The 68,010-nt window shown below is 51.6% G+C and overlaps 2 long non-coding RNA genes and 1 pseudogene across 7 annotated transcripts; 1 reads left to right on the plus strand and 2 right to left on the minus strand.

Moving 5' to 3' along the window:
- Window positions 1–21,883: 21,883 nt before the first annotated feature.
- LOC147001409 (uncharacterized) lies at window positions 21,884–33,081 on the minus strand. 6 transcript variants are annotated; one of them, XR_015044975.1, is made up of 4 exons: window positions 26,334–33,081; window positions 22,993–23,208; window positions 22,291–22,394; window positions 21,884–22,158 (listed from the first exon to the last, which is right to left on the minus strand). It is a non-coding gene; the product is annotated as an uncharacterized LOC147001409 (long non-coding RNA). The 6 variants fall into 6 exon arrangements; XR_015044978.1 differs by lacking the exon at window positions 22,993–23,208 and having other exon boundaries at window positions 28,985–33,081; XR_015044976.1 differs by lacking the exon at window positions 22,993–23,208.
- Window positions 33,082–36,119: 3,038 nt separating this feature from the next.
- LOC147001410 (uncharacterized) lies at window positions 36,120–47,937 on the plus strand. The gene is made up of 3 exons (XR_015044850.1): window positions 36,120–36,619; window positions 44,430–44,527; window positions 47,774–47,937. It is a non-coding gene; the product is annotated as an uncharacterized LOC147001410 (long non-coding RNA).
- A 4,194-nt stretch (window positions 47,938–52,131) lies between these two features.
- On the minus strand, window positions 52,132–58,381 carry LOC147001411 (large ribosomal subunit protein eL28-like; annotated as a pseudogene).
- Window positions 58,382–68,010: the final 9,629 nt, after the last annotated feature.

The raw sequence follows: 68,010 nt of genomic DNA on the forward strand, positions 1-68,010 counted from the left end.
CTAGAATCACTGTCCCACACAAAGCATCTGGGCGGGCGGGTGGCATCTTCAGTCTGCCCCAGGAGCCACTGCTCTCGTGACCCTGACACGGTGGCCATTCCCACATAAGCTCTGTGAACCGAACCCAGACAAGAGGAGAGTCTGGAAATGGAGACCAGGATTGGGAGATTCCAGCCTTTGCACCCTGCCTGCCATTCATCCTGCGGTTTGATCGGTTCAGGACCCCCATTTGCAGGAAGCGTAGCCAAGAGAGCTGAGAAACCCCCATAGGAGTGAGGTTTCCCCACAGAGCTCCCAGGAAGGATGCTGTCAGTAAAAGAGAAGTTGCCAGAGAGCCTGTATGATTCTCATTACACAGTACCGAGTGTTCAGCACCCCTAAGCTCTGCACAGAGGCAGGGATTCACAAGGAGGCACAACTGCAGCAGGACAGAGACACCAGAGACTTTCTACCAGACCCACGGCTGAGGGGGACATCCTAGGGGTAGCTAGTGACAGAGTTTTCTGGCATTGTGGGTTTAAGACAGGATGGCAGGGTTGGAAAGGGGACAGCTGGACTGTTGTCCTCTGCTGGAAGCCTGATGTCTACATCCCAAGAGAGTACGTGTGTGTGTGTGTGTGTGTGTGTGTGTGTGTGTGTGTGTGTGTGTGTGTGAAGCCTCCATTGCCATGATCCAGCGTTTATGTGTGTGTGCTGGGAGATAGGCACTGGGAGGAGGGAGAGAAGAAGAGGTCTCCATCCCAGTAGTTCTTCCTGGGACAGAGCTATCTTCCCCCACCCCACTCACCCCCACCTCTTGGGTTCCTGAGGTCTTGGAGCACCTCCCTCCACCCTGTAGAGTCATTGCCTCAAGGCTGAGGTATGGATCCCAAGGCTCAGCCACCATTTCAGCTCAGACTGTCCTTCTCGGCCTTCCTCCTACATGCAACCCAAGGGTCCCTTGGAACACTTGCTGAACAGTACTGTTCTAACCACACCAGCAAGCCAGCAGTGGAGAAGGGCTGGGCGGTGAGGATTTCTTGGGGCCAGGGACCTGAGCAAGCCTGGCTCTCATCAGATAGGCAGCCTGGGCATGTCCCCGTTGACAGCTGTCGTGAGGGACAACCCTGGATGATGACTGAGTTCCAGACCAGGATACACATGGGACATCTGTTTTCCCATCCTGCCTGAGAAGGGCCCTGTGGCACCCAGTGTCCCATCAAGCTATCTGTGAAAGCTCTGGACTGTCCCTCATACCAAAGGCACAGGTTGTGGCAGCCTCTCTCACTCCATGAAGAACTCCAGCTATTCTGTTGGAGAAAGGATTTGGGTCAGACAGCAGGAGGAACTTCCCAGGTCACAGCAGTTCATGACCCCTATTAAATGCTCGGATCCCAGCGTGGAATGCTTTCAGTACCCTCCTTCCTGCAGGCTTTGTAGGGTCAGCCTGCTGGGTGGTGTGTGACAGTGTGTTCAGGGAATGAGACAGGACATCACTCTCAGGTCACAGAAGATTCTGGGAAGAGCCGGGCAGTGATGGCACACACCTTTAATCCCAGCACTTGGGAGGCTGAGACAGGCAGATCTCTTGAGTTCCAGGCCAATCTGGTCTACAGAGTGAGTTCCAGGACAGCCAGGGCTACACAGAGAAACACTGTCTTAAAAAATAAAACAAGGGGCTGGTGAGATGGCTCAGTGGGTAAGAGCACCCGACTGCTCTTCCAAAGGTCCAGAATTCAAATCCCAGCAACCACATGGTGGCTAACAACCATCTGTAACGAGATCTGGCGCCCTCTTCTGGAGTGTCTGAAGACAGCTACAGTGTACTTACATATAATAAATAAATAAATCTTAAAAAAAAAAAAAACAGAGATGCTGGGGTAAGGTATCCATAGTGGTACATTCCCAGCAGTCTTGAGGTAGAGGCAGGAAGATCAAGACTTCCAGGGTATCCTTGGCTACTTAGCAAGGATAAGGCTACCTCGAGCTACATCCGATGCTGTCTCAAACAGGGAAACAGAGGTTGAGCAGGGAAGGGCTTCACAGGGAAGCCTTCCATGGTGATGGGAAAGGGGCTTGGTCAGGCTTGAGTAGACTATATCAGTGGCTTCAACAGACACCTGAAGGTCACCCAGTTAGCCCTTAGGGGTCATATAGGAGGTCAACCCAGGTATGCTCTTGCCTCAGATTCAGTGCTCCACTACTTCACTAGAAGGCATCCCCTGGAGTTAGAACCCCTAGACTTGAATCCCAGCACCTCCCCTCTCTTATCTTGGGCAACTGAGCTTGGTTTCCTCATCTGTAAGACAAGAATGATGTCTTCCTAAGGATGGACCTCCTGTTAGGCCCTCACAGTGCTTGGCTCAGAAATGCTGTTCGGTGGGCACCAGTTGTAGTCGATCACAATCCCCTAAGAAGTTCTTTCAGCTGTCTGCCCTCTACCTCACCTATGATCAAATGTCATCTTTTAGTTTACACTGGGAAGCAGGACGAGTAGATATGTTAGTCCCTTCCAGCTCAAAACTGGCTCTGCATTCCCCCTTGCTCCCTCCCTGACACCCACCCACCCACCAGGCCTGCACGGTGAGATAATGTCTAAGAGATACCCCGAGTGACTTGGAGGAAGAGGCCAGACAGTGAGTGACCAGAGGTGATTATCTGGGGTGACTAAGGCGGGTGGTTTCCCTCCCCGCAGCCTGAGCAGAGGGAGAGACATCTGAGGCAGTCTGCAGTGGGGTTGCTCCTTAGAGAGGGTTCGACCTGGGGAAGTGACCTCGGGGTGGAGGTGAGACTGGACACAATGTTCCAGGTAGATTTTTCACAGAAAGCAAACACACAAGAAAACACAATGCATCCTGTATGAAGGAGATTGGAGGCAGGGGCCTGGGCCAAATAGACTCTCCAGCCTTTGCTTTCTATTTTTTGGATGGCGCTCTGAACTTCATCCCTGTCCTTTATAGCCTTGGATTAGCTCAATCCTGGGATCTCGGGGCAGGCTGCCTTGTCCTAGCTGTCCTCCTTTACCTGGAGATGCGGGTGAGTGCTAGGCCCCGCCCCTCCAGGCCCCGCCCCCAGGCCGCCCCGCCCCCTGGCAGTCTGTATGCAGTTTCCGCTCTGGCCTCTGGGTGCCGCTCGATGGCTGCGGTTGGTCCATCGCCCCCCTCAGCTGATCCTCACCTTCTTTCGACCTTTTTCCAGTCCTCCCGCGCTGCCACCCTGCAGCGGCTGCTTGCATTTAGGGAAAGAGAAACGGCCACCCCTACGAAGTATTTTCACAAACATCTCATTTGATCCTTTTGTTTTTAGTGAGCTGACTCTCCGAGGCATGGAGAGGCCAAGTGGCCTCCCTCAGATCTACAGAAGAGGGAGAGGACCTTCTTAGGAATAGAGAATTGAGTTAGCTGGGGGAGGGTGGCAGGAAGGGGGTCTCGGATGCCTGCTCTGGTTGTATGGGGTCCCAAGGAGAAGGAAAAAGGCTATGCAGCCTTGGGCAAGGCCCTGCTCGCTCTTTCCCAAAAATAGATCTTCCCTCCGAGGGCAGTCTAAGGAAATCTCATTTAGAAAACAAATCCTAAAAAGAAACTGCACATATCCAGGCAGTTAAGAGCAGGTTGGGTGTAGGACCCTGTTTGTTTGTAGCCCATAGTCCCAGATTCAGGGTTCCTGCTCTTCTGTCCCTTGGGGGTCCGGCACAGACCCTTTCCTGAGGCAGTGATGAAAGAAGGGGAGAAGGAGGCTTAAAGCCTGGCAGCCATAGACCGAAGTGGTTGGGGGGCAGCTCTACACACCCGGGCGGGCACGCGCGGGCACACACACACACACACACACACACACACACACACACCTGTCCATGAGGCAAGAAGAATGTCCCAGAAGTCATTGCTTCCTTCCTGTTGCTTTAAGAGTCAGGCAAGGTCTTTCCTGACCTGCCTCAGCTCCTCCCATCTACCCCTAAATTATATACATGTATATTTTAACAAAATGTTTTGGGACATAGGGAGTATCTCCGTGGTAGGCCTTGAGTTCAGCTCCCCAGGGCCTGAGGAGAAGACAGAGATGATTTCATTCAAGAACTTATGGGCTGAGCCTGGTGGCTCAGGCCTGCAATCCCAGTTACTCAGGGGCTGGGGTGGGACACTCATGAATCCAAGACCTGCTTGGGCTTCAGAGTGAGACAGACTCAGCCTCAACAATTTTATTTTATTTTATTTTTGGTTTTTCGAGATAGGGTTTCTCTATACAGCTCTGGCTGTCCTGGAACTCACTGTGTAGACCAGGCTGGCCTCGAACTCAGAAATCTGCCTGGCCTCTGCCTCCCGAGTGCTGGGATTAAAGGCGTGCGCCACCACGCCCAGCTTATTTTATTTTTTTAATGATTTATTTATTTTATGTATGTGAGTACACTGTAGCTGTACGGATGGTCATGAGCCTTCATGTGGTTGCTGGGAATTGAATTTTAGGACCTCTACTCACTCCGGTCAATCCTGCTCGCTCAGTCCCTGTTTGCTCTGACACACCAGAAGAAGGCATCAGATCTCATTATGGGTGACTGTGAGCCACCATGTGGTTGCTGGGATTTGAACTCAGGACTTTCAGAAGAGCAGTCAGTGCTCTTATCCACTGAGCCATCTTGCCAGCCCAGCTTCAACAATTTTAAATGGGGCTGGAGAGATGGCTCAGTGGTTGGAGCACTGGCTGCTTTCCCAGATAATGTCTGCTCAGTTCCAGCAACCACATGGAGGCTCACACCTTCTATAATGCCAGTCTAAGGGAACTCAACACAGCCCCAGAAAAGGGTCTGCGCAGAATCCCCAGGGACAGGAAGAGAGCAGGGACCCTGAATCTGGGACTATGGGCAGCGAACAACAGGGTCTTTTACCCAACCTGCCCTCCATGGACACTGCCCTTACATCCACATGGCGCACAGAGATGCATGTGGACAAAACACCCATACACAGAAAGCTTGGTTTTGTTTGGTTTTGGTTTTTTGAGACAGGGTTTCTCTGTGTTAGCCCTGGCTGTCCTGGAACTCACTCTGTAAACCAGGCTGTCCTGCAACTCACAGAGATCTGCCTGCCTCTGCCTCCCAAGTGCTGGGATTAAAGATTTCAGCCAACACCACCCAGTTTAGATAAAATGTTTTTTTTTTAATATTTATTTCTTTATTTATTACACTGTAGCTGTCTTCAGCCACTCTAGAAGAGGGAGTCAGATCTCATTACAGATGGTTGTGAGCCACCATGTGGTTGCTGGGATTTGAACTCAGGACCTTAGGAAGAGCAGTTGGTGCTCTTAACCGCTGAGCCATCTCACCAGCACCATAAAATGTTTTTTTAGTCAGTATTTATTTAAAGGACTGGAAAGATGGCTCAGTGGTTAAAAGACTTACTGAGGGCTGGAGAGATGGCTTAGCTAAGAACACTGGCTGGCCTTCCAGAGGTTCTGAGTTCAATTCCCAGCAACCATATGGTCATAACCAATCATCTATAATGGGATCTGATGCAGGTGTGCATGCAGAAAGAGCGTGTGTGTGTGTGTGTGCGTGTGTGTGTGTGTGTGTGTGTGTGTGTGTGTGTGACAAACCTATTCATCTTAGCAGATAGCTCCTAAGTCCTGAGCTGGGTCTGTACGCACAAAGCCAGTTCTCACACGGGGCCACTGCGAGCCTGCTGTTGTGTGGCTGTACTCTGTCCCCATTGGCCTCTCTCATCAGCAAGCATCCTGGACACTAATGTTCTACCCTCGTAGGTACCACTGGGACACAGAGTCCCCTGGAGTCTCACACCGCCATGTTGCATGCTCTGCCTAGCTGGCATGGTATAGCCGGGCCAGCAGGGTGTACATCTGATCCCCTGCTTCCTCCCGATGAGGCACTCTGTCTTCTCTCCAACCCTAGGACAGGAAGGTTAGACCCAGACCCCATAAAAGGGATTTTCTTCCCAGATCTGGGTCCCCACCTTTGAATGACAGCTGGCTGTGCTCTGCAGAAGACCTTTTATCGCGACACCTTGGTATTGTATGTGCTTGGATGAAGTGATCTTTCCTCTCCTTGGAGGACAATTCTTGCAGAAAGGGGAGAATGTCCTGGAAAGAACCCAGGAAACTCAGGATAATCAACACGGGCTTCTTTTCTGAAAGCTAGGGGTTGTGGAACCAGGGCCACTTCCTGCCTCCCAGGTCCCAGCGTTTGAGAAAGACAAGGCCTCTGAGCTCGGACCTTTTGAAGCACTTCTCGGAGTCATCCAAAGATTACTCTCAGGTATTAGGGGACAGCGGCTTCTGCAAATGTCTGAGGGAGGGCAGGCAGAACTTGGGGGAAAAAAAACCAGCTGTCCCTTCTTCCTTAGTGGCCTTTGTCACCAGCTGGCTCCACCACCTGCCCAGCATGAGGTTTTAAAACTGTGGCTATCACTTGTATGTGCCTGTCTCTACACTCACCAGGTAGCTCAGAATTAAAGGTCATCGGGGTCAGCATTAACCCTTTGGGGTTTACCCAGCCCAGTAGGACTGTGGCTGCTCAGCTAGTACCCATAACGAGGTACATTCCCATAAATACCCAACTGTTTCCTCCAGGATGCTGCAGTTTTGCTCCTGGTCTTTGCCCTCAGAACACTGTCCCCATCCTGAAGCAAAGCCACACTGGAAGCATGCTGCATTGTGTGGTGTTCCAGGGGCAGTCAGGGGGCCTGTCACACAGGCTATGAGAAGGCATCCTGAGGAAAATCACTATTAGAAACACACTCAAAGCGGCTGGAGATGGCTCAGTGGTTAACAACACCTGCTTTTGCTGAAGACTTGGCTTCAGTTACCAGCACTCACATGGCCTGGTCATATCCATGTCTAACTCCAGTTCGGGGGGGGGGGGGGGTCCGACACTTTCTTCTGGCTTCTGTGGGCACCGTGATACACACATATATGCACACGATACACATATATACATGTAGGCAAAACATTCATACACATAGGATAAATTTGTTTTGTTTTGTTTTGTCTTTTGTTTTTCAAGGCAAAGTTTCTCCGTGGAGTTCTGGCTGTCTTGGAACTTGCTCTGTAGACCAACCAAGCTGGTGAACTCTATTGCTTCTGCCTCCTGAGTGCTGAGATTGAAGGTGTGTGCACGCCACCACTGTCTGATTTTTGTTTTGGGGGAGGAGGGGTGTTATTTTGTTTGTTTGTTTTAAAAGAAATACACATTCAGGCTGAGTATGGCGCACGCGCACGTCTTTAATCTCAGCACTCAGGAGGCAGAGGCAGGTGGAGCTCTGTGAGTTCAAGGCCAGCCTGATCTACAGACGGAGCACCAGGACACAGAAACCCTATCTCGAAAACCCAAAAACCAAAAAAACAAAACAAACAAAAAACCCAAAAGCAAAAAACCCCCAAAGCAAAACCAAACAAACAATACCCACCCACACACACACCAAAGAAAAACCCAGAAAACAAACTATTGAAGGCTGGGGCTGGTGAGCTCAGGGGGTGTTTACCTAGTACTCATGAGGCCTTGAATTCTCTATTAACACTCTGAAGGCTCACGCTTGTCATTTCAGCACTTTCTGGGAGGATAGCCTCTGGCACAGCACAGGATGATCAGTGGACCCACAGGAAGTGTTAGCAAGTGGGTACCTGCGGCAAGCCTGGCTGGGCAAAGCCCTTATCCAGCTCCTGGCGGGAGGACTGGGGGTTCAAGGTCTGTTTGGGCAGCTTAAGACTCTGCTCAGAACAAAAAAGGAAAAGAGGGCTGGAGAAGGAGTTTAGTAGGCCAATATTTGACTAAGGACATGCAGGGCCCTGAATCTCAACTCCAGCCCTTAAAAACACACCAGGGAAGGTGTGTTTGTGCTCAGGCACTTGTTGTGGGGCTCTTCCCTTCTCAAGGCGCAGAGCTGGAGATCAGAGCTTGCAGAAGCTTCTGCATATGGCTGGCCTTGGGAAATAGTGCGCGCGTGCACACACACACACACACACACACACACACACACACATATATTCACACACACACATACACTCACACACTCACACACACACATACATTCACACACACACTCACACACACACACTCACTCACACACACATACATTCACACACACACACACACTCACACACACTCACAAACATACATTCACACACACATACATTCACACACACACACACACACATACAATCGCTCGCACTCACTGACAAGCTTCCCACATCGTTTAGAAGCAGCAGTGAGTGGGCTGGGCAGTGATAACGCACACCTTTAATCCAAGCACTCAGGAGGCAGAGACAGGCAGATCTTGCGAGTTCTAGACCAGCCTGGTCTATAAAGTGAGTTCCAGGACAACCAGGCCTACACCAAGAAACCCTGTCTCAAACAAACAAACAAACAAACACCAAACCAAAAACCCCAAAACCAAACCAAACCAAACCAAACCAGAAAGCAAGCAAGGCAGGGCTTGGCAGTTAAGTATCCAATGGGGAGAGTTGACAGTGTGCAGGTCTCTGGAGAACTAAGGGGTTCACACTTTGATTGGCTGCTCCTTGTCTTAGGTAGTAGGGTCTCATGCCTATGTTTAGAAAATGCTAACTCTGTCCATTTGGTGGGAACCTGCTTGGCCTTTTACATCTGGTTGGTCCCCAGAGCAGGGCATGGGTGGAGCTGTAGTGGCCTGAGGGAAGTGGCTGGTCCATGGCCAGGCATCTGCTGTGATCTGGGGAGGAAATAGGGGGCTGGGAAACACTCACTGGGGAGTCCGGGGAGGGACCAGGAGTTCTAGAAATTCTGAGATGACAGCCAGGCCAGTTTGGGGATTGAATGGTCTTGCTTGAACCCGCAGGGCCCCTCCTTTTCTCACCATCTCTTCCTATACAAGTAGTGCTAGACTAAGCTGAAAAGAAGAAGAAATGACCTTGAGGGAGGTAGCATGGTGTCCCACCATAGCTAGCCCCATGCCCAGCCCTGGAAAAAGACAAGGACTGGACCAAGGGCCCAAGTCACAACTTAAGGTTGTATCTCCCAGGCTCATGGATGTGGACAGTCACCCTCTTCTTACTCTTTACTCTTCCCACACAGCTGTGTGGGAATGATGAATTTGTCCATCAGGGAAGTCCTTCTTGATGTCTAACTTCAAGCCTGCCTGCTGACAAGAAAAAACATCTTCTCCCTTCGGCTGGAGGAAGGAGAGGGACCGGATTCACTCTTGTCCTGTTTTTGAAGCTGATTAAAAATGTACACACACACACACACACACACACACACTGTCCAGCCATATTCTTTACTGGCTAGAGAAGTTGCCGCTGGCTTACTTGCTCTTGTCTCTTTCTATCCAGGGCTTCTCTGGGCTTCCTCTTGCCCCCACCCTTCTCCTATTTCCAACCCAGTGGAATGCCAGTAACCTCCTATTCCTGCCGACACCCTCTCCTCAACTCCAGGCTGCTGGGGGTGGGGTTGGGGGGAGGCAGGGGCCAGGAAGACCAGTTTTTCCAGCCAGCTCTCAGACAGTGGAGAGACCTGCCCGCCCCCAGGGGCTCTTCAGAGCCTCATCGAAAGGCAACCCAGGCCTCCTTGGAATGTGGCTGATCAGGCTCCTACAGACACCAACTGACTTGAGGGAGGTTGCAGGTAGCCGAAGAGCAGAGTTTCAGCTTGAGTCTTCACACCAGGTTCGGTTCATACTTTTCAAACCTGGTCCTCTTTCTTTGGAGGTGCGCATGGGGGTGGTGTGTGTGTGTGTGTGCGTGTGTGTGTGTGTGTGTGTGTGTGTGTGTGGTCTGCCTCCCAACCATATTTGCTTCCCCAACCAGTACTGGGTCATCCTTCCTGTTCAGTTGACACCCATCTGCCTCTAGGAGGCTCCCTCCAGATGCAGGTACCCCAAGCTGACACCCTGCCTGGCTCCATCTCTGACATGTACCAGCCTAGTGTTCAAGGCACCAGGCACATTTCGTTGGTAGAGTGTACCCACTAGCCTGACATGGCTCACCTGGACCCAGCCCGTCTCTGCCAGCCTCCCCTGGAAGACCACCATTGAGGATTCTCTCTGGACTTTTTCTTTCCTGGGGGAGACTTGACCCTGGAGTCCATGACTCAAGTGTTCACTAGCATCCCATTCCCGACTTTCCCTGAGGGGGTTGGAGTCCTTGCTGGTCTGGGATGGCTCAGTATGCCGCTTATGGCCACTTTGGAGTCTCCTGGAGGCCAAGCAGGTGGTGTCATTTAAACCTCATGACAGTCCTACACAGTAGGTATATTACTGTCCTTTCACAGGTGAGCAAGCCCAGCTTTTAGCTCCCAGTGTGCAGGGACACATCTCAGTCTTTAAGCTCCAGTCCTGAATACCAAGGACGCAGTGGAACCTCTAGTGCTCTCTTAACACAGCATGTGCTCTGGGCTCCCCCCTCTCAGCACCAGGCTGAGGCTACCTGTCTCAGTGCCAGGGATTCCATAATCCAGGGGTGGAGCCAGGCTAGAGACTTGCTTCCCCTTTTTGTCTGTTTCCTAAGGATCCAGAGGGGTGGAGACTGTGACGGGAGGAAGTTTGGGCAGATCAAGCAGCCCTGGGGCCCTGGAGCCCAGATGTTTCACTCTAGCTAGGGGGTTCCACGGGCACATGTAGGGGCAGCCATGTTGCAGGTTGGGTAGTGGGAGGCTGCAAAAGAAGACCTGACCCTCGGTGCCTGGGATCTGGGATTGTTAGTCTTCTGCCGGTGCCCTGGGGGCATCTCTGGCGGGTGGGGCTGCTGTCAGGCTTCTGTTGTGATGTTCCGGGCGGGAGGGCGGGTGCAGCGCAGGCCCTGACCTGGTTGGGCAGGTTGACCCACCCTGAGTGGCACCTGTGACCAGGCGCCAACCCCACCCACCGCCCTTTGAAGTCATCCTGCTGCACTCAAAGCCCAGCCCCAGTTCTAGGTCGCCTCCCCCATAAGGCTTGGGGGTCCTTTCGGGATAAAGCTGCTTTTGCCTAAGGGCAGTTGGGGGTGGTAAGGCAGGCCTGGGCCTGGCTGGAGCAGGGACATCCTTCCCCATGCCACAGTCCCTTTGGAGCTTTTGGCTGGGGTCTGCCGGGATTGACAGGAGCCTAAGGGGAAAGAGATGAGCAAGGGGGAGGGGCTAAGAAATAGAGGGTTTAAAGTCGGGAGCCTAGCGAGATGGGGAGGGGGTGGGCTGGCCAGAGAGATGAACCTTTATGGAGGTAGATTCTCCTGAATCGCCCCCCCCCCCCGCGCCGCCGCCCTCCAGCTTGCCGTCTGCACACGCAGGTTGCGATGTTTCAACCCCAGTCTTCTCCAGCGTGCTCTTCACACTGTCTCTCTTCGTGGCTCCGCAGATGGATTTGAATCTTAAGCGACACCAAAGGACCTTCGCAGCTTTAGGAGGAGTCCCAGCACCGCCCCTGGAATTCTCGCCCTGCTGTCTCTGTGCACAGCGGGTTGGCTTAGCACAAAAGCCACCTGACTCCACCCACCGCTCTTGGCACGTGCGGGAGTCCCAGTCCCAAACCTAGTCCTGGCCCGCCGCCACATCCCGAGGGGAGCGACCTCTAATCCCCGGGGCTCCTCCGAAAACCATTAGGCAGCGGGACCGCGCCCCGCGGGTCCCACCCGGCCATTTGTGAGCCCGCTCCCGCCGCCCCCACTTCTGTCGCTCTCCATCGTCGCCGGATATCTACCGCAGCGACTGTCTGCTCGAACCCAGGACCGCAAGGCTGGCCTCTTGCCTGCCGTGCCTGTCCGGCGAGGCCAGAAGCGTTGGGTCCACGCCTTGGCTCTCTGTCACTGGCTGCCCTTGCCCTGTCAGTTTTGTGCTAGACTCTTTATTCGCCCCCAACCCCAACCCGCGTGGCCCGCCTGGAGGAAGTGTCCAGAAGCCCAGTCTTTGATCACTTTGGCATGACCCAACTCCCAGAGGTTGGTAGATAACCCTTGACCTTGACTCTCTGAGGATGTTTACCCAGCCGTAAATTGGTGAATTAGGGTGTTGACTGAAGTTGGCTTAGGAAGTGTGGGGATCGTACTGTGTAGTCAAATTCAGGGACCCAAGATCTCCACATCAGGTCCTCCAGAATACTTAGGACCATCTGTAGCCTTTGTCCACATAATCCCTGGGAGGGAGAGACAGCCACCAGTGACTTCCCTGCTTCGAAGGTTCCAGAGGACAGGCACAAGGGTGTCTGCCTCTGCTGGGGGGCGGGGAGGAAAGCCCCCAGAGTGGGCATTAGACTTGTGGAGTGAGTGGGGAGATCCCCCCCCAGAACTCTCCATTGAGAGGACTCAAGGCTTGAGGATCTGAGAGGAGGATTCCCCAGGAGAGGGTCTGCCTCTTCTTCCTTTAATCAGCAGCTTGGGTGGGGGCTCCCCCACCCCCAAGCCCATGTGAAGAGAGAAAGGGATAGCACCTCCTTCATGGTGCCAATGGTCTCACTCTAGGGGCGGATGTGAACTGCCTGGAGCAGATTAAGTCTTGACAGTTGCTGAGCAGGCTGAATTTTTGGAGCAAACACGGTGAAGTAGATCATCTTCTAATCAAGATGGATGACAGATGCAACAGAAATATCTATCGCATGAAGCAATATTTGAAAGTTTTGCTGAATCTTGCTTTTTCTCCTGGTGAAATTCCAGTCTTTATCAGTCAAGCCCGTTGGTGTGTGTTTAATAATAACAGTTCTCACTTATTGTCACTTATCCGTTGCCCGTGACTGTGCAAAAGCTCTGTGCAGGCATCAGCTGGCTTCCTTTCCATACCTCACCTATACGTTTCTTCAGGATCAGTTTGGGGTCATGGTGCTTGGGAGATACACAGGGAAGGAGGGAGGATCTTGAGGCCCTGGGCAAAAGAGCAAGACCCTCATCTCAAAAAGCCGGGGCTAGAGAGGTAGCCCACTGATGAAACACCTGTGTAGCAGGCAAAATGTCCTGGGAAAAAGAAAAGAGGTTAATTTAGGGAATATTTATCAAATATCTACTGTGTGCCAGGCTTTATTCTAGACACAGGGGCTGTGGATCCAGTAAGAACAACAACAGCGACTTCAAATAGGGTTGCTGTTCTCATGAGCAGATATTCTAGTGAGAAAAAGAAGAAAACAACCAAGAAAATATAGCCAAGAATATTACACATACATACACACACACTTTTTTTTTTTTTTTTTTTTTTTTTTTTTTTTTTTTTTTTTTTTTTTTTGAGACAGGGTTTTTCTGTGCGGCCCTGGAGGGCCTGGAACTCACTCTGTTAAACCAGCCTGGCCTCGAACTCACGGAGGTCCACCTGACTTTACCTTCCTAGTGTTGGGACTAAGCCAGGTATACATTTATGACCTCAGCATTTGGATAGCTGAAGCAGAGGAATTCAAAGTTTAAGGCCAGTTTAGACTACACAGGGAAACCCTATGTCAAGAATGATTAAACTATTAAATGTCGTTGTGGTTATTTTTATTGTCGTTGTTTTAATTATTATTATTATTATTATTATTATTATTATTGACAAGGTCTCACATATTCCAGGCTGGCCACAAATGCACTATGTAGTCAAAGATGACCTTGAACTTCTGATGCTCCTGCCCCTGTCTTAGGAGCTCAGGGTTACAGATGTATACTACCACCACACTCAGCTCATACAGTGCTGGAGAGCAAACCCATGGCCTTATGCATGCCAGGCTAACACTGTAAGAATGGAATCACATCCCCAGCCTCAACAAACAATCCCTAGTCTTGTCCGGCTGCCCGTCAAATAGAGACGTAAGCTCCAAAACAAGGTCTTACATTAGGTGCTGTCTTACGCGTAGCCCTGACCCCTGGCACCGGGCAGAGCATGTAATAATTTTACAGTAAATGTCTATAGAAAAAACTGGCAAGAATATTAGGTGTGTGGAGAGTCTGATTTTTTATGGAAGCCCACAGTCTCCAGGAGATTGAGTTGCTTGCTGTGGGAGGGATCTTTCTAGACCTGAGTTGAACCCTGTAAGTTTACAGAGGAGGACACCGAGGTGCGGAGTGATGGCAGATGAGGAAAGATGCAGTGTGGGCGGGCAGAAGGTGTGCCACCCTCTTTCTCGGTCCTCCCCAGGATTGGAAATGCCACGGGCTCATCTCCGCGCAGGAACAAAGGTTTGGATCAGCTGGAAATGGGAACACAGAGGTGTGTTTGAAGCTGTGGTCATCCACACGGTGGAGAAACCTGAGAATCATGGGGCCTGTTGGGAGTCGAGAATGGGAGTGTTGATCTTAGAGAGAGGTCCAGTTACTGATGGAAGAAATGATGGTCAGGTCTGTCCCAAGGAAAGTTACTACAACTTCCCTCAGTATCTCTCACCCATCTGTCCACTCTGTCTACCCAGCTCTTCTCTCTGTTCGAGTCTCAGTTATAAACTGGTGGTATAGACCAGGAGACTTCCAAACAACGTGATGTACCTAAGGGGTTTACAAGAAAAAAAATCAGCATAGAAATTGTTTTAGAAGACTCTCTTTTTATTAAAGCCCATTTGGAAACAACATAAAAGTAAAAGGTATGCATAACATACTTAGATATATATAAAATATTTATATATAAAGTATGCATAAATATACTTTCATAGTAAAGATAAGATAGAAGGGCTGGGGATGTACCTTACTTGGTAGAGTGCTTGCCTTTTAGGCATGAAGCACTGGGTTCAAGTTCTGGTAATGAATAGACTGGGCACAGTTTAGTGTATGCCCATAGGAGATAGATAGAGGCAGGAAGATCAGGTGTTTAAGGCCACTGGGTGTAGTGGTACATGCCTTTGATCCCAGCACTCAGGAGGCAGGATATTTGTGAATTTGAAGCTAGCCTGGTCTACATAGAGAGTTCCAGGACAGCTAGGGCTATGTAGAGAGAACCTGTCTGAAAAAAGCATGTTCATTTAATCCCAGCACTTGCAGGGCAGAGGCAGGCAGATCTTTGTGAGTTTGAGGCCAGCCTGGTCTACAGAGTGAGTTCCAGGATAACCAGGGCTACACAGAGAAACCCTGTCTTGCAAAACCAAAATAAACATATAGATAGATAGATAGACAGACAGACAGACAGATAGATAAAGATGGCACAGTGGGTAACAGTGTCTGCTGCCAAATCTGATGATCCTCCAACCCACATGGTAGAAGAAGAGAATCAACTCCTGCAAACTGGCCTTTTAAAATTCTTTTTAAAGATTTATTTATTTATTTATTTATTTATTTATTTATTTATTTATTGCATATGAGTACACTGTAGCTGTCTTCAGACACACCAGAAAAGGGCATCTTATTCCATTACAGATGGTTGTGAGCTACCATGTGGTTGCTGGGAATTGAACTCAGGACCTCTGGAAGAGCAGTCAGTGCTCTTAACCACTAAACCACCTCTCCAGCCCCTGCAAACTGCCCTTTGACCTCCACATTTGTACTGTCCCACATGTATGACACCCCCATTCAAATAAATGCATGAATAAGTGTAAACAGACAGATAGCAGGTAAAACACATACCTGTAATAAAAGCTGGGCAATCATGGGCCCAGGTATACCTTCCTTCACCCTCTCCTCAATGCCTGCTCCTAGAGGTGCCCCAGGCTGAACTCTGAGAACAACTGTTTGCCAGTAGCCCACTGTATTCCATTTTCTTGGGACAGGGGTCACTCCAGAATGAGGATGTTAAGCTCAGAGCCAGAGCCCTGGCAAAGATTCTGGGCAGTGCCCCTGGCATCAAGCTGGCAGCGCCTGCCTTGGGTCGGAGCAGCAGGAGGGCGTGCTGGTTTCTAGGGAAAGCTCTTTGGAGCTTAGCACTTCCCCAGTGGCTGCGGAAGGGGATGACTGTGTGACCACAGGCTTGGGAGGTGGCAGGTTTCGGCAAGAAGAGGCCTGAGCTGCTGGCACCAGCCGGCCCTGGCACCCGATGCTCTGCCCAAGGCCTGGTGCAGAGTACCAGCCTAGAGAGATGTGGCAGGGTGCCATAGGGGTGGCTCAAAGAAGCAGAGACAAGGAGGAGGAGGTCACAGGTTGCCAGCAGGGCAGGGACAATAAGAGGGTCAGTCCTGGAGACAGTCAGTCACCATCACCAGCCTTTCTGGGCGGAACCAGACTGTCTGCCATCCCTGGGTCTTGGTGAGAATGGCTATGGGAGACTTACTGATGGCTCCTGGGAAAGGCCAGGGGTGGGGGGCAATCAGAATGAAAAGAGAGGAGGGACCCCGGGGGCAGTGGAGCAGTGTTCAAGCCTTATATGGAACATCTAAAGGAGGGTCCTGCCTTGCGTGTTGGGCAAAACCGCTCTGGTCTGATGATAGACATGCTCATTGAAGTCTCAGGAAGCACAAGCCCCACTCTGTGATCTTCACTCAAGACTAGCTCACTTCGTCCTCACAATAAACACAGCAGGTTGGAATTTTGGCTGTTGCCCACCTTGTGGGAAGGCACTCAGACATGGAAAGGTGAAGTGGTTCCCCTTGTGCTAGGAAGATGCCTCAGTGATAAAGTGCTTGCTGCCCAAGCGTAAGGACCCGAGTCTGGTCTCCAGCACCTGCTTAAAAGCTAGGTGTGCCTGTCTGTAATCCCAGCTCTGGGAGGTAACAGTAAGTGGATACTTACTGGCCAGCCAGCCTCGCCTAAGTGGCCAGCTAAAGGTTCAGTGGGGGACCCTGTCTCAGACAAGATAGCTCAGGGAGTAAAAGGCACGTGCCACCAGGTCTGACAACCTGAGTTCCATTCCCGGAGCTTGCGCAGTGTAAGAAGGAAACCAAGTCTCATAACTTATAGAGCCATGGGATGCTCTATCTGTGCACACCGGTGTGTGCACATATCCCACATACCCCAAAGTAGTAAATAATTAAGCACGATGAACAAAAGAGCCGTCCCAGACCTTTAATCTCAGGACTCAGGAAACAGGTGGAGGGTAGGTGGACCCTGTCTCAGAAAAAATGAGGTGGTAGATAGGGATGGCAAGATGACGAAGCAGGTAAAGACTCTTGTCACATAATGCCAGGAACCCCAGGTCAGTCCCTGGAACACACATAAAGGTGGAAAGAAACAGCTGACTCCACAAAGTTGTCCCCTAGCCTCTGCTAACACAGTGTGGCTCACAGGCCTCTCTCCAGACCCCATAAAACATACACACAATAATGATTAAATAATGAATGAATAAATAGGTGGGTTGGTAGAAACTGACAGGGAAAGAAACAGACCTCTCCCAGTCCTCATAAAAACATTCACAATAAGAAAGAAAGAGAGAGAGAGAGAGAGAGAGAGAGAGAAGGGAGGGAGGGAGGGAGGGAAGGAGGAAGGGAGGGAGGGAGGAGGGAGAGAGGGAGGGAGGGAAACTGACAGGGAAAGACACCCAAGATTAGCTTCTGGCCTCCACATTTGTACAAACATCCACACACAACTTAAAAGAGTCCCTGCACTGTTGGAGGACGCCTATTCCTGGTCTGAGGATCTGCAATGAAAGCAGACAAACATAAACAGAAGTTCCTTTAAGGCCAGGCGGTGGTGGCGCATGCCTTTTATCCCAGCACTTGGGAGGCAGAGGCAGGTGGATTTCTGAGTTCAAGGCCAGCCTGGTTTACAGAGTGAGTTCCAGAACTGCCAGGGCTACACAGTAATGGCTTGTTTTTGTTTGTTTGTTTGTTTGTTTCTCAAAAACAAAAACAAAAACCCAAACAAACAAAAAAGGAGTTCCTTTAAAGTCTTTCTGTGTGCATGCATGCACGCATTTGAAACAGAGTCCCATACCGGCCTTGAACTTGTTAGGTAGCCAAGATTCAAGGCTGATCTCAAACTCATGAACCTCCTGCCTCCACCTCCCAAGTACAGGGATAGGCTTTTGCTGCCATACCAGATTCTTCACCCCCCTCTTTCCCACCTCCTTCCTCCTTCTCCCTTTCCTCCTTCCTCCTCCTCCCTCCTCATACTCCACTTCTTTTGACAGTGGTCAGGCTGGTCTTGAACTTCAACCCTTTTGCTTTAAGCCTTCTGAGTGCTGGGTCAGATATATCCAGTGTGCTCACTACTTACTGAACTAGTTGGTCCCTCTGTGCTTGGCCTGTATGAGTTTCTGTCACTCTCATAGTCATCTCAAGCACATTTCCTACTTCACAAATGAGGAAATGGGTGTCCAGAGAGATTACACACCCCACGGGGCCATAAAACTAGGTGGCAGTCACAGAGCAAGTCAGTGGCAGAACTAGAATCCAGACCCAGGTCACGGTGACTTTTGGGCCTGAGAAAGAAGCCTATTAGTGAAGGTGGGTCCACACATCAGCTAGAAACTGGCGTGCAATTCATAGGTAAAGGTGTTTCTAATAGAAATGCAGAGGAGATGGCATGGCGGTGAAAATCTAATCCCATGCGCTCTGGCAGGGTGGATCCCTGTGAGTTCAAGGCACTCTGGTCTACAGAGTAAGTTCCAGGACAGCCAGGGTTACACAGTAACGCCTTGTTTTTGTTTGTTTGTTTTCAGAAAGAAAAAAAAAAATCAGTAAAAGAAACCCAGGTGGGGCTGAGGCAGGAGGATTGCCATGAGGTCAGCCTGGGCTACAGAGTGAGATCCTGTCTCCCCAAACTGAAAACATATAGATAAATAAAAATAGGGAGGACAGAGATGGGGGAGGGGAAGACAGAGAAAATAAGGGGAAAGCTTAGCCTTTCATGAAGTTCCTCTTGTCTGTGCTTGACTCTCTGGATCCAGTTTATGGCCCTGCCAAGAGGGGGCGCTCTGTTACCCAGGGAGAACTAGATAGGAGCACAGGAAAGTGCCTGGATTTAGGGTAGCAGCAACATGTCACTGGGGGTAGGGTGGGTTTATCCTAGGAGCCGAGGATAGCCTTGAACCCTTGATACTGTTGCCCAACTCTCCCAAATGTGCCACATCTGCCTGGGAAGTTTCTCTTCTAGAGAACACAAGTCAGTGTTGGGCGACAGAGTATGTCAGCCATGCTGTCTCTGTCCCCAGCCTTTTCTCCCATAGCCCTGGCTTCTTCCCCTTGGGCTGGTTTCTTCCCTCGGGAGCAGTGAGTCCTACCTGGCCTGGTCAGAGGGTCTCGCACACCAGGTGCCTTCCCACTCTCCCAGAAGTCGACGATGCTTCACTCCCAGCAGCCCACAGGGATGGAATGCTCTAAAGGAAGGGCAGAGGGTAACAGGACCAGCCTGCCAGAGCTTTGGGCTGGGGTAAAAGATGAACTGGGAAAGTCCTGAATGGCTTCACCCTGAGGTAGGGGACAGCAGGAATGCAGGACGGGACCAGAAAAATGAAAGGTGTTTTCTTCTCCAGCGTTAGCTTGCCTGGAGCCCTGATGCCTCTACCTTAGTCCTAGTCTGTGCCTTTCCCCCAGGTACAGGGTGGAGGGTAGGGTGGGAGCAGGATTCGGCCTTACTCTCCTTAGCCTGGGCCTTAAGACTTCTGAGTCTCTGACTCTATCCTCAAGGGTCAATAGCCCCAGTCTGGCCACTTCCCAGCAGTCTCCTCCCCGAGAGTAGACTCATCGTGCCCCTTTCTTAGACCCTGGATCCCAGAATTCATGCTTAAATTCTTGTGACACTGGCTGGATCTGCTGGCTTTCTCTGCATCCCAGCTCTCCACGCATATCTGCGGGCTTCAGGTTGTTTAGGTTAGGAGGGAGGTCAGGGAACCAGAGGGTGACAGAGGGTGACAGAGGGTGGGCCACAGCACCTAGGCCCTCGACCTGCTGAGCACTTCTTCCTGGTATAAAACAGGAAGATGCTATAAGGGGCAAGGCCATTCACACCCCGCCTGTCTGACCCTGATCTCTGTGTTTCTTGTCTGCTCCATGAGAGTGGGGGTGGGGGTGTTCTGTGCCATAGCAGCCTTCCTGTCATGGTCTGAGCTATCAGCATGAATTTTTTCATTTTTATCGTTTTAGCTTTTTTTTTTTTTTTTCCCAGCCATCAAGTCCAAGGATTCACACATACTGGACAAGAGCTGCGGCAGGCAGGGAGCTACACTGTCTGCCACAGCATGGGTTTCTGGTGCAAGGATTCAATGGGTAAGCTAGGCATGGTGGCACTCTCTTAGAATCCCAGTTCTTTATGAGGCTGAGGTGCAAAAGGCTATGAGTTCAAGGCAAACCTGGGCTGAACCCTTAGTGTAGGGTTGGCTAATGAGCTCTTTTGCCCCTTCACCAGTCTGTAAGCTTGTGTCTTGAAGGGCCCTGAAAAAACCTGCTGCCCCAAAGACATGACATGGCCTTGCCCAAAAGCACCCCTGTGTCTCTCCCAGAAAGCATCTCTGCTCCTCCCAAGGTCATTCTAATTCTCTAGTTCCCACCTCTGCTGCCTGGCTGCAGAGAGCAGATGCCCCGGCTCTCTTCTCCTCAGGATCCTTAAACAGTGTGACATCAGCACCCAGAGCTGGGGGCGGGGTAGGGTGGGGGGCTGACAGTGACAGAGGAGAGGCAAGCCCGAGCCAGTTCCTGTGTCTCCAGAGGGGAAGGGCTTAGCACCTTTCCCCACAGCTTGCCTGTCAGCTGGCCAGCCCCAGCTCCAGAGCAAAAGTGTTTCCATGCAGGAGGGAGGGAACCCCACTCAGTGAGAGAAAGATGAAGCTGGTCCCCCCACGTGTCAGTGAACAAATTGGGCCAATTTGGTGTGATTAGTGAAGAATTCACATCTGGCCAGCAGAGGCCTCCCCCAGCCCGGCCCAGCCTGGCTCCTGCTCCCCATTACAAGCCATTTTCTCTGACGGCTCCATTTGTCTCTGGAGTGGGGGATTTGACAGCTCCCTGGCCAGCCTGGGGGGCCTGGCTGTGAGGGAGAGGCCCAAGGCCAGGCTGCTTGCCCACCGTGAGACCTGAAGCAGAGCAATGCCACATTCCCCACGAGTCCAGACACCTGTCTGTCTCATCTCTGTGTTGCGCGCAAAGCCAAACCTAGGGTGTACTCTCCCTAAGCTCTGCTGCCCAGGTCTCCCTTGGGTCACAGTTGTTTTCTCTCTTTGCACTGCAAATAGTTACGTCTTAAGATGGACAGACAGAACCTAGTGTGTGGAAGAGGCAAGGGTCTGGTGTTTTCTGAAAGAAAGCAGCTGGGTATGCAGAGGGAGGGCTTGCTCCCACATCCTCACCCCTCCTGCACCCCCACCCCTCCCATAATGCCTCTGATGCGGCCACTCCTCGGGAATGCCTGCGGAAGGCTGCTGCACAGCTGGAAGGCTCACCCCAGAAATGGCTTCAAGGTAGTACAGGGGTGTGGTCTTCAAAGTCTTGGGTCTTCCTCCCCCAGCAGTGACCCCAGGTTGCCTGTGTCAAAGCCAATTTGGTGCTGTTTAAAGGAGTCCGACCTAGGGGTCACCTGAGCAAATCTCCTCCTTGAGGAATTACCACCAGATGGCAACCTGGGGCTTGCCTCCTCTAAGGTGCTGCCTGGTTGGCCAGGAGTCTCCAGGCTCTGCTCTGTGTTTGTGCACAGATGTGTGGGCCTGTACGGTCTACATGTATATATGTGTAGTGTGTCTGTGGTAAGGTATGTGTGCATTCATGTATGTATGTACATTCGTGTGTGTGTGTGTGTGTGTGCGCTTACACACATACAGATTGACCCAGGACAACAGTTCCTGGATGAGAAGCCTCACTGGATAATGGAGGAAAGAGGCCCTAGGCCTCTATACATCGGAGGGTGAGCAGCTTCGTTGGGATGGGAGCAGTGTGAGCATTTGGGGTCTCCAGTGTTTTCCACTGTCCTGTGGATGTTACAGACGACCGAGCAGAGTGGACCGACATCTACACCCTGAACCTTCTCCAGGCTTCAGACTGCCTGGAGAAGTCAGCCGCTACCCCAGCTCACTTCAGAATGAACAGCTGCCTAGGATGTGGCTGTGAGACTTTATGTATGAAATCTAGGTCAGTCTTAAGCAATCTGGGATAGCTGGTCATTGTCCCCTAAACCCAAGCCTCAGAAGCTAGGCAGAGGGATGAAGGGAAAACCTGGTTTTTGCCTTGCTGCCTGTTTAAGATTTTTTTTAAAATTACATTTATTTATTATGAGTGTATGCACACACATGTTGAGGTTAGAGGACAGCTTGTGGGACTTGGTTCTCTCCTTGTGCTGTGTGGTCCGGGGATCAGACTCAGGCTGTCAGGTTTCGGTGGCAGGCATTTCTACCTGCTGGTGTCCGCCTGGATCTCACTCAGTCCTTTCGTGGATGTAGCCTGGTGCTTTGTTGTTCTTCCTAGGTCCGCAGCTGTCTTTGTTTTTTCAGGGTAATGCCTGGGATGATGGAAGGATGTTCTTACTTGGGCCTGGGTGGTTTATCTCATTCAAACAGAGAACAGCTTGGGGTGGACCCTAGTGGCCAGATTGCCCTGCCCCCTCCCCAGGGCACCGACCACGACCACCCACCTCTAATTAGCAGATGCACTTGCAGAACACCCACTGTTAGGCTGCTGGAGCTATTATCCCATTTTAGAGATGGGATAACGGAGGTGGAGTCAGAGGTCGCAGGGCTGAGGCAGGGGAGAGGGAAGAAGAAGGGTCTTCTGGCTGTCGACCCCTGCTTGAGAGTTCTCTGCTCTGAAAAAGCAGTCTGCTTTCTTTTCTTTCTTTCTATTTATGTATTTATTGAGACGGGGTCTCTCATATAACCCAAGTCAGGCTCAAACTCACTCTTGTAGCCAAGGCTGACCTTGAATACCTGATCCTTCTGCCTCCATCCCAAATGCTGGGATTACAAGCATATACCACACAGGCCTGGGTGGACAGCTCTTTTCTTGAGACTAGGAGTAAGTTCTGTCCACAGTATCTGGCTATCTGCTGGTCCTTCTGGGAAGCCTATTCTGAACTCCACTCCCCAGACAGTAAGATGAGGAGGAAGAGGAGGAGGAGGAAGAGGAGAAAGAAGAAGAAGAGGAAGAAGAGGAGGAGGAAGAAAAGGAGGAGGAAGAAGACGAGGAGGAGGAGGTCACCTTGAAGAGAGGTCTTCAGAAAAACGTAGACATTAAACCCAACTTCAGCCTTTGTTTATATCGGCCTCCAGGAAAGAAAAATGGAGGAGAGGCGACTTAAACACGGTTTGAAAAGAGAACCTTGATCCTGCAGCCTCACCTGCCTCTCTCCACAGCTTCTCTGAAGTTTGTCTCTGCATGGACACAGGATCCTTAGACACTACCTGGAGAGATGGCGAGCTGGGCCTAGCTGGGCCTATCAGTGGAGCCAGACAAGAAGCAGGGTTTCAAAGAATCCATTTCTTCCAGTTTACTGTGGGTCTGAGGACACTCAGGTGTGAATCCAGAGCCTCAAGCAGGCCAGGCGGGTGCTCTACTGCTGAGACCAGAAGTTATAAATCACAGATCTGGGTCACTTGGCCCCCTTTTCTAGAGCTCTTACATGGACGAGATGACCTCAAGGGATTTGGGGCTCCCAGGAGAAGGCCTGAAAATCTGCAGGACCTGGTGCTGAGCCTGGAGCTGGGCTTCCTAGAGTGCTCCATTGTAGGAGCTGTACTGCTCTACCCCTCTGCATTCCTGATGTTCCTGGGGAGGCCCCTAGCCCCAGTGGTAAACTAAGGTATAGCCTCTCAGGACACCTTGGCTTCCAATTTGGAACCCAGTCTCACCCAGTTTCTCCTGGAGGAGAAGCCTTGGGAGGGGTACCCCCCGCCTGTTTATACCCTGTTGAAGTTTGCTTCAAGCCTAAGGCAACTTCCTGTTTGCACCAACAGGTCCAGAAGAGATCAAAGGCCAGGGCTGGTGAGTTCAGGGGCCAGGAATTGAGGATGGCCATCCAGCCACCGTGTCATGGGAGGGTGGAAGCTTAGGAAGGACACTGGGAACAGCGCCCATCCCAGGGCCCTGGGCCTAGGCCTGGCTGGATTGATCTTGTGGCGACATCTCATTAGGAAGCCCTGAACTTCCGGCCATGCCTTGTCTCTCCTGAATCTGGGAGAGAGCACTGCCACCTTTTGAGCTCTGGCAGTGTCCTGGCTCTTCCAGACGTCCTGATCTCCTTTCACAGATCCCCTTCAGGCCCAGGGTTTCAGCAACAAGGGCACCCCCCCTCCCCCCAGTCCCCAACACACACACACACACACAAACACACACACTCCACCGTAGACCAGCCCCCTGCCCCTCCTCCGCGGCGGGCGTGGCCGCGGGGCTGTCACTCACTGGGAGGAATGCAGACGGCAGGGCTGCCCTGTGGTCACGTCTCCGCCCCACAGGCGAGGTAGGCGCCCAGGTACCCAGCCTGTGGGCCTTGGGAGCCCGCCAAGCTGCTGATGAAAGGCGCTGCCAGATTAACCCTTTCTTGCCCGCACCCCCTCACTGCCGCCGGCTGCTGGGTGGTCGCTGACCTGGAGGTGCACCAGGCATGGAGCCTGAATGGGCAGGCTAGGAGAGGCTTCAGCGTGCTGGAGTTGGGGAATCCCAGTGGCCGCAGATCCCCTTCCCACCCCCACCTCCTCTATACCCCCCACCCCGGTACACACTTCTGCTCTGGGAACAGGCCTCCCAGTAACAGAAGGACTCTCCGTTAAGCACAGCTGAAGAGAACACAGGCAGAGTCCAGAAAGCTTTACAGCCCGTTTCATTTTAAGAGCAGAGTCAGGTCAGCTGTTAGAGTATAGTAAACGCCAATGGGCTTTCAGTCCTGTGTCCCCCACCCCTATCCCTAGGGTAGGGAATGACAGCCTGGATTGGAGGCTGGGGCTGCCAGCTCTAGCAATCTCTATTCTGCCCCCAAGTGGAATCTCAGGCAGATACCTAGGCTGTGCACTAAAAGGGAGAGATTCTAGTGTGGGGTGTGGGGTGGGAGTGTTGCGTTCCTGCTATCCTGGCTCTGCCATTTTCCTGAGAAACAACCCCCTGGCCCCAGACCCCAGGCCAGTTTGGGGAACTCTGAGAGCTAAGTTTAGGCGCTGCTGTCTTTCTGTGTCCTGTCTTTGTCAGCATCTGCCATCTGAACTTTGGCAACTTGAGCATTTACTGAGTTGTGAACTCTCTGTGTGTGCTGTGTGTGTGTGTGTGTGTGTGTGTGTGCGCGCGCGCGCGTGCGCGCGCGCGTGCTCAGTGTGTGTGTTGGAGTGAGAGTATTCTGGGGCCCTGGGGCATTCTCCTGATTTCTGGGTCTGGGCGATGTGTCCCTCCTCGATGAGGAGGGCTAGACCTTTGATTTTGAGGTTCTCACCCCTAGCCTATGTCCTGAAGCCTGGTCTTATTGGACAAGTTGCTAGTCCCAGCACACTGCCAGATGGAGCCATGCTCACGGTCCACACCCCATCCAAAGCCTCCTCTCTTATTGTTCTGTTTAGAGTTCTAAGCATCCAGGGGCCAAGGGAAGAAGCATTTTGTTCTAACTTGTGCAGTGGAGTATGTGGTGGGCAGGTGAAGAGAGCAAAGCTCTTGGGGCTAAACCTGCTGAACCTCAAGTTCAGTTTCCCCCCAACCTCTGCTCCACCCTCTACCTGCCAGAGAATCTTCCACAGATCAGACCTCATTGCTAACCCTCACTGAGGTGGGCTACGGCTTGAGCGTTCCATCTCTTCTAAGCCTCTCTGTCGACAAGGGGCAGGGATGAGGTGGTTAGAGGGCAAAGCTAACAGTCCCCAGCCCTCCTGACTCTGCTCCTTCCCTAGGGCCTCTGGGAGCCTCACACTTTGGCGCGGGGGTCAGGGGGGCATTATGGCACCCGGAGAGGGGTTTCCATAAGGCCTGGTGACATGGGTTTGGGTTTCGAGAGAGCTGGAGTATAGACACCAGAGAGAACTTTCTGATCTCCGTGTGGTTCACGTATAACACCCACCTCCAACACCCGTGCCTTAGGTAGACCAAGTCAGCCTGAAGGTGTCACCACCTCCAATACAGAGGGCCTGGAAAATTGCAAGTTATTCATTTATCACATAGGTTAAGCTTAGGCTGGCCTCGGACTCAGTATATAGCCTGGGCTGGCTCCAAATTCACAGTCCCCCTGCCTGTAGAGTGCTGGAATTATGGGCATGAGTTACCCAGCCTGGCTAGCAAGTAATCCTCAGTGTGCCACTCCTGTCTCCATCTACAGATGTCACTGTCACCATGTCTGTAGCTCCTGCATTAGTCCTTGGTGAGAAGGTTTCCTGTTTCCCCCCTCTCTCCTGACCCACTCCGGCCTGTTCTCACCAGTTCCTGAGACGATTGCAACAGTGGCTATTTCCCCCTAGCTCCAGGGAGCACCCCCCCATCCTCCCTTCCCTCCTCCGCACAGCACTAAGAGACATCCTAGAACACAGGTTGGAGCATGTACTCTTACACTCAAAAACCTTTGATGGCTCCCATTGCCGGCAGGATAAAGTCCCAGCATTGCCTGGCATTTACAGTCTGCCGTGATCTGATGCCAGTTTACCTTGCCAGCCTGGGTCTCCATCTTGCATCTCACTCCCTTCAACCCTAGCCACATCCTATAGCTCCTCTTACCTCAGAGCTGCTGCGTGTCTTCATGGCCGACCACCTTGGCACACTACACAGATGAGCTTGTTCCTGGCTCCTTGGGTGTTGTGGGGGAGGAGGATTAATCCCATAATCCCATAAATAAATATATCTTTACATACTCTCATAAGACCAGCCTGTTGTTAGGAACTCCAGGAGAAGCTAGAACAGGGACAGGGCACATTCAGGTGGGGTCTCAGAGAAGGCTTTGAAGCCAGAGAGGCACCTTGTGGTAGAGGATTCAAGTTACCCCTTGGATGCTGGGTGTGTGGGTTTATGTGGCCATCCGTGTGAGTTTATGTCTTCCTGTCAGATGGAAGTCTCCGTTTGTACATTGTTTTCTTGACATGTCCGACCTAGCCTGGATCTCATCTTTTGAGACTTTTTGGAGCACGACTACAAGACGGAGCAGCTGAGGGCAGAGATGGCTGCTTATTTATTCACCCCTAGAATGCCACCTGTGCACACAGTAGGCCTTTTACAGCCTTTTGCACCTCGTACTTCTGAAGTGCAATTGTGCCGACTCCATTAAGCACAGTGGTGACCTTTAGGCAGGAAGTAGCCTTCCAGAAGGGTTCCACAAGGTTCGGCACAGAAGCACGGGGAGTACAAGGAGTTATGTCTCTTGGATATTCCTTGAGTGAAATGAAATTCTGTTCTTTCTCCATCCAAATGTCTCCTCTGCCAAACCCGTCCCTTCCCAGGGACCTTGGAAGAGTTTCTGAACACTGACCTAAATGGCTCTCCTCTCAGATAGGTCATCCTTACCGGAATAAAGCCGGTCCGGTCTGTGGGAATTCTCAGAGTCCTCAGGCTGGCAAGTGGATGCCCCAGCCACTCAGGGTAACCCCAACAGGCTGCTCTGCCTGCTGACTAGAGATGGGGAGAAGGAACTGCTCCTTTGCCCTTGACTGTTTCTTACTGTAAACACACACACACACACACTCATATATTCTCACACACACACACTCATACACTCTCACACTCAGATCCACACACACACACACACTCATATATTCTCACACACGCACACTCATACACTCTCACACTCACACCCACACCCACCCACACACACACACTCTGCACCAGCTAGCACAGAGGAATGGAGGGGCTGGAAGAGAGCGAGGAGGAGAAGCTTATCTGGGAATGACCCTGAACTAGAGGCCGCTCTTGCCCCATGCTTCCCCCGCACCACCAGACAATTTCCCAGGTTCTCCAGTTCTCAGTAACGGATCCTTCCCTCCCTGGGACTTTCCCATCAGAGGGAAACTTGAATCAAGCAAAATGGAGACACTGTTGAAGCCATGGAGGCGAGAGGCTGACCCTCTGATGCCAGCCTAGCCCCTTTGGACCAGGTTCTTAGTGTAAGCTTCCCCTCCAGGGATTCTTTGGTCTGACAATGGTCTGACAACCTTCTGCCTCCAGGAGTCATGGCTCAGCGAGTTTCCTGGTCTGAGACCCTCCCAGGCGACTGAGAGACACAGGACAAACGGGACATAGCCCCTGCAGCGAGGTGCCCAGCAGTGTCCCCAGCCTCCAGATTCTTCCCTCAGGGTGTCCTCACACTCTTTTTCTGTGGAGTTCAGGCCAGTGGTGGGACTGGAGGTACAGGTGGCCAGCAGGTGGTGAGATCCAGGGAGCAGGAATGTGCCCGGGGCCTGGGCAGAATGCCACCGGACCTTCCCAGCCATTCCACCTCCTCCCCATGACCTGCTCACCCTATCTCCTGCCAGCCACTATCATAGTCCCTATGTGAAGGGTCATAACCAGGTCCCGGCTTCCGGGTAGCCATTCCCAGGAGGAGAGCTGGCCTCTAGACACAAGGGGCATCTTGTGGGGTGTTAGTCACTGCTGTAACTGCCACTTCATTAACCCTGACCTTGTGCCGCCTTACTTAATCCTGGCAGTTAAATACTGGCTGACCCTCATCTTACAGGTGGAGACACTGAGGACACTTGGGGAGATAGAGTAAGGATACAAATGTCCCTTTGCAGCCTGTCCTGTGGAAGCTGTGGATGGGGCTCCCGGGGGCTGGGGGAGGAGCCAACAGCAGACCTGCAGCTCTAAGGGGGCCTTGCTTTCAGCCTAAGAAGGAGTTTGTCCCTGGAGTGAGAGGATTGGCTGAGTGTGAGCTCAGCAGCTGGGGAGGGGAGCAGAGTCAGCACCTCCTTCCAGCTAGAGGACCCCTCTTTTCTCCCTTCCCAAGCTGAGGAAGCAGGTGGGAGATGGAGGCTCCCTGGAATCCCTGATCAACCTAGGAAGAGAGCCTGCGCCCTGCTGTGGCAGCCCAGATGCCCCCACTGTCTTGAGGCCATCCTGTGGCCCAGGCTTCTCCTTGGAGTTGGATGCCTCTAAAGTACTGGCAGGGGCTCTGCTTAAAAATCCAGAGAGATTCAGCTTTGCTGTACAAGGCTTCTGTTCCCTGCTTGCCCCACCTCTGGCTTCCACCGGCTTCCCTTGCAAATACTCATTCAACCCCCCAGACCACCTACAAACCACCCATTTGCCCAGACCACACAGCTTCTCTGCCCAGCTCAGCTCCCAGGGTAAGAACCTCCCCACCCCCACCTACACAGCCTGTACCCCCAAGCCTAATTACCACCTTGGCACCTCCAGGGCAAGGGCAGGGGGGCACTGACCTCTGTTTATGCTTGACATTCTCTATAGCAAAGGAGGTTTGTTTTCCTCTGGACATCAAGGGACAGAAGCAAATTAGAGAGAGAGAGAGAGAGAGAGAGAGACCCTCAATCGGACCTCCTCTGGTTGGTCCCTCCCACTCTACCGCAGGCCACCACCTGGTTCCTGGTTCCTGGTTCCTGGTTGTTGAGGCAGGGCTGGGAAGGCAGGCAGGATGGCGGAGGCCTGATACTAGCTGGTCTATCCTTCTGGGCATGGTGAGGAGACAGAGGAAAGACCAGATTCTGGTACTGCCCTGTAGGTATGACATCAGGGAGAAAAACACACTCGAAAGCGTGCGTGTGCATGCACCAGAAAATACCACACTGATAGTCAAGGACAGAGTTTGATGTTCTTTCAGGGCCTGGCTTCCCAGATGGGAAGGATGAAGCCACTCACTGTGTATGGTCTCTAAGCACTCTTCCAGCTGAGAGCCCTAAATCCCGAAGGGGCACCTGAGGGAGGCCAACTGATAATAAGAGGCCTCCTTGCGAAGAATAGGGTGTACCAGGTAGAGGCTGTGGAGGGCAGGTGGTCTGAGACAATAGGGCGGTGCAGGGCAGGCCTGACATTGTCTCTACAGGTGGGGAGGCTAGATAGAATGTCAAAGCTGGGCTTAGGGTGGTAGAAGCCGACCGTGGATCGGAAGCTCAGGGGCTGGTGTGCTCTGCTTCCCTGGGATTCGGGATAGAGCAAGGGAAGACTACCTTTCCAAAGGTGGCTAAGACAGTGCCCTCTGTAGCATCTACCCTGACCCAGGTCCTGCTCACGGAGGGAGGGAACAGGCACCATGCCTGGCCAACACATGACTGGCTCACAGAGGCTGCCTGGGAAGCTTTAAATGAATCTAGAAAGACTGGGAAGACTGAGGCAAGCACAGAGAGGAGAGCAGTCTGTAGCTCAGGCTGAGCTGGGAGGGAGGGAGGATGGTGGGGTAAGTAGGTGCCCGTGGGTTCACCCCCCTCCCTCGACACCCGCACCCAGGCAGGGCTAAGCCAGGCTGAGGCCTTGGGGCTAGGGCCACCAGGGCTGGTCCAGGGCGGATGAGGTGGTCTCTGTGGGGTCCCTCTCAGGATCCCTTCTTCCCCCATAATTACTTCTGATTAGCTTCACCGCAACAGCCAGACTGGAAAGAGAGGGGTGTTTGGGACATGGGGGAGGGGAAGGGAGAGGGGGCAAGGTAGAACAGAACACTCAGGACAAGCCACGGCCCCCAGCTGAGTTCCCTCCCAGGAGCAGCTGAGTACACACACACACACACACACACACACACACACACACAGAGAGAGAGAGAGAGAGAGAGAGAGAGAGAGAGAGAGAGAGAGAGGAGCCCCCCTTGGAAGATTCTGACGGAGCTCCCATCTACACTACACAGGCTTAGGAGCTACAGTAAGCCAAGAGATCAGGTCTGTGGGACGACTCAACCATGGCATTAAGCCAAAATGCCCCTCCACGGCACCATGGTGGCAGAGTAGGGGACAGACAGAGAGAAAGGGGATATGATGACTATTTCAGGCCGGAGAGGATCTGGGGCCTGCACATACTCCCCTGGCCAGCAACTTAGGAAGTTCTTCCTGGTATCTAGCTGCCATTTCTGTGTGCTCCACTCTGAGCGGAAGAACCTTCAGACAGAAGTCCCTGTCCTCTACCTGCTTTGCTGGAGACACGCCATGCTAGAGCCATCTCCGCAAGGCTGGGGTCTCTCGGCCTCTAGATTAGGATGGTTGGTCGGATCTCCCTTCCCATTCCTCAGCAGGCCTAGCAGGAGCTAGCCCAAGCTATCCCAGTCTCCCCAAACCATATTCTGGTCACTGCTGGGAGAAAGAGCTGCACACTCGTTCTAGAAGTGGGCTGGAAGACAGACTAATTTAAAATTAATTCAATAAAATAATAATATAGCCAGTTTATTGTTTTTATTAAAAAATCTTGCTGGGCAGTGGTGGTGCACACCTTTAATCCAAGCATTTAGGAGAGAGAGGCAGGTGGACCTCTGAGTTCAAGGCTAGCCTGGTCTATGTTGTGATTCCAGGACAGCCAGGGCTACATAGAGAAACTCTGTCTTGAAACAAATGTTTTGGGTGTACATGGTGCTAGGGATAGACTCCAGGGCCTTGTGCATGTTCTCCTAGTGAGCCCTGCCCCTTTTTTTTTAAAAGACAAGAGTCTCCCTATATACTTCAAGGTGGCCTCAGATTGGTAATTTTCCTGCCTCAGCCCCCTGACATTGTACTCTCAGTGAGATTACAAATGTGTACCACCATGCCCCGTTTAGTTAGCCATTAAAAAACTAAATGTTGCTGGGTGTGTGGTACATGTCTTTAATCCCAGCACTTGGGAAGCAGAGGCAGGAGGAGCGTCAGTTCAAGGCCAGCCTGGTCTACATGGTAGGTTCCAAGACAGTCAAGGGTACACAAACAGACCTGTCTTTTAAAAAAAAACAAATAAACAAACAAACAAACTTGGGCTGAGGATGGAGCTATGGGTCAACTATATATTTACCCAGCATGCACAAGGCCCTGATCCCCCAAGGCACAGCATTAACCAAGTGTGGCAGTGCATGCCTGTAAGCTCTGTGCTCTGAGGTGAAGGGGAGATCAAGGCCGTCCCCACTACAAAGCATTTAATCTTACTGTGAAATACAGAAGACCCTATCTCAAACAAAACAATTTTATGTACCGGGGTGCAATGTGCAATGGCTACAACACACACACACACACACACACACACACACACACACACACACAAATTCAGGAGGCCAAGGAAGAGGGCTGCAAAGTCAAAGCTAGCCTGAGCTACATAGGGAGCCTCTAGCTCTGGACACAGAATTACACGTTTAATAAACACTGTGTCTTCAGCTCTCCTCCTTTGAGTCCCCAGCTCCTGTGGCCATCTAATGGGATCCCTTTTTGTTGAGCCTCTACTCCAAAGAGAACCAACCCTGACCTCATATTTGCTTGGGAACTGACCTCTTCCTTACGACTTTCTCCCGCAGAAGGAGCAGCTAGCTGGCTTTCACAGGTGGCCTACATAGGTGGTGAGCTAGGGTGGACTGCCTGGAGGCGGCGCACTGAGGCTGGGCCCCCTGACGATGCCGCCCCGGTGGCGCTCCCACGACCCGGGCAAGGCTGTCTAGGCGCCGTCTCCGGTCTCGGGGCCTGCGGTCGGGGCACAGCGGGGCCGCGTTTGAGCCGGTCAGCTCCCTGCGGAAATTACAGGGGCGCTCGGCACTGCGGTCGCGCCCCCCGGGGCAGCACCCGCTGGTTGGAGGCGTTTAAATTGAAAGCAGCTTTGGGGAGAGAGGGCGGGCGGGGGCTGGCGAGCCAGGGGAGGGGGCGCCGGGCACAGCGACCCCATTGTCTGCGCCCTCGGAGGGGCGGAATCCTGCGGTAAGCACGGCGGCGCCCCATCCCCGTGCGGGGTCCAGAACCACTGCCAGCCGGTTCCCACGGTGCCCAGCTCCTGGCAGGCTGTGACTTTGCCTCAGTCTCCACCTGGTCCCCACCTGGCACCAGCCCTGCACTCCCCTTCACCTTCTACACTCGTGCTTCCTCTGGTTCGGTTCCTCTCCAAGGATGATGAAGCACCTTCGCTCTGATCAGGTGTTCTTGGATCATGGAAGGTCAGGAGGCCTAGGACGAGCCCATTGCCAGGTTCAGTCACCTTGGAATTTGTCTCTGCTTTTTGGGTCACAGGGTCTTTCATAAAAGGGAGGCTACTTAGTTTGACCCCACGAATGGAATGGGATTCCAACGGGAGGTCACTGTCAGCATTTGAGGGACAGTGCCCAGCTGCCACACCCTCCTGTGTCCATGTTTGTAATCACGTTACTAGGGAGCAGAGATAAGAAGATCAAGAGGTCAAGGTCAGCCTTGGCTACAAGTTGGAGGCCAACCTGGGCTACAAGAAACTTATCTTAAAAAAAAAAAAAGGAAGAGGTGGAGGAGAAAAAGAAAGAAAAAAGGGTCTTTATACTCATCAGTAGGTGTGTAGGAGGTAGTGTGAGCCAACAGTGCAGAGGCTGGACAATCTTGGTAAAGTTCCTGGAAGAGGGAAATGTGGAGGGAAGGCTGAAGGTTGAAGAATGTTCAAAGGAGAGAGAGGGTCTGGAGGTGAGGTGAAGCCAAAGAAGAGAGGCCATTGTAAAATGAACAGGTCCTGCTGAAGTAACATGATTTGGAAAAAAAAAAAAAAAGAAGAAGAAGAAGGTAGGTGGTGTCAGGCCCCGGAAAAAAAAAAAAAGAAGAAGAAGGTAGGTGGTGCCAGGCCCTGGTAGTCTCCTGAGCCCGGCCGCCTCCCCTGTGTGGCTTCCTAGTTCTTTTTCATAGGGCACTGGACAGCTAGAGGCTGTCCCTGGGCCCCTGGCACCAGGTGTGGGGAGCCCGGGTTGTTGTTTCCTGGGCTTGCAGCCACAGCAGTTGTTTGCCAGGCTTGGTGCCCAGGGACATACCCACTTGCTTCACATCTGGCAGAGCCACACGTTTGAGCTCTGCCTTCTGGAGGTACCCAGTGGGTAGCAGGTATGGGAACAAAGACAGTGGGACCCGTTCCTTGTTACAAGGAACCTGAGACCCACATATGGTTACAAGGAGAGGGGCACCGACTAATTGGATGAGGGGGCTGTAAGGGGGATGAAGACACAGTCTGGGAGGATGGAGACATGGGAGGGGAAGCAGAGAGGCTAGGCCAGGTGTCCCCTCAGAGGTGTGGGGATTCAGAGCTCTTTCTTTATCACTCCCCACCTCTAAACAACCCTCCCTCCCTGAGTCCCTATCCTATCTTCATGAGGGCTTGGATCTGGGAGATGAGGCAAGATCTCCAATCCTGCTTTAGTGACCAGACTGGAAACTGAGCTCTGGGCTTGGCCTGACCCTCCTTCTTCTCTCTTCCCCAGGTCCTGAGTTCAGGGAAAAGGCTCTCAGCTTGGGCAGCTGATGGGCATCCCTGTTGGGCTAGGGAAAGTGATACCATAGAAAAGGGAGGAGGGGTCTAGGCTAGTGATGGCGACCACAGGGGTACCCTCATTCAGATCACTGGCCAGGCCATTTTTCTCAGGGGGCTAGGGCTCAGGTTCCTGTTAGACAGGGATGTCAGGAGGGATAGGAAAGCCCTCATCCCCACAGTCCCAGGATACTGCTCTGGTATTGCTTGACAACCCTATCCTTCCTATCCTTCACCTTGGGTTTTGGAGGAGCTCAGGGAATCTGCCCCTCACCTCGCCTAGCCCTTCTCCTTAGAAGCCTGGATAATTCCTTTGCTGTGGGGGCAAGGGAGAGGTGGGATGGTACACTGAGACTCTGAGGGCCTGAACATGTCCTAGATACCACATTCAGAGCTAGTAGCTCTCAGGGCACTACCATACCAAATATTTCTTTCCCGTATCCTCTTCCACCCATCTGATACCTTGTTTCATCAGAGACCATGTAGGCTGCTTTCTTAAAATATTCATTCATTCATTCATTCATTCATTCATTTGTTCATTTTTTCTCTGTGTGTGCAGAAGCACTTAAAGAGGTGCCAAAGAATATGTTTATGGAGTTGCTTCTTCCCGCTTACCTTTCTGTGGGCCCAGCTCAAGTCAACAGGCTAGTACCACAAGCACCTTTGCCTGCTGAGCGGGCCATCCCTGAGCCCTTCACAGGCTTCTTCCATAGATTTTTTTTTTCCCTCTGCCTCTCCCTCTGTACCAGGTTGAGCAGGGGAGGGAGTGTGTAGGCCACACAGTTTGAGTTCAGTGGCCTGTCCTGCCATGGCCTACCCTACCAGCTTCCCTCCTGGAGGAAGGTACATCGCTGAAGTTGGGTCCTTTGCAGGCTCTGGACCCTGCCTGATGCTTTGGCTTCGGCACCTGAGTGGATCCCATTGAATTCTGGGAAGGGATACAGCTGCACTGGACCTGAGTGAGGCTCGTTCACCCTTTGGGTCCATCCTCATTATCAAAATGCCCCAGAGCAGGTGCCAGGAGCAGAACAGCATGTCACAGAGAGTCCTTGTTGTCAGGAACTCAAGCCTCACTTGTCTAGAAAGGCCAGGCTGGCGGAGGAGGGCCCCGGCAGAGGAGAAAGCCAGGTGCTCTGGGTGGCCCGCTCAGGGCTGCTGTGGGTTGCAAGAATGCAATGTTCCAATTCAGCCTCTGCACAAAAGCTGGTGTTGGTGATAGCCGGTACAGTGGCGTTATTGAGGCCCCCTGTGTCTTGTTCCACAACTTCCCCTGATATCTGTCAGGAGTTCATTGTGCTTGGCTATGGGGCTCCTGCTATGAAATCTTCCCCTTCCTTAAAAGGTTTAAGAGCTCCCTTCCCTCCCCCATTGCTTCTCTCCTCCCTAGGTCCGAACTCACAGAGATCCATTTGCCTCTGCCTGGGCTGGAATTAAAGATGTGTGAAGCCTCTTTTCAGAGACTCCTGCCGTGGGGCCTCAACTCTCCTTGGAGCCTCTTCATGATGTTGCCTCTCTGCCTGATCATGGCTTTATAATCCTTCTAATAACCTCTTGAATCCCCGGTAATTTGTCTCAATGTAGTCCCAGAATCTAAGATCCTAAATAGGATGTGGTCCCCAAGTGCTGGAATGGCCATGACTGTCATGGTAACAGCTTCAGCCGCTGGGCTGCCCACCCAGCTCACTGCCTGCCTACTCAGCCTTGAAGATAGTATGGGAATTCAAATCCAACGCTGGACCCAAGTGCAGGCTGGCTGAATCCTCACAGGGGAGCAATGGAGACCATAGCCCCCCCCCCGCCCCCCTCAAAGTCTCCAGGAAAGAGGAAGCTGAGGGAGAAAGGGTTGGCCAAGATGGCTAGTGGGAGGTTGGCCGTTCTAGGATATTAGGGTGCCCTGGGAAGAACATGGCATTGTTAGTGGTGGTTGGAGGGACTCAGGAGACAAAGAATGAGGAAGAAGTCAGGTTTGGCTGCCTTCCCCTCCTCCACCAGCCTGGCTCAGACCCCAGGGCGCTTGCGTAGCTTTAGGAGAGAAGATGCCTCTTGGGCCTCCTGGGCCGCACCTCTCCAGGCTTTAGCCCTCTGCCTCAGGCTGGAAGCCACTTTCAGCCACTGTCAGGCGGAACCCTGGGGAGGCCTTAGCAGCCCTCTCCCGGGGACTGATTAACAGCAAACAGCTGGAGGCAAACATCTGCTCTTACCCTAGGGAAGGCCAGGCCTTGTTCCACAAGTTAGCAGCTATCTGTCCCCGCTGAGGAGCCAGCCTGCCTTAGTAGGCCTCCTCAGAGCCTGCACGGGAGAGGAGACAAACACTCGTGAGGTAAATCTTCAGTCAAGCGGCTATAGCCACGTGTTGCCGAGGGCAAAGACGGTGTGACACACACAGGTGCAGGCTCCCAAAGCCCCACAGAAGTCACAGTGAGCAATGGCTGTTGTTCAGCTCTTTTCTGGCTTTAAGATGCTACTGGGAGTCTGGGCATGTTCTGTTTGATGCTTACAAAGGGGCTTGGGAGTCTGGGTGGGAGCAGGAGGGATCCAGGAGGCAGGGTAGAAAGCGTGACTCCCAGCATCTGTCAGTCACCCCAGGGCAGGCCCTGCCATGACTTCTGATGGCCAGCCAGGTCACTGTGGGCATCAAGAAGCACAGAACAGCCTACGAGGTAGGTCCTAGAGCCTTCTATTTTACAAGGAGAAAACCGGGGGCTCAGGAAGATATCATGGCTTAGTCATTGCCCAGCCATTGATACCCAGAACTTTTCTCTCCAGCTCTCCACCAATCCCTTTGGTGGATGCAATTGCTGTCAGGTGATCCTCCATCCTCCCGCTCAGGGTCCAGCTGTGCTGGAAGAGCAGACCCTCAGCTGCCTGCCCTCTGACCTCCTCTTGTCTCATCCCAGAAGGCTTAACTCAGGGCACTGCCCCTCCAGGTTAACTTGCCCAGCCCAGGTGCAGAAGGCTTCCCAAGAAAGGTCAGAAGTCAAGTGGTGAGCCCAAGGTCCTCTGGACTCCACCCTGTCACGTCATGGGGTTCCACTGCCTGCCTCCACTGTCAGAAGGAAATGTCTTATGTGCTATCTGGGGATTGGAAAGTGAATCAAGTATCCGCTTCTATAGTGTGCTGTTTGCTTGCTGTAGGGCCTGGGGCAAACGAGCTACCTTCTCTAGGCCTCCTTGTTTGTATCTGTAAAGTGAAACAAATCAGGATTCTGGCTCATAACAGGATCAAGTTGGAAAGGATTGTCTGGACACTGGAGCAGTGCCTTGTCTCGTTGTTCACAGAGACTCCAGAGGGGTTGTTTAATAGAGAGAGAGGCCCGGCAGTGTCTATTAAAAGGACAGGCTTGATAGGGGAAGTGTCTAGATTTCGAAGGAAGGGTGGATGGCTGGATGGACACCCCTCCCAGGTCTCCTCGAACCTCCAGGCGCCTGGGATCCTGGCTTGCAACACCAGCCCAGCCCACCTGAGAGCCCATAGGCCTCTCTACCTTCCTTATGAGTCAGGACTGCTGGATGGGCCAAGGGCTCCTGTGTATCCTTGTGAAGTGTGAAGCCTCTCGTTTTCTGAGGTCCTACTGGGACCTGTGAGAAACACATGGCTCAGTGGGGTGGCTTTGAAGCTGAGGGGCAGAAGCCTGTGTGCGGGGTGGCTTTGTGGATTCTCAGCCACCAACCATCCTGCTTACCACTATATCACGAGCTGGTAGTCCTACAGTTCCAGCCCTCCCCTCCCCCATGGAGCCACATGCCTGTGTTGGGGGTGCAGATGAGGCACCTGGCAGAGAGTCACATCATTTCCCCCACCCATATCTCCACCTCTACCCTGAGGCTCCAGAGGTGGGTTTCCTGTCCCTTGCCTCTGTCTGTAGTCATGGTCTGCATGCACAGAGAGGCAAGCCTTAGTGAGACACTGGTCCTCTGGTGTGATGGAGAGAAGCTGGAAGTGAGTGGGGGGCACATCTCCCCTCTGACTTCTGACTTCTCTGACTGACAAGCTTCTTAGGGGAGGAAAAACGGACGGCCTGGAGGGGAGGACCAGGGTTGAGATCCTGCCTTAGTGTGTGTATCTCTGCATCTGCCCCTAGCCACTTGTCCTCTGGAATCCTTCCCTAGCTGGCTGGAGCTATTCTGTCACAAAATGGGCCCAAGGGACAAGCAGGCACCGTCTCCTAGTGCCACCACCCAGCTACCTTGTTGTAAATGTAGACTTCTTCCCTTGCTCAAAAGCCTCCCATGCCTCCCCATGGCCCACAGGAAAACACCCCTGTTCTTCAGCTGTCTTTCAGTGACCTCCGCTTGTGGGCCCTGAGCCACCATGTTAATACCCGATAATCTCAGTTCCTCTATCCATCCTTGTCAACCATCTGGCTTAAGCCCAACTGTGACATCCTTTTTCACACAAACTGTCTCATTATTGATGGAGACTGTGGCTGCTCCTGCTGCTGCTGGCAGAGTGAACAGTGGCTGCCTTGATGACTGGGGCATGACTTATTTGCGTCTACAGCACCCAATAGCTGGAACATAGTAGTTGTTCAATAAACGGAAGCCAGCAGTTGATTGAGTCAATGGTGAGCGGACCCCACCCTTCAGCTTGGAGGACGTCCATCTTGTCAATGTTGGCTAAAGTCTCACCAATCCTCCGAAGTCATCTCAGTGCCTCGCGACCCCGACCCCTTCCCTGAGGTCTCCATCTGTGAGCTCAAGCCACTGTGACAACATGTTCCTGTCACCCTTGAGCCCAGTGACCCTTCCCATTGCCCCACCAGCCTTTTGAGGCTGAAGTTGAGTGAGTTTTCCTTCACATCACTAGACTATTTTCAGTGTTGGTATGACCTCAAGGTTTCAAAATTGGCAGGAGTGGTGGTAAATTCCTGTAATTCCAGCACCCAGGAGGCTGAGGCAGGAGGATTGTGACTATAGGAAAGTCTGCATTATATATCAAGCTGAGTCCAGTCCAGGATCATCCAATTAAATGGGTGTCCAGCCCAGTTCAGGGATAGATCCACAGTATCAGCTTCTCAAGTGCCTGTAATCCCAGCACTTGGGAGGCAAAGGCTGGCCCATGAGTTTGAGGCCAGCCAGAACCACACAGACACTGTCTCAAATGGAACAGCCAACAGGCACGTAAAATAATATCTAGTGAAGCTTCCCACTGTGTTGGAGTCTTTGGATGGGTCTCAAAGAGGCCCTGAACTCTTGTTGTTCCAGACATAAACAGTATTTTATTTTATCTACTTTGAGATGGCTTCTAGGCCAGGCCAGTCTTGAACTCCCTATATAGCCAAGGTTGACCTTCAACTTCTGTCCCCTCTGTCTCCACTTTCTGAGTACTTGTGTTATAGGTATTTATAGCCATATCCACTTTATGTGGTGCTGGAAACCCAACTCCCGGCTTCTTGTATGCTGGGTGAGCATCCTACCAACTGAGTTATATCCCCAGACCCTTGGACAACTTGAACAAAAGCCAGCCACAGTTGTCTTCCTTCTGAATGTCTGTCATATAGGGAGAGGACGGGCCCACCTCCTGACATTGGTAGGTCAGCAGCTGGGGCTCTGACATGCTTGTATTCCTTCTCAGAACAGAGAAGGGCTCCATCAGGACCTGATGGCAGTCCCCACTGTACCGAAGAGTGTGACACCCCTTCCCCCACACCACAGCTCTCTTTCTCCATGCCCCCTGCTCTGACCTCAAAACAAGGAGTTTGGCTCTCTTCCTCCAGTCTCCCTCCTGGGGACCCCTAGCCTCCTCTCTGAGGTCTTGCCCCCGCTGCTTGGAGAGCAGGCTTTCAGCCCCCCACCAGGCTCACCTGCTTGGCTTCTGTCCCAGCGGACACAGAGATGTTATCCCCAGGGAAATGGGCCTCAATGGTGTTATTGTTCCCTCCCCTTTCACAGAAGGATCAGGGAGGGGACAAGGCAGAGACTGGGAATGTCCCAGGTACCACACAGGCCTGCTTTGTCCTCCTCCTCCTCTCCCTCTTTCCCTGCCCTCCACTCCTACCTGGCCAGCCCCCTCCCTTTCACCTATGTCTCCAGGCTTCCTCCAGTGGTTCCTCTACACCTTGGGGCAAAGCAGCTGCAGCAAGGGTGGGGCTCAGGGTGGCCCTGGGCAGTTGTGTGGGAGCAAGGTGTCCCCTCCACATGCCAGCACTCCTAGGAGCTTGGCCTCCCCTTGGGTAGGCTCAGCCTTGCCTGTCCCTTTTGCCTGTATGACACCCCTGACCCAGGAGTACTCTGTCCTGGGAGACCCGACCCTGCTAGTGATCACCTTACTCTGGGAGCACTCTGTCTTAGGAGGAGCACCTTGCCTGGAAAGCATAATGTATGGGGAGATCCTGGCTGGGTAGTGTCCTGCCTGGGGAGCACCCTGTCTAGGGGACCCTGTCTAAGGGGAGTATTCTGCCCTGGGACAACCATGAGCAATTCTCTTTATTTACTGTCCAGACTCAGTTCCGCCCTAGCTTTCTTGGTCACCATCTCATGGATAGCCTGCTAGGAGATAGGACAGATTAAAGAGAAAGATCAGTTTCCACTATGCATGGTGCCTGCACCTGTAACCCCCTCCCTCCCCAGTACTGGGGAGACCGAAGCAGGAGGAGGCATTGAGCTTATGAGTTCAAGGCCTGTCTGGGTAAATTTATCCAGACCCGGGACTCAAACAAAGTAACGAAAAGATCACTTCCTACCAGCTGAGGCCAGAGCCAAAACTCCTGGAGCCAGGTGTGGGCTCAGCCAGCGGTTAATCAGGTGACTCAGTAAGCCACTGTACCCTGGAGGTCTCACGAGCCTCCTGTGTAAAAGTGCAACGTCAGGCCATCTTTTCCACGTTCTTCCCAGGCTCTGACCTTGATGAGAACCCGGCTGTGTGGTTGCTTCTTGGAAGGGGAAACTGGGATGCAGATAGAAATAGAAAAGATTCCCCGACCCTGCTCCCACCTCCTGCCTGAGCTTTGTCCCCAGAGCGAGTGACAACCAAAGAAGGCTAATGGAAGCTAGCCCTGCTGCAGGTGACACTGATCTCCTGATTCAGATCCAGTTTCTGCCCTCGTGGCCCCCAGGCCCCTCACACCTGCTGGGTCCCTTTGTTCGTTAGGCTGGGAGCACTGGCTGCCTTTCATCCTCCTCCTGCCCCATTCATGCCATAAGCCAGGGCACCGCCTCCTGCCTCCTGGCTGGGTACCACCTTGATGAGGCGGCTGCAGGCTGGCCAGGGCAGCACCCAGTGGGCTCCGCTGCTCCCTCCTCTCCTCTGGGAAGATGGTCGTGAAGGGAGATGGAGTGTTCAGGAGGAAGGCACAGCTGTCCCTACTCCTTAAGGCAATCGGTCAGTTGGAAGGACCTGGGTTTTTGCTGACGAAGGCGTCTTGAAGAAGGGACATTTTGTCTTGTGGATTTGATTCTCAGTTGAGCCCAGCTGGGGAGGGGCATGCATAACTACTGGCCCAGTAGTTAAAAAGCACTTTCTGATTGCTGCTTCAGAAGACCAGAGTTTGATTCCCAGGAGCCATGTTGGACAGCCCACAGCTGTCTGGTGCTCCACCTCTGTGGACACCTACACGCATGTGCAAATAACCACTCTCTCTGCCTCCCCCAGAGTTAAAAATAGGATAAATAGTCTTTAAAATATAAACTCAATGGAGGGTGTCTAAGCAGACCCTGCCCTTTTCAGGACCAGGCAGAGCCACCATCCATCCATCCATCCATCCATCCATCCATCCAGGAAGTACATACTGATAAGGGACTCGTAGAGGATCTGCTGTAAGTATGGAAGACATAGTGCTAGGTCATCAAAATCAAGCTCTCCTTGCCTTTGCCGAGTCTGTGCTCTTGAGTAGAGGAGGCAAATCAAAACCAATAGATATGAGCCAGACATGATGGGACACGCCTTTAGTCCCAGCACTCAGGAGGGAGAGGCAGGCGGGTCTCTGCCAATTCAAGGCCAGCCTGGTCTACAAATCAAATTCCAGGCCAGCTAGGGCTACACAGAGAAACCCTATCTTGAAGGGGAAAAAAAAAAAAAAAGCAAAAATAACCACACCAAACTACCACCAATAAAACCAACAGACAGGGTACAAGTTGGTTATGACAACTGAGGCACAAAATTAAGGTGGGTAAAGGGGCAGGAAGTGACTGAGAGATGTATTTGATAAGGAGCTCAGTCCACCTTCCTGGAAGGTCACAGAAGCAGAGAGCCAGGTGGAGAGCTGGGGGGAGGTCACTCAGGCAGTGGAAAGTGCAAAGACCCCGGGGTGGCGGAGGTGGGGAGGGTTTGCTGGGCTAAGGGATGTCAAGGAGTCCACAGGGACGTGAGTGGAATGAGAGACGAGTGGGCGTGGAGGAGTCTGAACTCAGTGTTACAGGGCCTTGTAGACTATGGTTATGACTTTCAGTTTTATTAGAAGTAAAGTGGATAAGGAAGATAGGCAGGTGCCCTTCCTTTGGGAACCTGAAAGGCCTAACTCTCTGCTCTTGCTTCCCAGACCTAGGAATATGGCAAGAGTTATGTTTGGGGATCCAACAAACCTAGGTCCATCCATCCATCAGTCATCATCTGAAAATATCCTACCCTGCTCTGCTCAGAGCAGTGGACACTCACTAGCCGGGTGGTCTTGGGCAGGCCACTTAACCCCCTTATCTGTGAAGTGGGGCCAGTTATCATAGATTCTTTGTTTGGACTCCTGTTAAGGTTAAACAAGGTCTTTCGTCCCTTCTTGGTGCTGGGCACATGGTACAGAGAACTACTCTGTGGATGCTGGCTGAACTCATGCTTATGTGAGTCCCACCTAAGCCCTCTACCCGGGCAGAAAGTCTCATCAGCACCCCACTTCTCTGGGGATCCCTCCCAGAAGGGCACCCCTGCATGGTGATCTCTGAGCTTCCCTGTGCTCTCTCAACTTTTTGCCCAACTGCTCTATGCCAGCTCTCAGGTCAAAGTATGGCGTCAGAGCCTTTAGAGCTTTCTCTCTGGGCTTCTGTGTGCCCGTCATTTGGCTTCTACATCACCTGGGGCCTCTCGCTCAGTGCCCTCTGCAGAATGGCGGGCATCCACTCAGAGCCATGAGAACTGAGGCCACAAAGGCCCTGAGACAGTCAAAACTTCTAGGGAGTGAAACCTGGAGAAGTCCCAGGCTTTGAAGCCCTGAGGACTTGGAGAGTCAGGTATATTGAGCAAGCCCTATTGGCCTCAATGTAGATTGTTAAGTTACTTCCTGTGCCTCAGTTTCTGGATCTGGGAAAAGGGGCAGTAACACATGGAAGGTTAGGCATTTACGTGAGGCTCCTGACTCCATGAGGAATGTGCTCCTTAGGCTGTGGCAGCCAGTGAGGAGAAGGGATGGGCTACATGCTGCCTCTCTGAGGTGTGTGCTCTGCTCCAGACCCAGGGATGGAGATGGGCAGAGCCCCAGCAACAGTATCCAGTATAGGCATACTTTTGTATGGAGTGAGATACATGAAAACAGAGACGACTAAGAGGTCCAGTCTACTTCATTGCTTGGTTCCCATTTCAAGAGTGGTTCTTAGTGTTTACTCTGTGCCAGGCCCTGTGAGGAGATCAAAGACACATGGGGGACGCCCACAAGATGTCAAGTCAAGGGACACATCTTCACTAGAAGAGTCTTTGCCAAGCCTGTGTGAGGCCCTGGCTTCTACATCGAGAATCGCCCATACCAAAAGTTGTCCCCTGTTCCTCGGGGAGGGCGAGCTTGTGGGAACACAGCCCCTCCCAGGCCTCCAAAGGGCATCTCTTCTCTATTCCTTTCTACTCCCCTCAGAAAGGCAAATCGAAAGAGGCACTTCAGTGAGTTTAAGGACCAGAGATCCTAGTGATTGCCCCAAAGTCACACAGCAGATAAGCTGGAACTTGAAATGAAAGCCACTTCCCTGGGGCTCTTGCTCTTCGTGAGATTAGCTTCTCTCCCTCCTCCTCCTCCTCCTCCTCCTCCTCCTCCCCCCCCCTTCCTTTCCCTCTTCTTTTGCTCCTTCCTCTTCACACTCCTCCCCCTCCTCTCTCTCCTTCCTCTCCCCCTCCTCTCTCTCTTCACTTACTGCCATCCTTTAAGAGAATCATCTGGGATCCTCCTGGAATCCCCATCCCCCGTCCACCATCTTCCCCAACGTGGGGCCCTTCAATATGCCACTGCTGAAGCAGGTGGGCTGACTTTGGACTGGTAGGTACAGAACAAGGGGTAACCTAGCCTGCGAGATGAGGTGTCTGATGAAGGACACCCCCCCATACACACGCCCAGGGCTCCTCTACGCACCCCCATCACAGGGTTTTTGATGCTGCCTAGGATAAGCCAGACCTCAGCCCACGCGAAACTCTTCACACACACCTCCAGCTCCAGGCGGTCCCCTCGACCTTGTCAGGAGCTGGCCCTGTGCCTAGGTCCCAGCCCAGGGTGCTGGGTGGCAGCAAGGGGCGGGAGGCAGGCTCCGCGTGCTTTCAGTATTTATTTATTTATTTATTTGTAGGTCCAGTGTACACATTCCAGGCTCTGATTTCCCCTGGGGCCCGGGAGGAGGGACACACTGTGGGCCGCCCGGGCCTTTGATGTTGGAGAGGAGAGATGGTGAGATGCAGAGAAGTCCCTGCTTCTCTGGGGTGTGTGTGCTTGTTGGGGAGTCCTGGTGATGTCACCTCTACAAGACAAGGATGATAGGCCCATGGCCAGGCCCGGGGGAAACAGAAGGGGTCAGAAAGTGAGGAAAGAGGAGACGGCCCTTTCTCGGGAGAGCTTCTTGACTCACAGCCCAGCTGCCCCTGCTAGGGTTGTAGCCATGGCTGGGGTTTCAGAAACACACGAACATGCTCCAAGAGTAAAGGGAGAAGTCGTCCAAGTCCCATGACAAGGGCCCACGTCCACCCCACCAAGAGCCCCAGAGACCCGAAGAGGGAAATGCAACCTCACCACTGAGGTCAGGGACACTGGGGGAGAGCCACTCATACTCACCAAGGCTGTCAGTGAACCTTTGTGTCTCTCTAGGGGGATGCCCTGAGTCATGAGGAGAGCTTGCTCATATGTGTGTGTGTGTGTGTGTGTGTGTGATGAATGAATGAATGAATGAGTGAATGAATGAACAAGTAAGTGAATGAATGAGTGAATGGAAATGTTGACACAGATGGAGTGAATGGAAATGTTGATACAGATGAGAGTCAGGTAGGTGGTGTGAAAATAAACCACACCACAGGGGTCGATGAATTAAAAAAAAAAAAGACACAGAAAATGACAACCAGGTATGTACTGGGATGTGATGTATGAGGAAGGAGGAAGAGGAGGAGGAAAAAGAGGAGGGAGCCAGCTGTGGCCACCAGGAGCTAACCAACCATTCTTCTTTTTATTTCTAGCTGGGTACAATTTCAAAAGCGGCCCATGTGAAGTAGTACGGACCGGCCTCATTTCTCTACCCAGACAGTCCGTGATTTGATAGCTATACCTCTCTAGTTTTGTTGCTTACTTTTCATTATTGTTGTTTGGGCACAGATGAACTCCTGATTCTCCTGCCTCCACCTCCCAAGTGCTGGGATTACAGAGGTGCACCACTATGCCTCTCTCATGCTCTTTCTCTCACTCTCATTTTACTATCAGTGTGTGTGTGTGCATGTGTGTGTGTGTGCGCGTGTGCATATGCGTGTGTGCATGTGTTACTAGGGATACAGCAGCCACCCTCTCCTGAACAATTCAAGGGTCAGCCCTCAACGTTTCCAGGTGTATGTCCCAGGAACAGGGGTGTCCTCTTCCCTATCAGTTTCACCTTTTCACTTTGATCACAGAATTTCATTTAAAGAATCTATTCTTCACGACCATGTTCTAATTTTTATACTTAGCCTAATATGGTCTTTTGGTTGGTTGGTTGGTTGTTCAAGATGAGATTTTACTATGTCGGGTGTGTGTTCTGCATGTAGTTATGTGCACATGAGTGCAGGTGCCCTTGGAGGTCAGAGGCAATAGTTCCCCTGGAGCTGGAGTTAAGGCAGTTGCGAGTCACTTGACTTAGGTGCTGGGAACTGAACTTTGGTCCCCTGCCAGAGCGGCTCTTAACCTCTGAGCCATCTCTCCAGCCTCAGGTTGGTTTCTTTTTTAGATAGTCTCACTTGGATAGTGCTGGCTGACCTGGAACTCTCTATGAAGATGAAAGGTTTGCCTCCAGCCCCCTGTGACCCTCCTGCTTCTGCTTGTGAGGGGGACATCACACATGTGCTACTGTGTCTGGCCTATGGGCTTTAACGTGTGTGTGTGTGTATGTGTGTGTGATGTGTGGATGCTTGCATGTCACATGTTGTAGAAGCTCCAGATCAACTTTGTGGAGTTGATTTCCAGGACTGAACTGAGGTTGTCCAGTTTGCACTGGAGGACGGCAAGCATCTCAGAGCCCCTAATAGAGTTTTGGCTTTCTACAAGATTTACCTGTGAGATTCACAAGGATTCTTATGGAATGACTGAGACAACTATCCAGGGGCACAGGGACATGAGGAGTGGACACTGAATGGGATAGAGGATGGTACGCATAGAAAGAAAGTCCTAAGTCCCCAGCAGGCTGGAGTATTTCAAATTTGACAGGGTGAGGGCTCAGCCGAGCCTTGGATCCCTTAACTCATCAATGTAAGGGCTCTCCCCTCTCTCCCTCCTCCTGGCCCATTATGAAAGTGCTTTACTGTCTGCATGCCTAGCTCTCCTGACAGCAGTCTACGGAAGCAGACAGAAGTCCATGTGTCAAGTTGCCTAGACCAGGACCTGCTGTGTCCCCAGTACTTGTATACTGGGGTGGGGGGTGGGGGGTGGGGGAAAGGTGGAGGCAGGGAAGGCAGGAAGAATCCATGTCACTTGTTCCAGATGCTGCAGCTGCTGAGCCCTAGGCTTAATGGGGCCAGTGGGAAAGTGGTCTCTGCAACTCATGACAGGCAGAGGTTCTACCCACAGTTCCCCGCTCCACTGAAACCCCCTCTGCCCTCTGAGGTTGCTTCTGAAGCGTCCCCTTTCACCCTTCTGAGGAGCTCTAGTCCCTTCTCTACACTCACATTCTGGCTAGAGAGGGGGCCCCGTAGGACTCTGCTCATGTTTCATGCATCAAATAGTGCCTGGAACCCAGTAGATACCAAAAATCCTTCCCTTAATTTCATCTAATGGCCAAATCCAGTCACCTCCAAGCATCTCCCTGGGACATGCAGAAGGATCTGGACAGCAGAAGGCACACAATGGGAGTGAGAGGGCACGGTCTCGGTTCCTGCTCAAGGCCCGGTGGGTAGAGACAAGTGGCTGAGAAGGTCCTCTCCATATGTCTGGGGTATCAGGGATGGTTCCTTGGTCCACCTGTGCAGGGGCAGTAAGTGGGATGTCAGAGAGACAACTTGCTGACCCTCACAGGCCCTGTTGGGCCTTCCTGGCCCATTCAAGCCTCTACCCCCTCAGGCGTGGGTGGTTGGCTCAAGTCTACACCACTGTCTTCGCCAACCCGGCCAAAGGTGCCCCATACAGATGCTTGGTCTGGGAGAGTGTCCAGCCCTTGGTCCCCAAGGTCCTCCCACCCCTGCTGGACAGTGGCCTCTCCCAGTGACTCAGTCCTGACGTAGTGGGGCAAGCGGAAAGGCCATGGGCGGAGGAGGTGGCGGCTCCCCTCCCTCCTGTCCTCACTTCCCTGGTCTCAGTCCCCATAAACTCCTCTCTTGACATGCTTGTCCTCTCCCATGAGCCTCTGGGCTGGCAGTCATTGCCTTTGTCTGTGGCAATGAGCCTTGTGTGTGCCTCGCTGTGGGTCAGTGGACACAGGAAGCGAAGCTTCTGGCGTAAGAACCTAGGCTCTGTGTCTTGTCTCCACAGGAACGCATGCTGATGAAGAACTGGGGTCTAGCTCCTTCCTCACGCCTCTCGTAGGCTCCTCAGTTCGACTCCACAGCTGTCTATGCCCTGGATGCTGCCTCTGGCCTCTGCCTCTGGCCTCTGCCTCTGGCCTCTGGCCTGCCCCCTGCTCTCCAGAGCCCCCCCCGTAAGTGTGTGACCCCAGCTCTTGATCTCCAAGTTGGAAAGAATCCCCGGTTCTCCCACCTTCTCCCTGTAGGCCAAGCACCCTGAGCCTCCAGCTCTGTCCTGCCCACACCCTGCCCAATGGCCCCCTCCTCCACCCACTTCAAAGCCCAGAACTGGCAGCTGCTAATTACATGCCCCCCCACCCCCCTCGCTTGTTAAGTGTCATTAACCCCAGTTTACAAATGAGGAAACTGAGCTGGGGAGGTAAAGGACGGACGTCACCCCCTTCATCCCCACCCTGGCTCCTAAGCCGGGGCTGGCACAAGGTTAGGGGGACCCTGCCAAGACTCCCCTTCCTAGGAGGATTTGGGGGGCTCAGTGTTCTTTCTCAGCTTCTACCTCCTCCCTCTTCCAACTCTCCCCCTTCCCTTGTCTCTCCTGGTAGAGTGTGAAGCTCCTGGCTTTGTAGGGTAGCATGGAACATCTCAGAAATCACACACAGCAAAATGCAAATCGGGCCCCCAATTACTTTATAGAGTCAGGGCGGTGGCACGGGAGTAATAAGATGGAGGGAGTGTAAGGACCCCCGCCCTCCTGTGCATATGCTCGCCAGAGGCCCTCGATGGGATGGGAAGGTGTTGGTGATGCGTGTCCTGAGCGGGGCTGGGGGAAGGTGGGGTGGGAGCAGTGCTGACTCTGATGAGACTCTGGAGGGCTCCGAGCTGATGCTGTCAGCTGGCCGGCCCTGCCCTGGGGACTAGAGAAGCCCTGAGTGTCAGCCCTCCGTGGGAAGGCGTCCCTCTGTGGCTGGGAGTAGAGCCAGCTGCTTGACCCTGCTTGACTCAGCTGACTGGGACTTGGAGGTCCGTGAGAGCCCTAGAATGTCCCCCAAACAAAGAGGAACAATGGTCTTTTGCAGACAGAGAAACTGAGGGAGGGGTGGGATTTGTTCAGCAGGGATCACACCGTGCAGAGGGAAAGGCTGACCCTTGGAGCACGCTGTTGATGCAACTAGGGGGCCTGGGGGGGGGGTGGAATACAAAACAAAACAAAGCAGAAAAACCAAAAACGGAAGGCTGGAGAGGAGGGAGGGAGGGCAGATGCTGAGTGTGCAGCTCTGTGGAGAAAATGCATTGGCATGCAGCTGTCGCTGGCCTCTCACATAAATCCCTACCCTCCCTCCCCCCCTTTTTCCTACCCCCTCCTCCTCTTTTGACTGCTTGTTTCAGGTAGCCCAGGCTTCCAAACTCACCAAGTACCTGAAGGTGACCTTGAATTCCTGATTTTCTTGCCACTACCTTCAATTATAGACATGTGTGACCGTGTCTAGTTTGTGTGATATTGGGATTCAAACCCAGGGCTTTGTACCTGCTGAGCAAACACTCTGCTAACAGAGCTACATCCCCAGCCCTTCTCATAGTAAATGTCTTTTGTAGGACTGGTCGTATGGACAGATCCGTGACAGGGGGCACATACTAACCTGACCACTGTTTTTTTGTTTTGTTTTGCTCTCCCAAGTCCATGAATGCATAGAGACTGCTGCTGTAGCCTGAGGGATAGAAGGCAGGCAGACTTGAAGAACTCTGGACCTCCATGAGGGATGGCTGTGATCTCAGTAGCTAGTTGGTATACCTAAAGGCATTCTGCCCTGTCCAATCTCCACTCCAGGATGGAGGAATGTCTCTGGCAAGCACCCCTGAGCCCCCCCCCCCCACACACACACTGTTCTCAGCATGGAATGAAAGGCCTGTGGACTTCGTCTGTCATCATAGAAAGATCCCACATCCGGGAAGGCTGGCAGTGACATCACTTGCAGCTTTGGACCAGGTGTGCAGCCTGCGATTGCTGTGCCCTGCTCCCTGCAGCTGTAAAGGTCTCACTGAGATTTGGGGAAGGGGAGGGCTTTGGGAGGGTACAGAGAGGTAGGGAGCCAGAAACTAGAGTCTTCCTCCCACCTACCGATCCCTCGGTCCCATGCTGGCTTCTTAGCATGCTTTTTCAGGACAAGACCAGTCTCTTTGAAGTCCAAGGGGTCTGGTGACTCCTTACAAGGGGCTCGAGGAGGCTGAAGTGTCATGGGAAGGACCGTGCAGAAGGTCAGGTGTACGATGCCAGCCGACAGCAGGAAGATGTTTAGTAGGTGTTTCAACCCTTTTTTCCACGGTGTGAGGATGCTCTGTTACCAGAGTCTGGAGTAAGCAGACCTCCTGTGGGTCTATGCAGAGTAGATTACTGTGAAGGCTCCTCACTGCTGATAGGCCTGGCTTCAAGGTCTGTGTCCCCTCCCATAGAGGAAAACCTCACAGAGCCCCTGCTGCTGACAGGAATCTCTCCTTCCTCCACACCTTCAGGAGTGAACTTGTATGTTCCCTGGGAACTGGCTGCTGTGCCTTGTTTTACTGTGTCTGAGCTCCTAGCCACCTCTCCATGGAGCTTTAGACAGAGACCTGTCTCCTTGGAAACAAGAGGATAGAGGTGGAGGCCTGAGCTTTGTATAGTTCCAGCTTTCTTAGCTACCCCTACTCCCGGGAACTGTAGAATGTTCCTGGCCGCCAAGCAGGTGCCGTTTGGGCAGGGCTCACAAGGCAGCCATTGTTCCCATCAAAACGTCTGTGCTACTGGTTCGAGGTGAGGTGCTTCCCCTTCCTGAGTCTCAGTGACCAAGAGACTCCTGGACTGAACAGTACAAGAAATGCTTAGAAGTGAGTTTAGTCCCCAGGAGAGCCCTGCACCTCTGCCGTGCATTGATGACCACCAGTGCCAATCTGTACAAACCACTTCTTAGCCTCTGCCGCTTTAACCTCTGGGCTCATCTCTTTGCCAGTGCGATGACCAGAGACCCTGGTTTGTCTTTGTGGTCCTCTCACCTGGCACAGGGCTGGGCCCATCACATGCCTTGTGAGAGCTCACGGAGATGAAATGACCAAGAAGAGTTGGGAGGGACACGGGCACAAAGGAGTGTGCACGGGGACAGGCTCACAGGGAAGTGGAAGGGACAAAGGTGGAAGGAACTGAGTCCAATGGAAAGGTAAAAGGGCATTCCAGAGAGGGTGACTGTGGCCAAGGTCATGTGAAGGTTAGTGGCAGAGCTCTGTCTTGAACCTCTGACTCATCTGCATTTGAGATGGCAGGCTAGCAGGAAAGGTTTAAAAGCAAAGAGGAATAAGGGATGAAGCCTGGTCCTGGGAAGTTTGGGTTGATGGAGAAAGCCTCCAGGTCCATTCTGGACTGGGTGAGAGTAACCTGGGACAGGGGCAAGAGATGCAACCCAAAAGCCCCTGAGTGGCTCCAACCGAGTGACTCAGGAAGAAAACCAAAATCACAGAGGGTCTTTCAGAGCCAGGCTTCCTCATGAGGGATCTGAGGCTCCAGGTCACTATTCCTGATGATCTCTCTGTTTTCCTCTCTGAAGCCGTGGGTCTGGAATCAGCAGACCCCTATTGCCCCATAGGGGATTAAAGAATTACCCATAGCATGCCCAAGGGGCAGAGCCGAGCACAGGAGCTGAGGCTGAGGTAGGGGCTAACCTGAGAAGTTTCTGGTTTTCCAGTACACAGTCCTCCCTCATTGTAATGGTTTCTGGGCGTTTTCTCCAGACCACTGGAGGGGATGGCTGGGGAGCTGCTGTGTCTGGGAATCCCTTCTTTTCCACAAGTCAGCCATTTTGGCAGCATGACTTTGGACAGAGCCCCTGCTAAGAGGAGACCAATCAACGGAGCTGTGTAACTCTCACGCACATTTGCTTTCTGATACAGGAACAGAGGACAACAACATGCAACCTAAGTGGATGTAGGGACACTGAGGCACAGAAAGTAGATGCGTGAGGGAAGGGAGGTCTTGGAAGCTCTCTTGGCAAAGAGGAAACTGGGGCATGACAAGAGAAGGCAGTCTGGTACCTACTTGAGCCAGATCTCACTTCGCAAACTCTGCCCACCCAACTCTGCCCAATGCCAGTTTGCACCCTGTACTGGAGAACAGTGGGCTTTGGGTGTTGCTTGAGGCTAAGAAGCTAGCTGGCAGCCTGGGAGAGACATGGAGGAGAAACAAGGAGAAGCCAGGAAACTTTAGTCCCGAGGCCAGAGGGTCTGAGGGAGGTCATGGAGGACGGTCATTCCTCACCAAGCAAAAGGAAGGGCGGCAGGGTACAGAGTCCAGATTCAGACCTGGGGCCGGATCTGGAGCTGGATACATCCAGCCCCCTGACTCCCCTCTCAATCCTGGCTCTCCCTCTTGGCTAGCCTGGCTCCCAGCTCTTCCCAAGCCGGCAGCCTCAGCAGGAGCCTGGAGAGCAGGGTGCTACGCTGCTGTGTTGTTCGCAGGAGCCTTGGAGGGGGTTGGTGGGAGACTGCCAGGCGCCGCTTAATAGGATTTTAATTATACAGCTCCAGTAAGAATTTTTTCCCCCCTGGGCTTGGGCCCTCACAGGCACCTCCATTTCTACCTCAGCATCTTCCCAGCCCAGGCGGCCCACTCTCCCAGGCCCCCCGCTGGCAGCCCTCACCCACGGAGGAGGGACTCTGGCTATCTCCTAGAGGCTCAGGGAGGGCCTGGCATCTGCCCCCCAGCAATCTTGGGTTCCTAGGGAGGGCCTTGCTCAGGGAACTTCTCCTGGGAGATCTACATCCAGGACTCCTCGTGGCCAGAACAGGGTGTGACAGCCACTCAGCAACTGATGGCCTTGGTGCTCATTTTTTCAGGGTGATTCTGCCCCACGCCAGGCCCTCTTGCGATGATTGTCTCATGTGACGCTTGCAACTCTGGGAGGCAAGCTGGGCAGATGGGAGCGATAGGCTCCATTTTACGGATGAGGAAACCGAGGCCACAAGAGTGAGTGGCTTGCTCAAGGACACAATGAGTAAGGAGTCGGGACTGCCGACCCGACTCCTCCAAGCTCCGTGTCCTGCCCTTAGCCTGCACTGCCACTGTGCTCCACGTCCCCAGTCAGAAAGAACTGGGTCCATGTGCAGACCATAGTGTCCCGAACCTTTAATCCTAGCACTTGGGAGGCAAAGGCAGGAGAATCAGGAGTTGATGGAGATCATTTTAAGCTACTTAGTGAACCCGGTTTGGTCTGTATAAGACCTTGTCTCAAGCCGGGAAGGGAGAAGGCAGAGAAGAGGGGAGGGGAGGAGAGAAGAGAGAAGGAAAAGAGAAAACAATTCCCTCGTTGCTGTCCTGTTTGGAACACAAAATGTCTTCTCCCTTTAGTCTGAGTCAGGTTCCTTTATTTATGCCGTCACAGCACCTGAGCGTGACTGCCATCACTCAGTCACACCGTGTTGCATAGGCTGGTGATCCGAAAAGCCTATCATTAGCCTAGCATGTCCTTGACCCACCAGGACAGACCTCCTGGTGCCCAGTGGCCAGGCTGTACCTGTCCAGTGACCTGCTTGAATGCCGTTGGTCTCTTGGCGTCCTCGCCAGGCAATGTCAACAGTCTCTGGCACTATTATTTTGTTTTACATAAAAGTTTCAGAGAATTTTCATATGCTCACCACCGTCCCTCCTGTTTTTGCATACTGTATTGGCCTATATCATTTGTCTCAGCTAAGAAACTTTGACACACTATAAACTAGCTTTAATATTTCATTTGAATTGTACCATTATTAAACTTTTAAATGTCATAAGAAATACACCGATACATCTTTTTTCTTTAGCTTCAATTTTATTTTATGTGTATGGGTGTTTTGCCTGTGTGTATGTTAGCACACCACTTCTGTGTCACCGGATTCCCTGGACTGGAAGTTTAGACGGCTGTGAGCTGCCATATGGGTGCTGGGAACTTAACCTGTGTCCTCTGGAAGACTGCTGAGCCATTTCTTCCACCCCTATGGATATATTTTATATGAGGTTCAACAATAAGGAACAACTATGTAAGACAGTATGAATCTCTCTTCATCCCCTTCTGCCAAATCTCTCCTGCCCAGGGATAATTCTTCTGTCTTGGGCTATCAGACTGTGGGTCTCTGGCTGTAGCAGTCAGTACCTTGGGCCAACCTTCAGCTGCAGCAGGAAGATACCATTCTTTTGATCACCTGGTGGTACCTATCCAGCCGATCCTGTATTCAGTTCAAACTACGCTTCCTCACGTACCTCGCCCCTAGGAGCCACCCCTCCCAGCTGTCCATGTTTCTGTCCCTTGCTGGGTACTGGCAGGGATACCACAGCTTTGGGGACAGAATAGTTACTTGGTATTGAGGCTGAGTGAGGAAGAGGCTAAGGTTTCAGGAAAGCCAGCTGTCTCAACCTGGAACACGGAATCTGATGTTGGGAGCGACAGTGTGTGTGAGAGATGCTCACCCATCTCAGCCTAGACCCTGAAGGACTTTGGCCAGACCTAATCGGTCGGATGTGTGTGGCATGTGCGTGTGCATGTGTGTGTGTGTGTGTGTGTGTGTATGGTGTCTGTGGATAGAGCCTCAGCCCATCTCTGCTGGATGGGGCTTTGTGCTTTTTAGCTGCAGTAAGGGCATGCCCAAATAGACCTAGCCTCATGCCCATCAACAGGAGGAAGCTCTTAGCTCCTTCTGCCTCGCCCATCAAGCCTTCCTCAGAGAGCCCTAGAGGGCAACTGTGAGCTGTCTCTGAAGTCTTCCCCCCTCCCCACGGTATGGTATACTTCCTCCCACCCGGCCTCCCGCAGCAGCGCCACGCCCCTGTTACTGAGGGCTTCTCTTGGACCTCTTTATCACAACTATCTCATTCCATACTTTTCCCCAAGGCCCCAGGAATTAGACCGAGGCCAGGAGAGGACAGTGCCTTGGTGATAATCCATCCATCCAAGGAGATGGGCATCTTGATTTATCACCGGCCACTCATCCTCATCTTGTCCTAGGCCTGCCTCTGCCAATCCCAGGCAAAGGAGGGGGAAGGTGGCTATCCCTGGCCGCGTCTGTCCTTCCACCTGTCAACACCTCTCCTTGGGAGAGAAGCCCAGGAGCAAAGGACAGCGGGGGATAGGTCTCAAGCTGTGGGTATAAGTGACACTGTGAGGGACCCTGGTCTGCAGCTGCAGTGGGGCCTAAGCCCTGGAGAAGCTGTGGAGCTGGCTGGTGGGGGATGGGCACAGCCTCGTGGCCGGCTGCTGTGGCACGAGATGAAAGGCCAAGAGTGGGGCTGTTGGCAGACGGACAGGCGGGCCGAGTGGAGGCGTGGGGTGGGGGAGGGGAAGATAACCATCTGCAAGGGCTGCCAGGTGTAGACATGGAGTTTGGAGGACGCCCGGGTGGAGTTTTAGCCCTTGGGATCAGGGCAAAGAGCTTGAACTTGGAAGAGCTCTCTGTGAGGTCATCTTGTCCAACCTGAAGAGCCTTGAGGCACTGAGCCACAAACCAAGCAGGCCCTTTCTGGGGATGGCTTCTGAGGCTGGGTGCCCCTTTCTGGCACCAACTGGTCTCCGCTTATACCCATTCCATAGTAGTGCTGCCTGAGGTCTAACTTAGAACTCTCTGCATTTAAAGGTGCAGCCCTCTATGAGAGCTTGTCTTTTGTTAGTCCCTGGCTTGGAGTGCTTAAGGCTGGGTCCATCTCGAGTACCTCTTTGACACTGAATTTTTCTGATTTTATTGATATTATTGGCTGGCACTCCACCATAGTCCCAACCTTGGAGGGAAGGTTCCAGACTCTCTCTTAACCTCTCTATTCTCTCCCCTTCTTGTCTAGCCCAGGCTTTTACCTTTGTTCACCTAGAAATTATGTCCTCAGTCTCTCCTACGACTCTCTCCACATCTCTCTTCTGCCCCTCTCTCTGTGTCTCTGCTCTTCAGTGCAGCGTTGCCCTCTGAGCCCTAGTCCTGTCAAGCCTGAGCACACAGAACCAGCCTCTGTCAAAGAGCCCCCAGCAGTCAGACTGGCCAGGCCCTGGGATGCTGTACCATACAACTCTTTGCTCGAAACATCTGCCCTGGGGACTAACACCAACAGAGCCCCAGTCAAGGGCTTCTTCCTCTTTTAAGTTTTTGATATGTAAAAAGAAACCTTGCCTCCACCCCAGAGTGAATGTGGAATTTATACAAGTGCTGGGGTGAAATAGAAATGTGTATGGGCTAGGTGTGTGGGTGGCTGATGGGGTGCCTGTCTCTCCTGTGAGAAGCTTTGCGTTCAGTACACAGTGCAAGAAAGAAGTGACGTGTGTGCCAAGTCTTTCATACAACAGGAGCAGGGCAGGTGTTTTGTGTTCATTTTTGTTTTTTGAGACAAGATCACAGGAATGTAGGGCAGGCCTTAAATTGCCCATGTAACTGAGGATAACCCGGAACTTCTGACCCTTCTGTCTCTATGTCCTGAGTGCTGGGATCACAGGTGTACACCACCACACCCAGTTTTATATGGTGCTGGGGACTGAACCCATGGCCTTGTGGATGCTAGGCAAATGTAAGCTATATTTCCAGACCCTGGGTTGTTGTTTTATTATTTTTTATTTAAAAATAACACAACTTATTCTTTCATAACTGAATTCTCTAGTATAGGGCTAGGGGTGGAGTTTAGGAGTAGTGTGTGTGCTTGGTATGTACAAAGCCTATACTGGCTAGTTTTGTGTCAACTTGACACAGCTGGAGTTATCACAGAGAAAGGAGCTTCAGGTGAGGAAATGCCTCCATGAGATCCAACTGTAAGGCATTTTCTCAATTAGTGATCAAGGGGGAAAGGCCCCTTGTGGGTGGTGCCATCTCTGGGCTGGTAGTCTTGGGTTCTATAAGAGAGCAGGCTGAGCAAGCCAGGGGAAGCAAGCCAGTAAAGAACATCCCTCCATGGCCTCTGCATCAGCTCCTGCTCCCTGACCTGCTTGAGTTCCAGTCCTGACTTCTTTCAGTGATGAACAGCAATGTGGAAATGTAAGCTGAATAAACCCTTTCTTCCCCAACTGCTTCTTGGTCATGATGTTTGTGCAGGAATAGAAACCCTGACTAAGACAAAGCCCTAGGCTCACTTTCTGGTGCTTAAAAAAAAAAAGTAGAAGGAAAATGCTTGTCCAGCATCTTTAAGACTTCTGGTTCTTTAATCTCAGCACTCAGGAGGCAGAGGCAGTTAGATTTCTGAGTTCGAAGCCAGCCTGGTCTACAGAATGAGTTCTAGGACAGCCAGGGCTATGCAGAGAAACTCTCTAGAAAACCCACTAAAATATGGATAAAGCCGTAATTCTTACATAGCTAAATATTTATGTGATTACATATTCTGGTTTAGCCCTTTCTGTACATGAGAATTCAGAAGTCTCCATCAATGAAGCAGAGAACCCTTATGAAGACACTGAATCTGTTGGTGCCATGACCTTGAGCTTTCTGACCTTCAGAACAATGAGAAATGTTTATCCTTTACAGATTTTAAAGGATTCTAGTTTAACATAAACTATAACTAATAAACATAAAGTTAATTTGACTAAATATAAAAATAGTCAATCAAATCTAAAATTGTAATTATAATCACGTAAATCTAATTATACATGAGATATTTTTACAAACCATAATGCTTTGAGCTGGGCATTCTGTGATTGGGAGGGCAGATCTTTGTGAGTTCAAGACCAGGCTGATCTGTATAACAACTTCCAGGTCTGCCAGAGCTTCATCCTGAACTCTGTCTCAAATAACAAGCAGATGAGGCCAGAGAAATGGTTAGTGGATAAAGATACTGCTTCCCAGCTTGACAACTTGAGTTAGCTCTTTGGGACCCACATGGTGAAGGGAACCCCCCTCCCACTTCTCCTCCTTCTCCCCTTCCTCCTTCCCCCACCCTTCTTCTCTTGGTCGTTGAAAAAGCCAGTGGAGTCTTTGTTTTGGTGTGTGGGGCTCAGGAGCTCTTGGTGTCTTGATGGGGCGGGTCCATTTCTTCTTCACCACCAAAGGTTTCTGGCTTCAAAGAATGGCACTGGCCCTGCGGATGGCCACCACGGATCAGGGCAGCATTTGTTCTCTTGGGTCACGTGTCAGATGCTGCTGAGGGTAGCCCAAGCACTCTAGCTGATGGTGGTCCTCACTTAAGAAGTGGCACAGTCCTCACGTAAGAAGTGGCAGGTTTTCGCTGACCGGATCTGCATTTCATAACCACCACGACCCCTTTGTCATCAGCCGCAGGCTCCACTCCCACGGTCTTCCTGTGAATTAGCCTGTTGTAGCGGAAGGAGTTGCAGGCCTTCAGATTCCTGGGGCTCCGTGCTGAGCATCTACTTATTTCTCTTGATCAAGAGACTGGAGCATACGCATCAGAAGATGGCCTAGTTAGCCATCAGTGGGAAGAGAGGCCCATTGGTCTTGCAAACTTTATATGCCTCAGTACAGGGGAACGCCAGGGCCAAGAAGTGGGAGTGGGTGGGTAGGGGACTTGGGGGGGGAGGGTATGGGGGACTTTTGGGATAGCATTGGAAATGTAAATGAGGAAAATACCTAATAAAAAAAATAATAATAACAATAATTAAAAAAAGAGACTGGAGCAGTTCCGAACGACCATCCATTGCAGATGTGCGGCCATGGTGGTGGCTCCTCTCCCTATAGTGGCCAAAGACTGAAAGAGGAAAACTCCACTTCTGATCTCCACTCTTAAGTTGTGACACACACATGCACTATCCCACACACAATAAATAAAATCTAAAATTAATAATAATAATAATAATAATAATAATAAAATGTAAAAATAAATTAACTTACTATAAAGAAGAGGCTTGTAATTGTGGTTTAGTATCCATCAAATTGGCAGCATAAAGATTCCTGTTAACTTTCCCCTGTGCCTTCTCCCTTTATATCATACAGACCAAGAGCTGCGTGCATCGTTCAGTAGAGCAAACCACTTCCCACCGGTACTGTACATCCATTCTGAATACTCTGCTAATCTGTGGGGACTCTGGGGCTCTGAGAAACAAAACCATGCAGGTTTAACACTAGCAGCAATTTTATTTTATTTTCCAAATGCTGAAATGGAATCCAGCCTTCTGTTTCTGTTGTTGTTACTGGTTTTGTTTTTGTTTTTGGGTTTCTCTGTGTAGTGCCGGCTGTCCTAGAACTCACTCTGTAGACCAGGCTAGCCTTGAACTCAGAGATCTGAATGCCTCTCTGTCCCGAGAGCTGAGATTAAAGACCTGTGCAGCCGTCCCCAGCTTGTTTTACACAGTCAAAACAAACAAACAAACAAAAAAAAAACGTGCCGGGCGGTGGTGGCGCACGCCTTTAATCCCAGCACTTGGGAGGCAGAGGCAGGCGGATTTCTGAGTTCGAGGCCAGCCTGGTCTACAAAGTGAGTTCCAGGACAGCCAGGGCTACACAGAGAAACCCTGTCTTGAAAAACCAAAAAAAAAGTTTGTTGTTTTATGACGGCGACTAGGAAGATTTTGTTTTATTTATTTCTGAGTCCCACAGCCAGAAATACCTCTCCTTACATTTATTTATTGTGTGTGTGTTTGTATGTGTGCATGTGCATGCCACAGTACACAGTACACACGTGGATATCAGAGGACCACTTAAGGAAGCTGGCTCTCTTTTCCTGATACATGGACTCGAGGCATCAGACTCCGGTTGGTTGGCTTGGTGGTAAGTGCCCTTGCCTGCTAAGCTAACTCATCCACCCTACCCGGTCTTTATATATTTTTTTATTTGTTTGTTTGGTTTTTTTGTTTTTTGAGATAAGATTTCACCTTGTAGTCATTGCTGGTTTGAATCTTGCTATGTAGACCAGGCTGACCTCAGACTCAGAAATCCACCTGACTCTGCCTTGATAGTTCTGGGGCTTAAGGTGTAGGCCACCATGTCTGACTTTTTCTTTTCTTTTCTATTTTAAGTTGATTTTATTTATTTATTTAGAGACAGGATTTTACTTATCCTAGGCGGTCCTCAAACTTACTACTATATGGCTGAGGATGGCATTGAACGCCTGATCTTCCTGCCTCAACACCCCAAACGCTAGGATTGCATGTCGGTCCCAAATATAACCAGCATCAGTACATACTTCATTTAACTATTCATTCATTCATTCATTCATTCACTCACTCATTCATTTTTATGATAGGCTCTTGCCATGTAGCCCCAGGTGACTGCAAACTTATGATCTTCCTGCCTCTGCCTCTCAAGAGCTGGGATTACAGGCATGTGCCACCACATCGAGCTTATTTAGCCATTTATTATCTCAGTGTGTAGTCTTCCCATTGTACCTTCGTTTGAGCCACACATACTTTGGAGATGGGCTGCCATATTGCTCTCTGTTGCCTGCGGGGCTCCTTGGCATGATCCGAAAAGGTCTTTTCCACCAGGCTTCTCCCTGGATCCTCTTCATCCCACCCTAGACCAGGAGGCCTCTTGAGATAGATAGACATCTTGCTTTGCCTACTCAGCCTGACATTCCCAATTCTTCTGTAGGCACTGAGTAACACATACCAACTCCTGTTCCCCCTCAACTCACTGCGCCTCTCCTGGCTCTGGCAAGCAGCGGGTACTTTCCCACATGCCCGCTGTGTGAAAGGAGTTGTTTTGTCATAGAGCAAGGTTTGCAGGTGTAAACTGACCTTCTGGGCAGGAATTGGTGGTAGAGACAGAGCCTCTGTGGGGCTCAGCGCTCAGTGCTGGGCCAGTAGTGTGAACTTATGGGCTGAGGACATGGACTTTGCCTGGGGTATAAACCACCACAGAGGAGACTCCAGAGAGCCAAGGGCCTAGTATGGGCCAACTGCCATCTCTAACGATGGTGGCTGGTAGCCAGGGGCTCATTGAGGACAGAAGGCAGAGGGGACTCTTGAAGAAAATAAGGGTCTGGTCTTGCAGCTATGGGAAAAGGGGAGGGGGAGGTAGCAGGAGGCTAGCAGGTGCCGAAGAGGTGGGGGCGACAAGGTAGATTGAAGATAGACTGAACTGAGGAGGCGGACGTGTTCATGATGGCTCAGCAGCTAAGAGTACTTGATGTATTCCAAACTATCCCAGCAGTCACATGACAAGCTCACAACCACCCATAACTCCAGTTCCAAGGAAGCTGATTCCCTCTTCTGGTCTCTGTAGACATCAGACACAGTGTGTAGACAAACCACCCATATACATACAAATAAATTTTTTTTTTTTTTTTTGGTTTTACAAGACAGGGTTTCTCTGTGTAGCCCCTGGCTGTCCTGGAATGCACTCTGTAGACCAGGCTGGCCTCGAACTCAGAGATCCGCCTGCCTCTGCCTCCCGAGTGCTGGGATTAAAGGCGTGTGCCACCATGCCCAGCTGCACAAATAAATATTTTTAAAGATGGAGGTAGGACATGTCTTTAATCTCAGCACTCAGGAGGCAGAGTCATGTAGATTTCTGAGTGTAATGGCAGCCTGGTCTTACACAATGAGTTCCAGGACACACAGGTCTAAGCAGGGAAACCTTACAAAAAGGGGTGGGGTGGGGGTGTGGGACTGGCGAGATGTGTGAGTGGTTAAAAGCACTGGCTGCTCTTTCAGAGGACGTGGGTTCAATTCTCAACACCCACTTTTCACCTCACAGATACTTATAACTCTAGTTCCAGGTCTTCTGACATCCTCACACAGACAGACATGCAGACACAACACCAACGAACATAAAACAAAAGTAAACGACTATAAAAGGATCATAAATAAATAAAATTGTAGAATACTAAAAGAAAGATTAAAATGAATTTAATTTTAAATAACCCTTTATACACATATAATTTTGACATTTCCTAAAAGCAAAAGGGTATCTGCATACTAATGGGATGATGTGCTTATTTAGTTTTGCGTACTTAAATTGTGGGGGTGGGGGAGATGGCTCTGTGGGTGAAGTGCTCGCTGCAAGAACCTGACAGTCTGTATCAACTCCAACACTGCCGCACTGGAGGAAAGGAGACCACAGGCTCCCAGAGGCTCCTGTGGGGAGCTGAAGAGATGGTTCCGTGGCTTGGAGCACCTGCTTTTGAAGCGTTCTTGTTGGGCAGCTTACAACCAGCTATAACTTGAGCTACAGAGGATCTGAGACCTTCTTCTGGCCTCATAAACATCTACACTGAAACACCTACCCCACCCCCACTCCACCCTACCCCCACCCCCACAGTCACACATAGTTATACATAGTTACAAATGAAGTAAAATCTATTGCTATTCCCGAGGACCTGGGTTGTATTCCCAGCACACACATGGCCAGTAACAGGCACCAGACAAACATGAGGTGCAGGCAAAACACTCATACATGTAAACTAATAAAATAAATAAATCTAAAAAAAGAAAAAAGAATAAAAACAGTGTTTTAAACCGCTGTCCTCTGACCACCACACTTGTGTCATGGTAATGGGGCATTCACACCTACACATCACACACACCAATCAACAATAAATCAAACAATTAATGTTGGCTGCTAATTTTATACTGCAGGATATAGAGTATCTGCAACAGCTTTTAGAGTTGATTGATTTAAAAAAAAAATAACAATTAGTGATGAAAATGTTGCTTTGCATAAACACATAGCACAAAATCCCAAAAGTATTTGTTTGTTTGCAAGACAAGCTTTCTCTGTGTAGCCTGGCTGTCCTGAAACTTGCTTTGTAGATGAGGCTACAGACTGTTGTGAGCTACCGTGTGGGTGCTAGGAATTGAACCCAGGTCCTAAGAGCAACTGGTACTCTTAACTATTGAGCTATTGTCCCTAAATTTTGGGATAAGGTCTCACTATGTATCCTGGCTGCCTTGGAACTAGATATTTAAACCAGACTGGACTTAAACTCACAGAGATCTCCCTCTCTCTGCTTCCCAAGTGCTGAGATTAAAGGCATGCATCAGCATGCCTGGCCTTGAATTTTTCTTTTGGTGGTGGATCAGGCGGGAGGTGAGGATGGGGAGGTTCGAGACAGGGTTTCTTTGTGTAGCCCTGGCTGTCCTGGAACTTACTCTGTAAACCAGGCTGGCCTTGAACTCACAGAGATCCATCTGCCTCACCCTCCTGAGCAATGGGATTAAAGAGGTGCCCCCCACTACTGGCCTTGAATAATTTTTTAATTGATGCTCAGAAAACAGCTCAACTCAAACAGTGGACTGGCTGGTTCTGTGTGCCAACTGGACACAAGCTGGAGTTATCGAAGAGAAAGGAGCCTACTTGAGGAAATGCCTCCCTGAGATCCAGCTGTAAGGCATTTTTCTGAATTAGTGATCAAGGGTGGGAGGGCCCACTGTGGGTGGTGCCATCCCTGGGCTGGTTCTAGGTCCTATAAGAAATGAAACTGAGCCGGGCAGTGGTGGCGCACGCCTTTAATCCCAGCATTTGAAAGGCAGAGGCAGGGTGGACTTCTAAGTTTGAAGCCAGCCTGGTCTACAGAGTGAGTTCCAGGACAGCCAGGGCTACACAGAGAAACCCTGTCTCGAAAAACCAAAAAAAAAAAAAAAAAAAAGAAACCCTGACTAAGACAAACAGAAATGTTTTTTTAATTATTACTACTTTTATTTTTTTACAGTCCAGCAGTTGTCCCCCTCCCGGTCCTCCCTCCCACAGTTCCTCATCCTATTTTTCCTCTCTCCTGTCTCCAAGAGTATTCCCCACCCCCAACCCCCGCAGGCATCCCCACTCTCTGGGGCCTCAAGTCTCTCGAGGGTTAGGTACATCTTCTCCTACTGAGGCACGTGCTCCACTATGTTCATAGCAGCCTTATTTGTGATAGCCAAAAGCTGGAAAGAACCCAGATGTCCCATGATAGAAGAATGGATACAGAAAATGTGGTTCATTTTCACAATGGGATACTAATCAGCTACTAAGAATGAGGACATCATGAGTTTTGCAGGCAAATGAATGGAACTAGAAAATATCATCCTGAGTGAGGTAACTCAGAACCAAAGGGACACACATGGTTATATACTCATTGATAAGTGCATATTAGCCAAAAAGTACTAAATACCTAGGAAACAATCCACAGAACTCAAGAAGGTTAACAAGCCAAAGGGTCCAAGTGAGGATGCTTCAGTCCTACTTGGGAGGGAAAAAATCATCACAGGAGGCAGAGAGAGGGAGGCACCTGGGTGGTTGTGGGGAGGGGGAAGGAGAACATGATCAGATATGGGGGAGAGACAGGAGAGAAGCCTTGAGGGCCAGCAGAAATAGAAATATGTAACCTCATGGGGGCAGGGGAGGCAGGAGGACCCTCTAGAAAGTACCAGAGACTTGAGAGGTGAGAGACTCTCAGGACTCAAAGATGAAATGACCAACAGTGGGGAAAGTCCATCTCCAGTAGAAAGACAGGGCATCAAGTGGAGGGATGGGGTTTCCATCCCACAGCCAAAAACTCTGACCCAGAATTGTTCCAGTCTAAAAGAACTGCAGGGACAAAAATGGAGAAGAGACTGAGGGAAAGGAAGTCCAGTGATGGCCCAACTTGGGATCCATCTTAAGCTGAGTCTCCAAAGCCTGACACTGTTACTGATGCTATGGTGTGCTTACAAACAGGAGCCTAGCATGGTGGTCCTCTGAGAGGCCTAACAAGCAGCTGACTGAGACAGACCCAGATACTTATACCCAACCATTGGACTAAAGTCAGGGACCCTTATAATTGAATTAGGGAAAGACTGGAAGAAGCTGAGGAGGAGGGCAACCCCATAGGAAGACCCGCAGTCTCAACCCACCCTGACCCCTGAGATCTCTCAAACACTGAGCCACCAACCAGGCCACACACAGGAGTTGGTCTGAGGCCCCAGACACATATACAGCAGAGGACTGCCAGATCAAACAGCAATCTTAATAATCAAACATTCTAACGTCACAACCCAAAGAGATAGCAACTTGATAATCACATCCTGAAGGATGATGCTAAGAAAGTATTTTACAGTTTTGTTTTTGTTGTTTGTTTGGTAGTCCAGCCATCTTATTGCTGTAAGAGCGGAAAACAGTATAAGTTGTCAAAAGACTTCATCCCCCACTCCGTTCTAAACCTACAGTGTGTAGACCAGGCAGTGTTCGCTGACATTCCGTGCTGTGGTGGTGGCTTACTGTGCTAAATCCTAAACGTGTGTTCGAAACCAAGGCTGTGGTGAAGCTGTGCAGTACAACACAGGCCACTCCAACCAGAAATGCCTTGGCTCAAGAACCTGAATGAACTTTTGGTCACTGCATGTTCAGAAACTTCTTACTGTTACCAGCTTTTTTTTTTTGTAGCACCCCTCCACCGAATGCAGAATTAGTTGTGTGTGCCAGCACTTGGGAGACCGAGGCAGGAGGATCTCTGGGAGTTCTATTCACCTACAGGTGTGAAACCCTGTGAATCAGTTTCTGTGCCAGGTACTGGGGCACAGAAATGCTCAGTGCAGTCTGGTCCCTGCCAACAGGAGTTGCTCTTCTACAGGAGAGAGAAAGGATGTCACCAAAAGAAGCCAGATGTGCAGAGGTGGACCCATACGTGGACAAACACCATGCATTGGGGGTGGGGTGGGGTGCAGAGACTTGGGGTGTGGGGTGGAAATGATGTCAATAGAGGCTTTGTGGCCATTTGAGGGTCTGCAGAAAGGGCTTCTGGTTGTTCTGTGGGCTGTGCCCACTTCTTGGAGGGAGATGGGTGTGAGACAGGAGACTGGAGCAGCCAAGACTAAAGCCAGCGGTTCCCAGCTACGGTAGCAAAGATCTGGCACAGTGGGCCTCCTTAAAACATCTCTGAGGCCCACCTATGCTCCACCCATAGTCTCAGTACCCAATCTCAATTTCACCCCACTTTTGAGCATCAGGGCTAGATAGCACCCTGTTCCTTACCTCTGCAGTGGGACACTAGTACAGGAAATGAGGTGACTCTGGACTCTATGTGGGAATGCAGCTGAGAAGCATGGACCCTGTGGGAGTCGGCCATGCCAGGTGTGTGTGAGCACATGGATGCAGAAGGTAAGATTGGGGTCCAATGGTAAGAGAGGCTTTGTGAAGGAATTTTGCTCCTGTAGAGCTGTCCAGTGTGAGAATGGGACACCTGTGTAGGAAGACACCATGAGCCAGCCTCCTTTCTTTCTCTGAGGGTATTGGATCCTCTGGAACTAGAGTTACAGACAAGTGTGGGTATTGGGAACTGAACCTGTGTCCTCTGTGAGAGTAACCAGTGCTCTTACCCACTGAGCCATCTCTCCAGTCCACAGACGCCTTTCTTATACAGCCATCTATTGAGTTCTCTGTATTGTATTGCACTGTACATACATTTTTGAGACAAGTACAAACATTTTGAGACAAGGTATCCCGAAGGCTAGCCTTAAATGTACTATATAGTTGAGGGTGACCTTGAACCCCCAATCTTCCTGCTTTTACCTCTTAAATGGTGAGTGTATGCATGCACTACTGTCTAGTGTATGCAGTGCTGGAAATCGGAACTCGTGCTGTACGTGCCAGGCAGGCACTCTACCAAACCGAGCTATATCCCAGACCAAGTAGTACATATTATTGTAAAGAAGCCAATCTCCATGAACCTTGTCCAGGGTCCTACAACTGTCCAGGCAGAACCAGACCCCAGGGCTTTGTACCCAGTGTTCTCGCCCAGGGTTTACCCCTTCGTAACACGTGGGAGCCAGTCCGCGCAGCATAGTTAGAAGTCTGATAGGATATTGCTGACTCTAAGACTGGGTACTTCCATCCAGGCACTCGTATACCTTTGGGATTCTCCATGAGTGTCCATCTGCTCCAGTTCTCAGCCTCCATTGCTGATGTCCTCCTTGTCCTCCTCCCACCATCTGCAGGCTCAGCTGTCAACCAGAACCCCTCTTGCCTGCACCACCGTGTTCCTACAGCTCCTGCCTTGAGGCCCAGGAACAACTAACTCCTTGGGCACCATCCATGTTTCTCCAGCTAGGTGCTGCAGTTATTGTCCTGGTGCAGGAGGGCGAGGGGGCGGCCTGTGGGCGTCATGACGCCGGGCTGTCTGCCCCACTCCTCCCCTTGTTATTACCTCTCCTCCAGGCTCCCATTAGCCAGCCTGCCCCAGAGGCCTGCTAGCCCTGCTCTCCTCCTGGGCTTCTCGGCACCTTTGTTCCTTAATTATCACTGGGGAGCCCTGCTCACCTGCCTGCCACTTTCTAAGAAGCTGTCTGGCTCCCCTTTGCCGCCCTGCACCCTAGGACCTAAACCCCTACACTCCTGGGGTTGGGGCTGAGTCTAGCAGTGGCTTGCCCAAGGTTCCAGCAAGCTACAGAGGCCAGGGCTTGGCCTAGCCCCAGTCCCTCGTATAGATCTTCTCTTGTAGTCCCTTCACCACCTCCTCCTCCTCCTCTGAGAAGTCTACCCTGATTAACCTGTTTTAGCTCTATGTTGACAGGGACAGGGCTACCAGGATTGGACTGCCTAGTGAAGGTGCAATAGTCAGAGAGTAGAATTAACCTGTGCTTGAATGCCTCTTTGAATGGGCAACTCACTCCCTACTAAGACAGTGTTACCCTGAGATGGATGGAGCAGTTAAAAACAAAACAAAACAAAACAAAACAGACAACAACAAAAACAAACTAACAACAACAAAACATGGTCTCTTCATATAGTGTGCGTATTCCTTCCCAGCACCCTCCAATTTTCATGGCCTTTCTAGAGCCCACCTTCTCGGTTCCTGAGTCTACACTCTGTCCCATCCATTCTGCTGATGCCCACCGTAGACAGGCAAGCTCCCTGGCTCTATCCACAGGCACTAGGTACCCCTGCCCCACGCAGGGAAGCATCCTTGTACTGGCTGCCAAGCTCAAGCCCCTGGCTTTCTTCTGGTCCAGGCTTCTGCTACTGTTCTCTAGCAAGAAGGGCAAGGGAGGAGGTGAGGGGTGAGATGCCTCAGGCCAAACAAGCTCCAACAGTCTACACTCCACTGCGGGGGAGGGCTCTGGCTGCAGACAAGGCCTAGGATGGAGATGGGAGGGAGGACCTGGGGAGCCAGTGAGAGCCCAAAAATCTCCTTCCAGCATACTGAACCTGGCGCTTGCTCCCTGATGTGGTACAATAAGGATGGATTTGAGGGCTCCAGATAGAGGGACAGGAGCTGAGCTGACACTTCCACCCGCATGGGGTCGGTGCTCCAGGTCTCTTGGGTGCTGTGCTCCCCTTCAGGGACCGGGGGAGGCTAAAGATGATTCCCAGAGCTTACCACTGTTTCTGCATTGAACCGAGGAGGAACCGGCCAAGCAGAAGGTCCAGTGTTCACAAAGGCTCTCAGAGCCT

Source organism: Mus caroli, unplaced genomic scaffold (assembly GCF_978045245.1).
Source record: "Mus caroli unplaced genomic scaffold, Mus_caroli_1 scaffold_13, whole genome shotgun sequence".
Taxonomy (NCBI): domain Eukaryota; kingdom Metazoa; phylum Chordata; class Mammalia; order Rodentia; family Muridae; genus Mus; species Mus caroli.